At 42.1% G+C, this 69,762-nt stretch overlaps 1 protein-coding gene across 2 annotated transcripts; it reads right to left on the minus strand.

Moving 5' to 3' along the window:
• Positions 1–24,016: 24,016 nt before the first annotated feature.
• On the minus strand, positions 24,017–58,457 carry MC1 (metacaspase 1). 2 transcript variants are annotated; one of them, XM_086817023.1, is made up of 6 exons: positions 57,969–58,457; positions 57,170–57,500; positions 25,572–25,692; positions 24,817–25,023; positions 24,295–24,398; positions 24,017–24,114 (listed from the first exon to the last, which is right to left on the minus strand). In XM_086817023.1, the coding sequence occupies exons 1-5, from the start codon at positions 58,357–58,359 to the stop codon at positions 24,342–24,344; spliced, it is 1,107 nt and encodes a 368-aa protein (XP_086673149.1). In that variant the 5' UTR covers positions 58,360–58,457; the 3' UTR covers positions 24,017–24,114; positions 24,295–24,341. The 2 variants fall into 2 exon arrangements, with proteins under 2 accessions (XP_086673149.1, XP_086673148.1); XM_086817022.1 differs by having other exon boundaries at positions 24,017–24,398.
• Positions 58,458–69,762: the final 11,305 nt, after the last annotated feature.

Below are 69,762 nucleotides of genomic sequence, written 5' to 3' on the forward strand. Positions count from 1 at the left end.
AGAGGTTGGTTACTAATATCACTTGTCTACCCAAGAGACGTTGATGTTGCTCCTATGAAATAAAGATCTTCTAGCCATAATAGTTGCACCAAACCTGCTCCTAGTGGGGTTAATAATTAAACTCACTCGTAGGTCTTTCCAAACCCTGTCTCAGGACTAATGTGTTGAAATATGCTAGTGAATGGGTGTGTGCAGGAACAAGCCCTTAGCTAGAGATTGTAAATAGCCTAGGTTAGCATTTAGCTTGGTATCAGAGCCTAGGTTAGCATTCAGCTTGGTATCAGAGCCTAGCTTAGCATTTAGCTACTGTTCCAAACCCTGTCTCAGGACTAATGTGTTGAAATATGCAAGTGAATGGATGTGTGCAGGAACAAGCCCTTAGCTAGAGATTATAAATAGCCTAGGTTAGCATTCACCTTGGTATCAGAGCCTAGCTTAGTATTTAGCTACTGTTTTAAGCCTAATCGCCTTCTTAATAGATGCTAATAGCTTTATAAGCCATTTTTTACACCTTCTTAATTACTAATTAGGTGCTAATAGCTTTATAACCCATTTTTTGCACCTTCTGTAGTAGTACCCACACTCAATGGAGCTTAGATCTCTCCCTCCACACAGCTCCATTGCCTACAAAACTCACACACCTTCTTGCTAACACACTAGCACCTAGGTGTGGCACTTCAAAAGGTCAAACCATCGTCTGATGTAGCCGAGAATCGCTGATTCGCTAGCGCCTTTTTTTCTGAGAAAAACTGCAAAATCATCATCACGCCTTGGAATTGGAAGTATTGGAGGTAGCCCAAGGGATTTTTGGTGTGCTGAAGACGCTGGTGGCCTCAGAATCTTGAAATCAATCAAGGAGAAGCTACATCAAGCTCTGGATCAAATCTGCAAAAGTGACTTTGGTAAAGTAGAGATTAAGCATTCATTATTTGGTCAAATCTTATGTTTTTGGGCTTGATCCTCTACTAGAACAACTGTTTTTGATGCCCTTAAAAGGATTTGAGCTCATTTGAACTCTAAGACACCAGATCTAGCCTCTCCGTACACTCTATTTTTTGCACACAAAACAAGGGATTAATCTCACTAATTAGTGATTAATTAATACTAATCATTGATTTTTGGTGCAATTGATGGTTCAAACTTACCGTTGGGTATCTGATATAGATCTCTATCACTTTAGATTGCAATTTGAAGTTGGTCTGATGTCCCAACCATCCAATAGTACAAAACCAACTATCCTTGGCTTTATGCAATTTTTGGTGTATTCATGCTTGTAAACTTGTTGTAATCATCATTAAACACCAAATTAGAGATGTAAAAGGGGTAGACACTGCCCTTGAATCTTAAATTGGATCAAGTGGTAAGACCCCCTTTACATCATCATCATGAGCATTGCATAAGAAGTAGCTAAATTCAACGGGGAGCAATTCCATACATGGCAAACAAAAACCATGTATTTGCTCATGAGGAAGAATCTATGGGGGCTAGTTGAAGGAAGAGATGAATGTCCATAGGAGAATGGGGAGAATGAGTGGAAGAGAAGAAATGAGAAAGCATTAGGACTCATTGCACTTAGCCTAAATGATGAAATCATTCACCACATTGCATGGGATACAACAAGCTAAAGATGCATGGGATGAACTTAACAAATTATTTGGCACTCAAGCAAAGAATTCAAAGATAAATCTGCTAATGCAATTCTATAAACTTGACATGAAGGAAAGTGAACCTCTAACCACACATTTGAACAAATACAAAAGTATCAAGCAACAACCTACAGCGCAGCCATTGGAAAGAAAGTAAAAGATGATGAGGAACTAGCAATGCTTCTAAAGAGTGTGGACAAGGGAGAGTATGAGAACATTGTGGCAACCTTAAAGAATGTACCAAATTTGAAGTTGCATGAGATAGAAGGAGATCTACTAGAGCAAGAGAACAAGGTCAAAGAGAATAAAGGATTGGACCCAACAATTGAGGAAAAAGCACTCTACACTCGAGGAGCCCTCGCACAAGGACGAGGATGAGGAAGAGGAAAGGGAGGAGGAAGGACCTTCACTTGCCACTTGTGGGAAGCTAGGACACATGGATAGAGATTGCTTGGCAAACCAAATGAAGAAGGATCAGCATTGACAAACTTCATGGAGACTCCTGAGGTAGAGGAGTCAGAATATCTTCGAGAGAGAGAAAGAGAGAAACCCCACAACCCAATGTAACCTGCCCCAATAGAGTAAAACCACCTCTGAGCCACTGATGATGTAGGCCATGTGGTAGATGTATGTGTGAGCACTTTAGTCAAAGTTACGGGCACTTGTTAGCCTTGGACAAATAGAGAGAGAGAGAGTGTCAAGGACTATGAGTTAGGGACTTGAGGCACTGGTCACGGGCTACCAAGTAAGAGGGAAACTTGGTATAGGGTCCAGGTGTGCTAGAATTATTCACTTTAGGGGAGGTGTTGAAATATGCAAGTGAATGGGTGTGTGCAAGAACAAGCCCTTAGCTAGAGATTGTAAAAGGGAGTTCATAATTGAGTGGGTAGCAGTGAAAAGGTGAGAAGAATCTACTGAAATGAGAGAATCAACGATAGCATGAGTGAATATAGGAGTGTGGAAAGATTCTAGGAAAAGGTATCCCAAGATATAGGGGAGGCAGCACAAATCAAGGAGAAATCAGTGGAGTGGGTGCTTTGAACCTTATGGATGTAAAAGCTATAAATTGAGGCATTGGCTTAACGAGAATTTGTTGGTTTTTGAGTATCCATGTGTACATTATATTATTAAATTAATTATACACTAATCTTGCTTTAATCACTCTAATTACTTACTAATCATGTTGATTCTTGCATTTGATCCACCATAGCCTATCACATTGTTGCAAATTCAACTCAATGAAGCTTGTCTCATTCATGGGTTTAGGTTGGTAATCATGGTTGTCGTGGCTCATTCCCTAATGCATGCTAACTTGAAGTGTTGATTAAAGAAACCTTTCAACATGAGGGTTACATGGAGGAGAAAGGGGTTTTTATAGTGTCCTTGTGTACATCACTTAGGGAGGAGAGCATGGTCACTAATGACATTGAGTAGAGTTGGGATGAGAACTGGAGGGCTATCAATATAGAGTTTGAAAATGACATCACATAGTGATGAGCTGAAAATCTTATCCGGACACATGTTTTATGTTTAGGAGGGAAATCATAGGACAGTGGCATGGTCATCAATCATAATAGAGAAGTTCTCTGACACAAAGAGTTGACATGTGAGAGTGCTTTGCACAGTCATTAATCTTAGGAAGGCCAGTGAGATTTCTTTATTGTGATGGGACTTCAAAGAATGAATATGTAAGTCTCTCGACGTTATATTTTTTTGTTATGTAATATTTTTAGAGTTTGGTATGTCATTGGGATGCTTGTCAAAAATTTAACCTTCCTTTTTTGTTTTTATATGTAGTCTCTAAGCGCATGCCCTTGTGGTGCCCTCACTCAAAGACGAGATTGTCAACACTGCAAATATTTGCTCAGCTAACTCTGAGGATTTTTTGAGAGAGCTTTCCAACTCGGATGTGAAGACAATAGATGCCATCTATCGGAGAAACACCAAGGGAGTTAAGCCATGGTTCCCCTTGACATGGGGATACCTTGGAAGGCTTGTTTATAATGTAGGTTTCCATGCACATGTTGGATAGCTAATGTAGTGTTGTGTTTTCTTAAAGTGTATATAATGTGGTATGTGTAGGTGCAATTTCAAAATGCATTGGATAAGAGGCTTAGTCCTCTCAAAGGTCAAGTGTCCAATGAGGAGTTTGCTAAGTTGGAGAAGAAAGAAGTTGAAAACCTTATTCGAAAGTGTTCACATAGAATAGGCAAGGTATCACATTGGTGTATTCATTGGCTTCTACCTCCTTACAATGTATGTCTTAAAAGTCATTACTACCCTGGAGTTGAAGATTGTTTTGACCTTGGCAAATCTTGAATATTTTGAATCCAAAGTTGGATGATGAATGGAAGAAGGTAGTACTCTCTTTTTGAAATGGAGTAAAGATAGTTTTGTTTCATTATTGGAGAGAAGCTTAATTTACTTGCATTGTGTGATGTGAGCACGGATGTGAGGTTGCAATGGCTTTCACTTTTTGAATCAAACAAGAATAGAAAAGCTATGTTTGCACTTCTCAAAAGTGACCATGGGTACAGAATATGATCTAGCTTCAATGGCTATATGGATGGTATCTTTCCATGAATTTTTGTTGTGTTTTGGTGTGGTGTCCTCAGGTGGCTCCCAAGGGAACTCGTTCTCGACAAAATCTAGAAACATGCTCTTGAGATTTTGGCAGACTATGTTTCCATCCTAGAGGGCATTGTGTTGCCATCCGATTGTACACTACAGGATTACTATGAGGAAGTGAAGATAGAAGCAAGGAGATACATGTTTCCATTGGTGAGAAAGCTTGAGGTCCGTTCAAGAGACACAGAGGTGCAAGCTCTGAAGAAAGTGGATATGGTGCAGATGGTTACACATCGTCTAGTGTTCAGGTACATACAACCTAGGCTCTTCACTTTGGAACCTACTTTCCATGGCTTTGAATATTGCTTGTGTTTTGGTTGAGTTCTGCAACAAGCAACATGTTTGTGCATTGTATTTTCAACAGATATTTACTCTATTTGAAGGCGAGCCAGCTTTTGGGTGTGGTATGCCTATCTAAGCAAGGTAGTGGATCTCTTTGGCTAATGTGGAATAACAGTACTCCACAATGTCATCCATAAAAGACCAAGTTCCTCAAAGAACTCTGGCAACTTAACAAGTGTGGATACCAAAAAAGTTACTGCAAACTCAAGGCTACTACCAAGGTAATATCAAAGCTTGGATTCCCAAGCACATCAAGAAGTGCCCCAAGCTTGCACAAAGAAAGAACCGTAAGGATCAAAGGCATCAGCCCCACCAATTCATAATGTTTATCAAAGATATCGTGCTTGTGAATGTGCTTCAACAACAAGGATACTATGATGGAAATCCATCATATAGCTGCCAAGATTTAACAAAGGGTGGAATGCCTCACTAACAAAACGACTTCAACCCCAACAACTTCACCTTAAGTTTGATAAGAATGGAGGCCCAAGCAACACCAAGAAAACCACTCCACCCCTCCTGTGCATTCAGCACTACACAAGAGTTTTCTTGTCTAGTCAACCCCAATGGCAACTAACCAGAAGCTGTCCCTACCGCCTCAACAACAATCTTGAGCCACAAATTTAAGAATCAATCCCCACGTCTACAAACAAAGACTTATGATCACATCAAGGACAAACTATCAAATCTCTTTTCACCCCTTTGGATGAGAAGCATAAGTGCAAAAGCTTCGAGGTAGACATAAGAACTTATTCTTTCAAAAAGGAGATTAGCCACAAGAGCCTATTGCTTGCAAGGTGGTGGTAACAAATTTTAATTTAGTGCAAAAAAAAAACATTTCATGCACTAACACTTCACGCTTTAAGCGTTATGGCTCAAGCCCTTCATGCCTTAACCCTTCATGAGCCTGCTAGTTCATGAATTGATACTTCACGCTTTAACTCTTCACGCTTTAAGCCTTCACGTCGTGACCTACAATTTGCTGCTTCATGGCACAAACTAATTACTCTACTAATTTCCCACATCACTCCAGTGTTGTATTTGCTCATCTTACTAACACTCTTCCCATCACGAAAATAAAAGAAAAAAGATAAAAACAAAAGAGATTCGCAGCATGGCCTACGTACAAAATGTTAGAATATCACAAGAAACTCTCTTTACTAACCAATACATTTTTGTTAAGCTTATAACTTACTATTCTTTTGGCTAAATTAATGTAGCAGTTGCTCCATGAGTAAATATCCATACTCATGCACTCAAGGACATTTGCACTAGAGCCTCATCATCGAGACAAATTTCCAAGTACATCTCTAGATGGGGGGGTATGGTGGGCGAAAGCTTGGTCAATGGTACAACCCATCGCCTGGAATTTTTCTTCAAATTGCAAGTCTCTCCACACATGAAGTTAAATCTTCACAACATAATGATATTTAATCCTTCGTGAGGATATGTATATTAGCCTCGCAAGTCAACATAATTCTTTCATGCCTCACCACCCAGTGGCTACTTCAACAAAAGAAACAACTCAATAAGAGTCTATTTGACTCATTTAATGTTCTTCATGATTATCTACTTCATAGAGTACTTAAATATATGTAAAAGCATAAAAAACACAAGGGAAGAAGCATGCACGAATAGGTCCTACTCAACAACATTTGACAAGAGTCCAGCCACAAAAAAGGGACATCATCGAAGGCCTATTTCTTCAAATGATGAATGCCGCTTCAATGAATCAGATGAGGAACTGAGAATCACAATCTTGTTCTGATGCTTTTGGCTATGTTCCTCCGAATTCTTTCTTCTCTTCTCACCCATGATTAACATCTCTTAGTTTCCCGACTAACACAAAACACATGTAACTCTACTTATGATGACTGCCAAAAACAAAGTGAGCAAAAAATATAACCCACATAAAAATATGCTCACAAAAAAATAAAATTATAATCCCTCGCAATCCCCACCACCCCCACTTGTTGTTAGGAATTCCCACTAATTACTAACCTTTTCATTTACTAATTAGCCTTAACCATTCCTTCTGGAGGAACAAGAACCATTGAACGTCACTCAACATCAAAAGCCAATAACAAAACTTCTCAATTCTCCCCACACAAAGGTCTTCTATGTGATATGAGGATTCAATCGGCAATAGGGAGGGGGGAATGTTAACCCATTCCTAGGGTTAACAAGAGCTACCACATCTTTGTTATACCAAGGAGTCAAGGTAGATACACCAAAAGGTCATACATTCAAGATATGAAGCAATGGTGTCCAAATCTATAACTTGGACGGGCGCTCGAATGGTTTGATGGAATACTTATGGCGATTTCTATTTCAAGAGCATGTGGTAGTACGTTAGGATGAAGTCCCGAGTGATTTACTTCATGGATATATTATGAGAGTAGTCATTTTAATAGCAAAAGGTCTCTTATGAGCCTAAAGAGCCCGGTCGGCCATAGTTTGAGTGTGAACACTTATGGCCATGTATATAAGTGAAAATCTCTCATAATATAAAAAACTCTCCCATTATGCAATAGAGTCTTGCTCTTGCTAATCTCTCTCTCTAATGCATGCTAGTGAGTGTGTGTGAGTGAATTGAGGTGAGAGGAGGGATGAGTATATGTAGTGCAATGTGGCGGTGTAACAACGCTTGGGAGGCACAGTGGAATTTCTTCTCAAGGAGTTGTAGAGGTTAGAGACCTCAAGGGTTATGAGCTCGGCCATTGGAAAGATCCTCATGATAGTTGCCATTCACCAGGTAATCTCTTGTTGGATATGTTTCAAGAGGAGTTTGGGTGAGTCATAAAAAGTGGCGTAAAAGCTAAAATAAATAAATTCTTAAAAGGGTGTTTAAAATCCATGTATGTAAATAGTTTCAAGGGAAACACATGCATAGTTATTGGAGAACAAAACTAAGAAGAATGAAAGGGAGAGAATAGAGCTCCTTGTTGCAAGTGCGCGCACACGCATGCACACACACACAAAAGAGTAGACAAGCACATAAGAGAGATGAATCATTGCCTCTATTCTTTTCTCTGCTCTACAACCATAACATAAAGAGATAAGAGTAATACTATAAGAAGGAAAAGTACTCTTCTCCTATAACATACAATGGTCGGTCCATAGTGTGAACTCGACTACATGAGCTAGTGCCATAACTATGCTATAACTCTAGTACACCAAAATGTTGTCACGCAGCCTATAAACCACTGGTGACATATTGCCCATAATCTCACCAACCTAACCAATGGGAATAAGTATGAAAGCTATCACCCAAGCGGGTCATCAATATCCGCAACACTAGTTGAGCTTAATATCTCCAAGTAAGCTCCTAAAAGTACAGAGCTTCTTTGTACCAATGCCTTCGTGAAGATATCTAATCCTTTGTGCTAACATATACCAAATCCACATCACTTGCTAGAACATCCAAGTAAGCTCCTAAAATTACAGAGCTTCTTTGTACCAATGCCTTCGTGAAGATATCTAATCCTTTGTGCTAACATATACCAAATCCACATCACTTGCTAGAACATTCTCTCTCATGAATTGATAATGCACCTCAATGTGATTTGTTCTAACATAATATATCGGCTTATGTTGTCATAATAAATGACCACAGCCCTATCCACGAGCTCACCTATATCATCAAGTAGCTTCTAAAACCAAGCTACCTCACAAGATACCTTAATAGAGCAGCACCCATGTACTTTGCCTCTATACTCGATAAGGCATTGTCAACTATTTCTTGTTGCTCTATCTCATAATGTCTCTCTTAAAGAAAACATAAAGCCGATGCTGGTAGATCTCCTATCTTGGACATTACCAAACTAATCTACATATGTACATCCATGTAGCTATATCTCTCTGTTGCTAGTCTCATAATTAGTATCTGTATATTCATGTAGTTGTATCTCTTTACTAGCTTCATACAAAAGTCTGTAATCAAATGTGGACTTTATATATATGTGAGAATTCATCTAGTCCCCTCCAAGTGTGGCTTCCTAGGGGCAAGGATAAACCAATTCACAAGACCAATAGCATAACTAAAATCTGGCCTAGTAATGGTCATGTGGATTAAGCTACCCATTATGCACTTGTACATAGTGGATCCTCCAAAAGCTCACCTATATCTATGGAAAGCTTAGTGTTCTACTCCAATGGCACTGAAATAATTTGTATCCAATGTTGCCATCTCCTCATCTTTTTCCATTTTTTGATTTCCAAGTGCGTGCTCAAAACAAGTGGCCTTTATCTCCTATATTACTTTAACCATTTAAGCATAGGTGATGGGATATATATCATATACAAGCCTTCAAAACTACAAGAAACTAGGGTTGGCCACTCAAAGCATGAAGTGACAACATGGGTGTGGGTCACCATCCTAACATCTCAAGAGGGAGAAGTTCACCATGGAAGCTTGGAGCTCCAAAAGAGAGTGTGTACTCATGAAATGTATAATGATCAAAAGGGTTACAATGCTCATGAGCCCTATATGTAATATAGCCCAAGACCCCCAAAAGTACACATGTAAATGACCCTAAGCACAAGTTCCTCCCATGTGCATCCAAACCTACTTCATTACAAACCATCCCCTCCTACAATGATTTCGCCCTCGAAATCAAAGGGTGGTCATGCACAAAACATATATAACAAGCTATATACAAAACCCCAAAAAAAAGCGCTCATGGCCTAGGTGTATCCACAATAAAAAACATGTCCACAACGCCCGCCTGGATTGAACAAAAAGGATAGGAGGGTATCGTCAATGGTGAGGCTAATGATAATGATGCCTGGATCGAATGGAAATACAAGCCATGTGTGACCCATGATCGTATCAATCTTGCCTCCTCCTAGATCAAATGGATGGTGTAATGCACCGCATTCATCGATGATGACATGCATCCAATGTCCCCCTGGGTCAAAAGGATAATGCCCATGCATAGGACCCTGTGGGTACATGATAGTCCATATAGAACCACCCACTCGGATCATACATGAATACATCATGTCCAAAAGTGAATGCCTGATAAACTATATTTGTGTCAATGCATAAGCATCCATGAGCATCAAAAGAGAATGCCTCATACTCCATATAGCATGCTCCATCAAATGTGAATCCATGTCCTCATTGCATCCATCACCATGCACAGGTCCATAGGCATAATCCACATCACAAGTGACTACCTGAGCATGATCCATATGTACCAAGGAATAATCCTCATCACTGTCCGAATAACCCTCGTAGAGGTTACAATCATAGACTCTCCACTCATCTCTCAAGAAAGGGCCATAGACTAGGTTCCCATAGATCCTCCTCCATAAGGTACCCATTAGCTGCTCACTACTAAATGCATGAGAAGCCTCATCATTGATGTCATCCACATGCTCACTAGCATTATAGGACTCATCCTCATCATAAGTAGCATGTGTATACACACTACCATCATCCACATCAGCATAGATGCTCTCCTTATCACTAGTAATGATGGTAGATAAGTCATCAACACCTGGATGAGCATCATTATCAAGATGTCTAATGTCACCAATATGACCAACAATGCATGTGTCTCCACCATGTGTGTAATCCTCATCCTCCTGTGGTGTAAGGCCTATGTCAAATGCATCCTCATAGGCATGTACATCATTACATGAGTCATCATCCCTTGTGTCAACACCAATTGCATGCACATCTAAAACGTCCTCAATGATCACGTCTTCATGATTTTGTGGCATCATATCATAAGCTAAAAATTTATCAATCAAAGCACTTATGAAGGTAATCCAAGCATTTCCATTTTCAACTTGTGTATTCCCATTGACCCCACAAACACATTGGTGATGTCGTGTCGAGAGAGAACCGGCGTTGAGATCTCATTTACTCGCTGTCCAAAAAATTACAACAAGTGTCTCATCCACTTCAACATCCACAATGTGTGCATAAAGACCCACATAGTCATACTCTATCCAATGACCAAATGTGCTAGTGAATGGAAGTCCTCGTTTGTCCTTAGTAAAGCCAACCTCTTTAAAAATAAAGTGTATAGTAGCTCTTTCATCCCCGCTAAAAGTAAGAGGTAAACCAAGAGATGGTACCAAGAATTCACATACATTGATCAAACTTTTCTTGCCTCCACTAGTCCATAGAACTTAACACATTAGTTTCCTCCATCCATGGCTTGTGAAGAAGAAAGTATTTGACCATTTTTATCCTCAAACTCATCATCAAGATCTTCCTTAACATGAGGTCTTGAAGCACCACCTCGATGAGTATTTCCCTTGAATGGAATATAAACATCACTCCTTGGGAATATTGAGTTTTCATTTGGAGATGCATGACCCTTGCCTTTGGCTTCATTAGGTGTGTATGGAAACATTGGGTTGCGCATAGCACCATAAGTAGAATAAAAACTTGGGTGATGATTCTCTTTGTCTTCAACATAAGCTTGTAAAATATTGTGAGATGATCCACCCTTATCTTCATCCATGCTCTTTATGTCATCACCAATGCCCCTAAACTCTTGCATCATGCTATCCACAAATGTTCGCATTATGGTTTCCATCATGCTTATCATCATCATCATTTGTGACATGTCATTTGTTATAGCGGGCATCACTTGTGCATTTGCTCCTCCCAGTTGATTTGATGTATTGGCCACATTCACAAAACTTGGCCCAATTTGCACATGATTTGTCATATGTGCCACATTTGCAATGTTTTTGTCACTTGTAAATTCATATCCTCTTCACCAATCTCCTCTACATGATCCTCATTCACCATTTCCCTTATCTCTTGAAGTTCTATCACTTGCTTAGATGGACGCCCCCTTGGCATAATGGCTGAAAGTGGAAAATGGCTAGTAGAAGGCTTAAATGGTGTCGTCGAAAATTGATGATCTAGAGCTCTATGGATAGATCTTGTTACATAGTATCCAAATATGCAAGAACAGAAAGGGTTTTGTGCAATTGAAAATAGGAATTAGGCTATAGAGTACTCAAATTCATCAGATTTAGATGAAACTTGGTGTGTGAGCTTGTGATAACAAGTACTAACTATGTCTATCAGGGTTTGACCAAAGTCAAATTACAGATATACTGTGTTTTGACTTTTTAGTCAAAGTCAACCATATAGGTTTGACCCTCCAAACGACATTAAATTTGGGTGTACTATCGATTGTTGAAAATCCCTAATGATGTGCATGCATCTTATGATGTCATTTGTCCCAAAAAGCTTGATGTTTCTAATTGGGCCAAGTTTGAACTCCAATGAAAAATGGCAAGTTGGGGATCCAAATGATGACGGAACGGAGAGGTTAAAGGCTTGTTGGGAAGGTGTAAGGGAGTAATAAGAGCCTATATAATCACCAAAACTCCAGCCCTAATGTGATTTTATTGAATTAGGGTTTTGTGAATCTGCATATTTTGCTCAAGTGCTCTTTTGGTACCCACTTGCCCTCCGCATGTTCCACCCTTGCTTCCAAGCAACTTTGGCATCCAAAAGCACCTTATATGTGTCCGAAAATGCCCTCAATACAATCCATGCATGTAATTTAAAAAAAATGGCATGGTCTCCTTTGTATTAGGAACCAAATCTCAATAAACTCAATCCAACAATCAATGCTCCCTTGGCATTTGGCATAGAATCAAAAGCATATCCCCATTGCATCATACATTGACCAATGGAATATTGCATGTAACCTTTCTGCCGATGAAGATTGAGTGCTGATGGAGAGCTTTGCTTTTGCTAATCTCCTAGCCAAGCCATCCCACCCCCTTAGCAAGTATTCTCAAGCCAAGGGTTAGGGCCAAGTCATCACTGCCAATACATAATCCTCTTCCTTACCGCTTTATCTTGGCACTCATGGCAAGGAAGATTCAAGAAAACTCTCCCCTTGGCCTCTCCGCCTATATGCCAAGGTACTCCTCTACCACAAACTAGATTCTACAACGGAAATAACTTGCAACAATAGAAGAGTAGAAGTAGGGGTTACTTTACAATTGAGTACATGAACTCATGCCAATATCATAATGTCAATCTCATAATGTCCTTCCATAACACTATATAGCTCCAAAAGTATCAATCAAAACACATGTATGCCCCTTACATAGGCATGTCAAAAGCATGGGCATTCAACACCTCCATGTACATGTGTATTAAGCATTCACATAAGCATATCATATGCCATTCCAAGTATTGATTCATGCCTCCAATACCAATTAATGCATTCCAATTTCACAAGAAGCACCAATGCATCAAAATCCATTCACATAGCACCAATGAGTCTCTTGACTGTGCATAAATGCACTCCAAGGTATATGTAGCTTTCAAAGGACATCCAAGCTATGTAATGTCAATGGATGAGGTTAAAAAAAAGTTGCATTCTTATGCAAGAATGGAAAAATCCTCAAGAATTTCAACACTAGGCATCAAGAATGCAAACTAACCACAAATCTTTGTCCAATTGCATGAAATTAGGGTTTCTAGAGAGAAAGCTCCAAATTGATAAAGATCTTCGAATGACAAACACCAATGTCAGCACACCTTCTCTCCAAGCGATGAAAAGAATATTTGGAAGTTCGGTAGAGAATTTGTGCCAAACCTGTCCAAGAGATATAGGCTCACAAAAAAGCAGAATAATGACAGAAAGTTGATGCAATTAGAATCTGTTTTTTTTAAATGCATCCAGATATTGACTAACCTCATCAATAAGTGTCAACTTGCCTCTGATGTACACACATACTGTGCATCCAGATATTGACTAACCTCATCAATAACCCCATGTGTATCTTGCAACTCTATAGTAGATCTATCATGTCCTTTGTATACATACTTATATGAATATTTTCATTACGATAATGGTAGAGCATACTTCTATGTTAATATAGACTTTGTACCTCACAAAGAGAAAAGGGTTATATGGAACAACACATTGACTATCCACCTTATGATCCTTTACTTGTATGAAACTACTTTCGTCTTGCCACATGTAAGTTGGATACCCATTGTCATCAATAGTAGTCTCAGAAAACTTTCGAGAATAACGATGTTTGCAACTTCCATTTACCATATAAGGAGAGAGCATATTTAGTTTCCCACATGGTCCATGTACATTACAATGACTAATTATGTTGTGCGACTTAGGAAACATCGCCTTATCTGGAAGTTCAGCACATACAAACTTATCATAGTGAGCAATCTCAGTAGGTTTACATCCACTTTCCATTATCAATAATATCTTGGCATGACAATGCTCATTTAAAGACTTATATAGCACCTTATCAAGGCTTATCCATCATTAAAGAGTTAATCAAAACTTGACAAGGCTTCATTATGCAATCCAATTCCCATGAAAACTTAATATGCATGAGAAGGAGAATTTGAAGCATTGATGGAATCAAGGATTATCTTACACATTATCCTTGCATCTTTGAAGCTTAGTAGCCATCCAATGTGAATGTTAGTCTCCCCTTCTTCACGAATAGCAAACGGTGCGAATTTAGTCCCTCACGGCCAAAATTTCCATAGATCAACCATGTGAAGCTCATAGTGGGGCTATAAGCAAGCTTAGGCTTAACCTAGCTTGCCTATTGACCATGCCACCCCAAAACAACAATGAAAAAAATGTAGCCAGTTCGCGCAAAAAAAGGGAGAGATTGGAGCCATTAATTGGCTAACTAAGCAATGGCTAACCCTATTAAGCTTAGATAAGACCTATCCATGCTCAAATGAGAGCCTATTACTCCGAAACATGCAAAAAGCACGCACAGCATTCAGGGTGCCCTCACCGCCAAATTTCGCAACATTCCATGCTAAAATTAAGTGGATAAAGAAGCTCAAGACATCTCCCAAGCTAATGTTTAGGTTGTGGCCAGTAATTTGACTCATGGGAGAAACTCCATATCCATCAAGGATCAAGTAAGAAGAGGGGAGAAAAGAAAACATTTTGACTAGTAAAACTAATCTTGATTAATGTAAAATTTTCTCAATTTTGGTCCTAGAATTCAAATTTTGGAGCAACTACCCCAAAAATTGATCCCAATCAAACCCATGGCCCCAAAAAGATTAGAAACAACAAAGATTAAAAGATTCAACCATCATTTTCCCATCTGTTCCATTTCTTGATCTATTTCCTAAGCTTTGGGCTATGGGTTATTGTGGACTAAATTTTTGGGGTATCTTCATCAAATTTGAATCTTGGGACCGAATTTGGGGGAAAAAAGTTATTAATCTCACTAATCAAGATTAGTATGGTTAATCAAAATGTTTTCCCCTTTCTAACCTTCATCTTGCAAAATTAGCTTGCCAAATCTTGGGGATAACTTAGAAGAGGACTTTATCTACTTGGTGGTGGTGATTTCATGTGTTTTCCTACCTTGCTAGGCTACTAATTTCAATGCGATTTCACCATTTTCTTGGTCTCTTGGAGCTCCTACAACCACACGTTAGTCATTCTACTCTTAGTTTGGCTTGAGTGATTATTTAAGGGCTACCGTGGGCTTTTGTTTGAGCACTATGAAAGCCATATTTCTCACAATTTTGTCTGTGAAGGGGAATTTCTGTTGCACGTGTTTTTTTTGCATATTCTATGGTGAAGAGCGAGCTTATGGCTAACATTGAGGTTGACTTAAGCTTGAATAAGGCTTAAGAAAGCTTGGGGAGCTTGCAATGATTATTCTCTTGGAGTTTTCTTGGCCATAAGGATGCTTTGGGGCTGCGCCCATTTTCTATCTAATTGGGAGCTCATTCACCACAATTTGAGTGCCAAAATGAATGGTAATGCCTTCGCAAGAGTCTAATTTCCTCAATGGTTCCAATTTTCAATTTCTTGCCTATTAGGGTTTCCATAAAAAAATGAGGGTTTCTTATCAATAATACAAATTTAGACAATGATGCTAGTGATCGCTTAATACCCCTTTAAGCTTGCATTTCAAAGTTTCGATCACAATTGCCAACAATTTTGGGGGTTTTCCTTTCAACAATGGTGAGTCTTCTTCTCTTGGATGGCTTCAATCTTGCAAAGCTATGGACAATGGTGAGTCTTCTTCTCTTGGGTGGGTTCAATCTTGCAAAGCTATGGACAATGGTGAGTCTTCTTAAGTCTTATGGGCTATTTCTTGATGTTTCTCCATGGATAAGTTTAGGGATTTATCATTAGGGTAAAGCATGTCTCATTTGAGACTCTCTTGCATGAATTCACACCATATCTAGCAAGATGGAGACAATTGATGCATAAAGGAATGGTTAATGCCTTGATTAGAGATTCTCTTACATGATTCACACATATCAAGCAACATTGAGTCAATTGGTATATCCAATCAAGGTTTTTTGAGAGAGGAATCATCATACACATGCTTTGATGAACCTATGCTTAAGTGATGCTTTGTTGGATTGCCTATACTTCTCTTATGCCATGGTAAGGGCATACTATGGACACTTGATGTGTTGAGATCATTTGGAAGCTATGGAACTATGCCTTGAAGATGAGAAGAGCATGAGTACATGCTAAGAAATGTAAATGACCCTAAGCCCAAGTGCTTAGGCCCCATCTCCCATATGCATGTGCAACCAAATCAATGTAAGAAAATAGGGTTGGCTACTCAAAGCATGGAGTGACAACATGGGTGTGGGTCACCATCCTAACATCTCAAGAGGGAGAAGTTCACCATGGAAGCTTGGAGCTCCAAAAGAGTAAGTGTACTCATGAAATGTATAATGATCAAAAGGGTTACAATGCCCATGAGCCCTATGTGTAATTTAGCCCACCAAGGCCCCTGAAAGTACACATGTAAATGACCCTAAGCCCGTGCCGAGGCCCCATCCCCCATGTGCATGTGCAACCACTTCATAAATAACAAAAATAGTCCTCGATAGCAGATATACTTCATGGACAGCTTAGAGATAGAGAGAAAGAGAGCATCCAACATTAGGGAAGTCTGTATAGCAGTGGTAGAGAGCATAACCTTGGAGTAGAGAACCACCAAGAATAGAGAAGAGTTGCCAACATGTTAGAGGCTATTTTGCAATAGTAGAGCCTACCTAAATGAATAGAGAGGGCTCCAATTTATAGATTTGGGGCTCTCATGTGCTAGAATGGCAGGTAAAAGCTATAATGACAAGTGTAGAACTAAGGTGACAAGTGTGAGGCTACTATCTTGCCGCATGTCCCAATTTAAGAGATGGTTCCTACATATAAACTTCATCTCTAAAAATATCTCAACTTATAGACATTCTATCAGAGGTGATTCAGCAAGTCCCCTCATTTGCCTAGTTTATGGATGTAATGATATGCACATAATTTCCATTGGGAATTGCTAAAAAATAGGAATCCTTATAGATTTTAGGAGTGTGATACTTTATATTCCACCTTATTAAAAATGCATGTGAGCACCATGTAGATCCATGTTTCAATACTAGATCCCTCCCAAATCCTTGAGAGCTTGCCACCATAGATGCTTTCCACTTGACACTTGAGTTCCAAATGCCCATTTCTGTGTCAAGAAACCATCTCGAGTGCCTAGACTAAGCTTCAAGTGCTAGATATTTTGTATTGAATAATCCCTCCACATTCCCAAAGCTTTGTAAGATTTAGATGTCTTGGAGTCTACCAGACTCCTTTCATATTAGAGATTGTTTGGGTTGGTAATAGGGGTTATTATTTTAGAAGTAAGAAAGAAGCCCTTTTTAGTCCACATTCCCAAAGCTTGTAAGATTTAGATGTCTTGGAGTCTACCAGACTCCTTTCATACTACATAATGTTTGGGTTGGTAATAGGGGGTATTATTTTGGGAGTAAGAAAGAAGCCTTTTCGTAGTCCTTGTTGAAGAAGAGAAACACAATTCTCAGAGTTGGGTTAGGACCAAGACTATGAAATGGCACTATTTAATATCTTTGTTTTTTCCACTCCTAATTCCATACCGATAAAATCTAGAGTTTGGGATATCACCTCTTCTGCAATATTATCATTGGGGTACGACAAGGGGACTTTAACAATATTATCATTGGGGTACGACAAGGGGACTTTAACAATGTGGAATCTCTAGAGACTAGATTTATGGGGAAACGCATCAAAATTCATGGAAATGAGTTGGTTCATTGGAGTAGATTGTTGAAAATACTAGAGCTCTTAGATCCTTTCACTCACAAGATTCTCTCTTGGCATAAATCTTAGAGCAATTTAGCCCACATGTAGGTTCATCTAGATTGTTTTTATGTTTTTTCTAAATGTTCCTCGTAATTCCCCAATACCTCTGTTCATACTCTTACCTAGTGCTTGATTTTCTGACCACTATCCCATCTTGTTGACCCTAAAGGCATTAATCAACCCAATACCTCTATTCATGCTCTTACCTAGTGCTTGATTTTTTCACCACTATCCCATCTTGTTAACCCTAAAGGCCATCGATCAACCCAAAAGCTCTTACCTTAAGTGTAATACCTATGGGTGGATGAACGGTAAGAGTGTTACCTTTGAGCTTCCTAGAAATAGGCACTGAAAACGTGCAAGCTAATCATTTGTTTGCAAAAGAAAACAAATGCACTTTCATGGCAAATGAGGTGTAATATCTTGGGGTGGGCACATTGCGAGTAAAGATGGCATAAGAGTTAACCTCAAGAAGGTGGAATGTTTGTGTAAAAAATTGCCCAAAGCCATAAAATACTACTCAACTTAGAGGTTTCTTGGGCTAATCGACCTTATATAGAAGATTCAAAGAGAGGTATGGACAAGTGGTGACACCCCTCACCAACAAGCTCAAGAAAAGAAGGAGGCCTTGTTTTAGGATGCCAGTGCTTTGAAGAGCTTAAGAGATTGCTTACTTCTACTCCTATTTTCGTAATGCCCAGATTTCTCAATGTCATTTCATTATTTGAGACGATACTTGTGAAAGAGGAATCACGACTATTTTGTATCGACCATGAGGAGATTTTGTCCTCTTGAAATTGCCTAAGTCAATACCTTCATCTCTCAAAGGTGGACTTAACAACAAAAAATCGGTACATAGGTTCTATGGGCCTTTGATGGTGATCAATAGAGTGGGAGAAGTGCCTTATGCACTCCAACTACTTAGTTCTACAAGGATGCATAATGTGTTCCATGTATTAAATCTCAAAAGGTATGTGGGAAAAGATCTTCAAGTGGTTAAGGAGTTGCCTCCTAGAACAACCTTACCAACTCCTTTTACTAGATATGAGGATTTGTTTGCGTATGTGAGGAAATTAAATAACGCTGAGAAGTAATGTGCTTGCTACCACCACTATCAAAGTACCAGACATGTTGATCTGTCTGATTGACATGCATACATCATGGATAGAAGGATCATAATTGCTGCTCTGCACAATAAATGCCCAATAATCATGTGCATAGTTCATTGACTCCTACTTTTTAGCACTCGGGTGCTGATACATCAGCACAGCCATGCCTGACCCGTTCTTCTTCTCCTTCTCTAACATTTTTCTATATTCATTGATGTAATGGATTGGCTTCCATAGAAGTGGCATGATTATTCCTTTGGCTTATAGCCACCTCCCTAAGAAAAGGCTTTGCCTTTAACCATTTTGACTCTGGCAAAGCAAATGCATGATCTCCCACACATGTAGTTTGGTTTTACCAAGATTTCTCTTCTTTACAGAAGCACTATAATAACCAACAACTCATCAAAAGTAAGGGCATTGGGATTACCCTCCATCATGAACCGAAGTGTAGATGCAAAACCTTGGTTTGAATCCTATAGAGCTATGAGAACAGTAGATACCAAAGAACTATCTGGATAAGCCTCATTAATACATACGCGCTGCTCCCTGGGATCTTTAATTCTTATTAGGAACTCATCCATTAAATCTCCCTCATTCATATGCTCGAACTCTAACTTCTTATGTAAGTAGGCCACTTCTACCTCGTTAACGCACCTCCTAAAATACAACAAGCATAACCCATGCATGTTTTGCAGTTTTACATCAGTGAATATGAGGAATAATGCTCCTTTTCACTCAAAGTGCCACTAATGCATATGCATGTGCATCCCTACCATCCCACCTGGCTTATTCTGCTATGGGAAATACAGAGGCGGATGCCACACTAACATCAGAAGTTGTATCATCATCCAAAGTACCTATACTATGTTGTTGTACTAGCAAGATAGGGTGTGCCTCAATGCCAATAACAACATTCTAAATCCCTTTGGTGACCAATACATGGTGTATCATTTAGGACCACAACAGGCTTATCCTTAGCAAAAAGTACCCCACATATATCACTCTACTTGCAAATAACTAATCTCTGACATAGAATACAAATATCCCAACTACCTGTAAGTACTATCAATGCCCATTGAATGCAACCAATATGGCCTGCCCAGTATATCACTGATGCCGATGGAAACCTACAAAGAGTGTGGAAATGATACTTAGCACGAATGCAAAAATCGATGATAATGTTGACAATAATGTTGAAGCTGTTGAAGAGGAGCTTGAAGATGTGATGTCCAAGATGATGACATCACTATCTCCACACCAATGCTATTGTTGTTGTGTAGAAAACCTATATTGAAAAAAAATAGTTCGAATTGGTACTCCCTCTGGATACCTGTGAAAACCTTATAACATGCGAACAAGCCCCGACATGTGCCCGAAACACTCTGAAACTTGCAAAACGTTGTTAATGTGGTTAACAATACACTATATAGTATACCTTCTCTACCTAAGAGGATAGCTCAATGTGAGAAAATCAAAAGAGTAACTCAAGGAGAAGATGTGAAGGGGGTGAGAGCCAAGAGAACCTACTCTAATACCAATTGTTGGAGTGGAGATCAATGTAGCAACACACATATAGATGTAGCAAGCAAGGAGAGATAAACGGAAGCACAACACTCAAAGTAGATTGATAAGAAATGAGTGAATTACAAGTGAAGTGATATGATAAGGTCACTTACACACTCATAAGAGTGCATACATATGCTCAGGTGGGACAAAAACCTCCTAAAGAGGAAAAAAGGGCATTGGCCCATTATTAACCTATGTCCACACATCACTACCATATAAATGCTACATTTACATGTTTTGTGAGTACTTAGTTTCTACTTTGTATAGATGTGTATCATAAGAAAGAAGCTTGGTTGCTTTAACACCATCTATGGGAGGTGTTTGAGTCTTTTTCAATCTTGACATTTCTTCCATGTAATCTAACATTTGATAACACTTTTTCTAGCTTCTCAATAGCTTTTTCCCCTTTTTATTCTTCTCCTTCTTCTCCTTCTCCTTCTCCTTCTCCTTCTCCTTCTCCTTCTTTTTCTAGTTTAAGCTTATAGTTAAATTATTATATGCAAAAAAGGCTTTCCAATAATTTTGCAATGTGCATGCATAGTTATGATTTCTTTCCACATGTATATCTATGATTGGATTCTGATTGGGATTTTTAAACCACTAATTGGAGCTCTTTTCCACCACATTTACACCATAGATGACTTCCTCTGCCTGAAAAATATATAAGGAGTCTTAGAGTTTGTCCCTTGTAGTTTATTTTACATGTATTTCTAGGTCTTCTAGTCTCCACCAATATGCCATCCCATGAAGAAGTCCCCCGTGTCTTTCACCACAAGTTTGTTCCTTTATGTTGACTGGAGATAGTAGATGGTATATCAATTGGTTAAAACCCATTATAATATTTCATGGCTTTCCTAGAATATTTTCTAATAAAAGAATAAGAATCGTACCTAAGACTCTTATTTGAACGTCTCCTAACCACCATCCATATGTTATCTTAGTGGATGTTGAAGTAGTTCTAACAATCTCACTCTCATTAAGCTTTATCTCACAAGTATTAATGGTTCACACTCTTGAGGTGTAAAATCGTAAAACTTTAACATGGTACAAGTAACTATGAGAAGGTAAACATGATCACACTTACCACAACCCAACCCACTTAGGCAGCCTCGGACAGCTTTGTTTTAAAAGCAAAATGCATCCTAGATGAAAATGCTAAGAGGGCCCAAATGAGATCTCAAATACTCTTGCTGTTGGATATATCATTGCAATTATAAACAAATGTCCTCAAATGGTCATTTCAAAAAAGAAGTGACTTGCATCTTGTTACTAGAGAAGATTTCTATTAAGGCACGACTACAACAAAAAGAAGAGCTTCAAGATGTAGCGATATAGAATTTGGCTTCAATTTCTCCAATAGGTCTATTAAAAGAGGATCCCCAAGGTGGGCCGCTAGCAACTCATGAGCAAAAAGCTTAGTATCAAGAAATACAAAACTCTAATACTAATTCAAGTACAAAGGATTAAGATGATTCAACATAAAGCAAGAGCTTGTGACATACTCTTTGTTTGTCCAAAGGAAATGTAAGGCTCAATATCTTGCTATGTTAGAAAATCAATGCACAATGGCATTGTAACTTCTGTATTGCCACAATGTAGACAATGCTATAAAGTATATCTTTGTATTTTATTGTTCTCTCTTTCTTTTGTTCTTACAATTGAACACCCTTGGCACATATAACTAATATCGACTCATTATCTAATCGAATTTTAATATCAATGATAAGGTTGTCATATGCATGATCAAGTGGAACTAAAGTGCCACCTACTTTATGTCAACAAATATAATAAAGTGACATTATAAAATTTTGGCTTCCCAACATGCATTTACAACCTTCTTACATTTTGCATTCTATGCCACTGACCACTTAATCCTAGACTTTATCCAAATACTCCAATATATTGGCTTGATCTATTCTTTTGCATATAAACATTGTCCGTAGTCATCTAGGAAAGAAATTCGTAAAAACTTCTATAAAGACATTGAATGTCATTGAGACCTTTGATTTTACTTGCTTGCTTACTAGCAATGTTGGACGACATATCTTTGAACTTCAATCTAAAGATTCATGGGTAGTGAGTTTGGAACAAGCTCATCTTAACTTTTAACATCTGGCGATGATTGAAAACTCTATATATAGCTCCAAAAAGACTATTGTGCTCAAAAGGATAATAGAAATGAACGTTTTAAAAAAAAAACAACTACCACAAGAACCTCTGGTTTTTTTTTTTTTTAAGTGAGAGCTTATGGTTTGGACAAGATTTGCTATTCCAAACTCCTATACACACCCTTCCGAGTAGTTCTTCTTGGTCTTTTTCTTGCTTGAAGAAGAATTTCACACTAGTAATCAGAGGAATCCAATGACTCGATTAGATAAACAAAGCAGGACGTCTAAATCGTCCTTGCAAAGCCATTATTAATGTTACCAAGTTAAAACAGACTCTTAAAAAAAGTGAACTTTCATTCTATTTAGAGAATGACGGAGAACCAAAATTGGTGTTTCAATTAATTTCTTGGTTTTTCGCGTGAACAATCAATCTCAAAATCATCAAAATTGTGTTCGGAACACAATGCACTAAAAAGCAAAAATAAAAATAAACATTGCATCCGTACTGTCAACATATTTTTATTACATTGTTTATATAGGTAGTTAATTTTGGTCTCCACCCATTGAGAGAAAGAGTTCTATTTGCCCTTGCGTTGTGGAAGCCAATAATATGCACCCAAAACGATTTCTTTCGATTTATTAATTTATCATGCATTTTGTATTGTAAGGTTTTGTTGCACATGTGTCTTTGCATGGTGTGCACAACAAATTAATCAAAATTCATCTTGATTTCACACTTGGAAGCCTGTCATTAAGTGAACATTATATCACACACAGAATTGAGAGGTGCCCACCACAAAGCACATTATCAAATTTTCACGTCGTTCGTTTGCTTCGCCTTCTTGGGCCGAGTCGCACTCGCAATGGTTTCAACTAGTGTTTTTTCTGTGCGCACGTATTGCTCCAAATAGGAATTGCAAAGACCAAGGGTTTAAAATTCATCTTTTTTCTTGTTTTTCTGTTTGTATTTTTTCCAGTGGCTTCGTTGACATGCAAAACTTCAAGGGAGGAAAAAAAAAAACCACCGTCAGTGATGACTCTCTATCTACCACTAATTTGTACCTCCAGTTTTCAAAGCTTTCACGATTGTTGCTCTCAAGATATGCTCCAAATCATACCCAACTACCAAGGGGAAGAGTCTTATTTGTATGGCAGGCTTCAAGCCACTAACTCCAGCGACATAATTCCATGCTGCACAAGTGGGGGATGAATCCCTCTTCAAGATCCCAACGTTATCCCTTTTGACACCCACAGCCTTGCAAAAGGTTCCCGAAACTCAAAAGTGTGAAATGCTGGGGCAATAGGTTGCTCTAGGTTTCCTCCTGTTTTACACAGGCATTTCGTGCCCAAATGGGCTTCGGCTTGGGAATCCATACATGATATTATGTTTGACTCGGTAGGGAAAGAAAGCTCAAAATAACCATGTCCATGTTCTCATTAGACTTATCAAGTGGCATTACTTCACGTATTTAATACTTCACAAAAAAAAATAAAAAAATGAAGAAATATATATACATCACCCAATTGTGGCTTGACAACTGGCAGACACCGATTGTACACCAGAAATTATTCAAAGACGCTACACAAGCACCAATCACCATAAAGCATCAACATACTGCTTTCTTACTACTACTACTAGCTGACCAACGAAATGGCTAACTGATCACAGCTTACCAAAAAGCATAAGCTCTTTTATTTTGTGTGCTATTATTGTGGCCTAAACAAAAAAAAAAAAAAAAACTCTATTTAGCACCCTTACAGAGTGGGGAAGAAGACTTCGAGAGTCGTATTCAACACACGGCAATCCTAAAGATGGAAAGGAATGCCAATGTCAAATGGATTTGAAGCCGTTAACTGCGGCTCCTGGAAAACACACAAGCAACCCAAAATGACATCAGATGAGGTCCTAGATAGGGATATGATGGTCTAGTGTTTATTGACATAATGATACATGTCCTGTATTTACAGGATTCCCCTAAAGGATGGCTACACCAATGTGATGAGAAATGCCTCAGGATTTGCCCTAGGCATTAACTTGTGTGATTAAAAGTGAGGCCCAAAAGGGGGTAATAAAAGGGGGTTTGAACTTGGGAAGTAATAAGCAATGTGGCCACTGGCTGAGGCTCTCTACACTCCCTATTTACGTACCCATTTTCAGGGGCATCCAGTAAAAGTAAGACATATGATACAGGATGCATGACATACAGCACATAAGAATGACAAAAATGCATGAAAATATATTGACCCCTTGAGACTAATTCATGTGTACAATGCTGCATACCTGAACATGGTTTCCACTATAACTCCCACCTGTCAAGAGCATCTCAATCAAAGAAGTAACCGGACCTCCATAATGGCCATTATCTGCATTACGAACCCCATATCGCATTGCATTCATAAGATCTCTGTATGTCCTTGCCTGACCTCTTTCAATAGCTTGAATGAAGCAAAAAGTCATAGCTCCAGTGTAAGTGACCTGTGAGAGAGCCTACACACGGACAATTATTCATATGAATATTTAACCTTAAAAGGCCTAGAGGCTCTATGAACAGGAATGTGTAAACTTAAATGATAAAAGTTAAACGGTTAGCCATATGAAAAACTGGTTTTTTGATGTGTCCACAGGAGACAAGTTTACATGCTCACACCCAGGACCATAAGTGCAAAAACATCCTTGTGCAAATGGATTATCATATCAACAACCAATTATCGAAGGCGCAGAGCATGTGAAGAGAATGTTGTCAAACAATACATTATTGATTTCTAGATGTCCAAAAAATCCCATTTTTTTTACAATCACAAGTTGCAACATTAGCTGCTGCCTCTTGTATCATTTCCATATTGATGGACTCAGCCTTTCTAGGTGGGAAAGAAAGATGCATTTTCCAGAGGATCACCCCTCTTCTCCAAAAATTATGATCCATGCAAAACTTTTTGGAATAGTGTTATACCCCTCCTCCCTCTACCTAACACTCTGAATGAAGTGAAATTAGTTAACATTCCACAAAGACCTTACAAAACCTAAAGATGCCTTACAGAGGTGTCTGCAGAAGTTTGATCATCATCGCAACCACTGAAGCAAAACGCTTCCCCCCCGCTGGTTCCTTTCCAAATGCCGTTACGGGGTCGATGATCCTCCCATACATACTGGCCTTGGCTGTCACACCAGAAATAGACAGGATTATGTTGATGAAAAAACTGAGGTAAACATCAATAATCACAACTATGCATGCAGCAAATATGAGAACCTGAAAAGACTCAAGCCAAACTTTTCAGCTAGGAGCTAGCTTCAAAATACCCACATCAACACCCTTTCTGTCATCCATGACTGTGCAATAGAATCTCAGTGCAATAACTTGCACTGAGCATACACACATAAACACCCTTTCTGTCATCCATGACTGTGCAATAGCATTTTCAACCCACAAAAAAAGGCACACAGTTTAAAGGCTTTAAATTCCACTAGACTTGGATGGGCTACAAAGCAACCCCATCTTTAAAAACAAAGATACTCTTCACCTCCACACTATCAAAACAGAGGGAAAAGAAACTGTGTTCTCTATCCTGACACAAAAAGATATAAATATATATGCATGGTATTTGAGAAATAGCAAGTATGCAGGTCTGCAAGCTCTATTTGGACATTGTATAGATGCATGCATGTTGTGTACAAAAAGTGTTAAACCTGTATAGAAACCAGAGACGCACACAAAAAAAAGGACCTGGATGCTGAGCATATAGAACAAAGGGAAGTCGCACATGAGCTGGTAGCTTGCCCTTTTGGCAGGCAGTTCCAGGACCATGTACAAAGTGCCCAAACAGATCGTACGGCTGGCGGATGTGGCACATGATGATGTCATGCTGACATAGCTTATGATGATGTTATGCTGACATGGCACATTATGATGTCATACTGACGTGGCATTGACTGATCAAGGGTGGGAACCTCTTCAGAAGGGAAGCCACCTCAGCCCTTAACCTCCCTATGTACATGTATATAAAGGCCCTGTGTAAATGTCGTGCATTCAGAGCTTACAGTGAAATTCAAAGAATGGACAGCCATGGTGGAGAGGGAAACTGATAAGCACCTAAAGAGGCAGGGAGGAAAAATCAGACCATTATGAATACCAAATGTGCCTGGCTCTCTATTCCTAGATAATCTCCCATTCCCAAATCCTGTACATCATAACCTGTCGGGCGTCCTGATGTCCTCTAAATCGCTGTTATGTTACGGTAGATGAAGTAAATCCCGGATAGTCCTTGTTCTATGGGAAAGAATCAACGGCTCTGCCTTTTACCAAATCATAAATTCGTTGTATCCCCAGATGACCTACTACTATAGGAGAGTCATGACATTCATAAAGTATCCTTTTCCTAATCTCAGCACAATCCGGTACACAGACTCTATCATAAAGAATCCTTTTCCTAATCTCAGCACAATCTCGTACACAGACTCTATCATAAAGGACCCTTTTCCTAATCTCAACACAATCCGGTACACAGACTCTATGATCCCGGAACAATAACCCACTCCTATTGAAGTACTTTCTACCAACCATCCTAAGAGGTGGTATGAGTATGACCCCTGAGTCCTAGTCTAAAACAACTACGTGAACTCTCCTCGGATATACCTAATTGTTGTGCTGACGTGAATACTTTACTAGAGTATGTCAGTACGGGTGTCCATAAAACTCATCCTCACGGTTGGTCATGTATTATGGAAGTAGAAACTGTTTTTTGAGATTGAACACAAAGGTGCCCCTATGATTGGGTCTACATGTAGACTCGACCAATGCTGCCACCAAGTGACTGCTTCGCCCGAAAGGTGAGGTGCCGCCAGGTGGACTCGATCTTAAGGATCTCAAAGCGTAGCCAATGGAAAATATGCTACAAATTCATGAATGAATTGCATGACTGCACCATGATCACACTTACCATCATACTTACTAAAGTTCGGTTGAGCGCGTATGACGGTGATAGTTGGGGTGGTGGAGGAACTCGCTCCGTGGTGCGGTAGGGTAGGGAGAAGAGAACACATTTGCTTGCATAGCAGCTATCAATTGTTGGTTCTAGAGTTGCATATTGTCACCTTCAAGCCTTCCCTGGGTAGCTTGGGCTGCCCATCTTTGGTCTTCTTCAGCCTTGCATTTTTAGCATCCTCAGCCCTTCGTTCATCCTCACATCGAGCTTCTTTCGCCCATCGTTCTTCCACCTTTTTGGCGTCTTCTTTTTGGCATTGTTCCTCCATGATGAGAAAAAGTCTTTCCAATTCTAAGAGCTCTTTTGGCTTTTTAGCTTTTTCAGCCTCCTCTTTAGCTTGATGTTTATCTTTTATTCTTGCAATTTGTTTATGCTATGCTTGTCTTGTTAATCTATGAAAAGTCTAAGATTTTGTTCAACGAATATACGTGAGCAAATTGATTTTATTCTCCTAAGTGTACAAAAGGTCCTGACAGCTTCTTTCATTCTCATGTTAAAAACTTTTTCTTGAGAAAAACTTTGGAATTATTGATCTTGTTACCGAACAGATTCTCAAGTTTTTCCCATACCTCTTTGGTCGTGCTACTTCTGATCATATCCATGTTGTTTGCAGGCAATGTGTTGGGCTTTTAGTTTGATGACATTTGGAAAAGCCCTAAATTTTCATCATTGTAGAAACTTCAAATGGGCCAATTTTTCCTCAATTTTAAAAAGCCCCCAATTCTTCGGGCTGCTACATTTATAGCCTTAAGAGGCTCTAGTGAATAACATCACTGTTTATGTCAAACCCAAATAATATCTACATATTTAACAACTCTAGATTGGGTTCACACACACTCATAGGAAGTGTTCACACACGTACATATGAGCTCCGAAGTACCCAACAGGTACTTTGCAGCAAAGCAAATTCGTGCCCGACTAGAATGTTTTGTACAAGTTTCATGAAAGGGAGATTTTGTCCATTACATGTGCACGTGCATCCACCTTTGCCTGTCTGAAACTGTTTTCGCGTGACTTGTATTTGTGTATTTGCCTGCTATGATGTGCCACTTACTGAGCGGGGACGCCTACTAGTGAGCCGTGAAGCTTGCCCTGTCTTCTGACATGTTTCGTTGCATGTGAACAGGTGTAAAGTATGGTGTATTCATTTGTTTTAAATGTTGTTATTCTAACCTTTTGTATTTATAAGGCTATGTGTTCACATTCATTACCATGGGCAAATACTAAATGTGGGTGCCCAAAATCCATTTGAAGAAAGTCGTGTACTTGCCATGAAGAACACACGAATTACGTTGGATGGAGGCAAGGTAAGGCTAAGGCATGGAGGTAAGAGCCTTCACCAACCCGACTCCCTCTCGGCCGGCATGCTAAAAACGGAACCCGACTCCCCCCCCCCCCCCCCCAGCGTACTGAAGTGATCCCGGCCAGCTTTCAGTTCTCTCTATCTCTCTTACGGGATCAGCACACGTAGAAGGGAAGGCGATTACCTGTTTCGAACAGTGTGCACATGTACCCCAATCTGAATTTCAATCTCTACCAGCCAAACAGCATAAATCAGCCACAAATCTGAGGAACCTGCCCTAAACGGGTTAACCGGCCTTGTATGGAACAGCCTATACCTCCAGCTAGTTGGCTGAATTGTTCAGCTCCACATGGAACGGGTCATTCATACAGTTTAAAAAATCAGGTTTTTCTCTTCTCACGTCTAGCAAGAACTCTGTTTTGTAGAGTTTCTTTTGCAAATGTCTCTTCTCTCTCTTTGGGATTCTGTGATATCCGATTCCCTGGGCTTGCCCTGACCGTACTCTCAAGTTTTAAGAGCCAATGAAGGTCAGTGGGCTTGGGAATTTGAGAGCAAAACTTTCATTGGGAGTAATAGGTTTTTCTCCCTCCGCGGTGAATCACCCTGCCAGGTGTTAGTGCGGGCGTGCCTGTTGGTGCGCAGTCCTAGAAGACCAGTGTAATGCAGGTGCCTAGCCCAATGAAGGTGGAAGACTGCCTATAACACGGTCTTCGTCAACAAATGGTTTCATCACCGACAACACCTATGGTAATTTGATTCATTTGTATTCACTCCATGTATGGAGAAATCTGGCTCATAAGCCCATGAAACTTGTAATCATCAAATACTCCAAGAAATACAATTTGTATTGAGGGGAGAGCCAGCTCTTTCAGGCCCCAATGGTGGTGTCAAGTTGTGTTTTATTATTTTCAGATTTGTGGATGATTGTGTTGTACATTAATTGTAAAGGTTAAGTGATCTGAGCTTGTGCACTTGTTTTCCGATTGTGGTTGGTCTCCCGTGGGGAGCAATTGTAGCCCACATCATTGGACACACAAGTGGGTGTGGAAAGCTAAGTATAAATCCGATGGTTCATTGGAAAATACAAAGCTAGGCTAGTTGCACAAGGTTTTTCACAGGTTAAAGGTTTTGATGACAGTGAAACCTTTGCCCCAATCAGCTCAAATGACCACTATTCACATAGTACTTGCCTTGGCTACTAATAAGAAGTGGCCAGTTTTTCAAATGGATGTAAAATCAGCTTTTATGAATGGACATCTCAAGGAGGAGGTGTATGTCGCTCCGCCGCTGCCCGAATCAGCAAATAAGGTTTGCAGGTTGAAGAAGGCTTTATATGAGCTGAAACAAGCCCCAAGGGCATGGTACCAACGACAAACCCTATTGTTCTTTGATAGTAATCCACCTTGAATGGAATACTTGGTCAATATCTTTCTCTTTGCAGGACTCATATGAGCATCCACTCAGACCTCATGAGCTGCTACCGGCCTCCAATTGCCAAATTCTACCAAAGCACGAATCATTTTGGCAACGCCCTGAGAGAGAGGTATGAAAGTCTGTTGATATCTTCATGAAAGAGAGAGTATTTGTCATCATTTGGCCATTTATATGGTTTCCTCCAGTTTCTCTTGCCCAAATGTGCCTAGTGTGTGGATCTGAGTGTTCTAGGTCTCAGTTCCGCTCTTTCCAATGTGCCAGATTTGTGCCCGGAAATGCCAATGATATACATGTTCCATGACCGGGAGATTTGTCCATGAATCAAGTGCACATGTACACATGTTCGCACGCTTGACATTGTTTTCGCGTGACTTGTATTCGTGTGTTTGCCTACTATGAATGTCTGGTTCATGGTCCTGGGACGTCTACCCATGAACCGTGCGAGTGTCTTGTATTGTGACATGTTTTATGGCCTACGAACATGTGGTAAGTTTGTCCCAAAAACCTTGGATATTTTTATTAAATCATTTTGTAATGTTATAACCTTTGCAGTTTCACATTTGCTGAACCTTTGCTAATAAGTGAGTGGACACTTATTAAATGTGCCCGGGGCCCAACCCAGTGGGCACCCATATGATTTAGGCATGTGAAGAGGACACTTTACATGTACAGTGTAACTCCCACATGTGATGGAGGTTGGTGGGAAGAACCAAACGAAGGCATGCCGTGCTGGATGGGATGAGAAAAGGGTTTTTGAAAAAGAGCAGGCCGCCTTGGAATTCAATCGTTGTTTTGCTTCTAGCTCTCCACACGGCTGATTGCTTTACTTCAAGCTGCCGGTCGGCTGGTCGCCTCTAGTACTGGGAGCTGCTGGTCAGCTGATCGCTTTTGGCTACAGGCTGCTGGTCAACTGAATCGCCTTTCCTACAGGGTTGCTGCTGGTCAGCAGATCACCTCTGCTACAGGTTGCTGTTGGTTGCTGGTCGCCTCTACTACTAGAAGCTGTTGGTCGCCTCTGTTCATAGTCGCCATACGCAGGCTGCTGGCTGATCAACACGCTGTTGGCCGGTTGTTTTGGCTTGGTCGAATAGGGCGGACAGCATCGTCACCTTTCAACGAGTCCTCTCCCACCGAGAGTGTCCAGTCCAAGTGCCAGTCAAGGCACATCAGCATCACATGTTGACCCGGAAAACCAGTACCATGACTGTTCACTCCAGTGAAGGGCGGGAAGGTTTCTCAAGGGATATCGACAACGAAGGAAACTCTTCTTCGACCACTTGTTTGGTAACTATATTCATGCATGGTGCATTTTATGGCAAATCTAGCTTAAAAGCCCGTGGAACATTGTACCAATAATATACTTGGTATTTTTTTTTTTTTGGGGGGGGGGGGGGTGTCGGCCGTAGTGTGATGTTACAGAGCTAAGCAAAACGCATAGCTAGAAAACACCTTGCCATGCCATTGGACTCCATAAGAGCACCACTCCTATGATCCATACGTTGCCCAAGCCAAAATGCTTCACATGTCCATATGGTTCACCAGGGCAACAACCCTTCCATAAAACCATTCATGCTCGCAAAGGTATCCCCTTCCACGAGGCTTCACTCACCAGGGCAGCTACCCTTCCATGAGTTCATGAAACACTCACCAGGGTTACCACCCTTGCATGAGTTCACAGAATCACTCACCAAGGTTACCACCCTTCCATGAATGAATCCATCCACAAATGGCGTAGACACAGTCCCCTGCCAACAAGATGTTACATTAGATGACCCTTGTAGGCATATGCTCACTTATGGTAGTGCTATGTGTGAACAAGGCTTAACCAAGGACACTTTTTCCCATGTGGTTTTCCCCCTTGGATATCAAGTGTGAAAGGACACTCTACATATAATATTTTGTACTTCTATATTATATGGATGTCACACACATGCAAGGGTGGACTTGCATTTTGTGGCTACCACACTTTTGGCTCTCTCTCTCTCTCTCTCTCTCTCTCTCTCTCTCTCAGACGTCCATGACTACGGAGGAGGGCATCCCAGCATAGACGGAGGTTGCAACGGCGGATTCGGATTATTCTTGCGAGATATGTGGGACACCCAGTCAGGGTGCTGACCACAAAGGATATTGAGGAGATACGCCAGCGTCCGATGCGGCACATATTATGACCTCCATAGTGTACCCCCCCGTCCCTATCCCCTCACTATACTCCACTCACCTCCATAGCGTAACCCCCCCCCCCCCCCCCTCTCACTATATTCACACCCTATAAGGGTTTCTGTTTACCTTCCAGTTCCAGTTTCATTTTCTAGGTGCCAGTAGTATCATCTTTATTTTTTCATTTTCTGGTTTTTTATCCAGACATTGTATCAGATCCACCATGATGTAACTTTTTGGTCTCATAGGTCATTATGGCCTTTTGAAGACGTTAATATAACATTTTATTTCATTTCATTTCTCTCATTTCTATGTGAGCTTCTTCTTCCTGCACCTAACCCTAATGTGCAGGTTTCTGTGTGTGTGAGTCCAACACCAACAATTGGTATCAGAGCCCAAGTTGTGTTGGAAGCTAAGACCTCAACCAAAGTGTGGCTTGAGGGGGAGGGGGGAGGGGGCGGGGAGGGTGGTTGGAGATGCAATCCACACTTCTAGAGAGAACCAGCTCACGTGGTGAGACTGGGTTTGAATCTTGGCAAGTTGAGGTTTCCACAAATTGGAAAACCGGAGGTCACCTAACACCTTAAGGTTTTGGGGTCTGGATGGCTAGACCAATTTGTGGAACACCTCAGTTAAGCGCGCTTGCGCAGGAACACAATTGGGATGGATAACCTCCCAGGAAGTGGGAGGATCCATGTTTCCAACAACCCTTGGCATAGACATAAGTCCCTTGCCAACAAGGCGTCATGTCCACTCTACCACATGCACTTCGTGCCGGTACTCAAAGCATACACTTTGGAGGAGAGGTGGGCTCAAGTTCACTCTACCACATACACTCCGTGTTGGTACTCCGACCACACACTTTGGAGGAGAGGTGGGCTCAAGTTCACTCTACCACGTGCACTCCATGGTGTCACAAACCTGGAAGGAGAGGTGGCTCAAGTGTAGAACATAAGATGAGAATGAATCATAGGCATAAATATCTTGGCGCTCCATAAACATTTCTGCTGCATATAGTTTTACAGGCATTTCGGCCAATGATAGAAATCCTTGATTCATGAGATATCCATAAATCCACTGCATCCCATGGAACACGGAGCCAAAAACATACTCCATCCAAGCAAAAGGAGCCAAAGAGCTGTGTATAAATCTCAAGAATCACTGAGGCAATCATAACCATATAGATGCGTTGAACCATCATATAGGTATAAATCCTCGAGCAAAGATATGCCAAAAACTAGCCCATAGTCCTTGGTCATGTCCGTATGTAAACCAAGTTTTCGAACCATTATGTTTACTTAGCTTTTTTTTTCTTTGCAAGGTTCGTCATGAAGCCAAAAGAAATATCTCGTCAGCATACACATAAGATATCTTGAGAGAGAGCTCCATATAGCTTACTTGTCAGCTTGATTTCAAGCATGTACTTGATTTTTTTCATTGCTAAAAGTGGTACCCTCTCCATAAATATCAAAAGCCCGTCATTTGGAAGTTAAAAACAATCACCATATATATATATATATATATATATATATATATATATATATATATATATATATATATATATATATATATATATATATATATATATATATATATATAAAAGTGGACGCTCACTTAAAGTGTTCGCTCATGTCATTAAAATTTCAAGTCCACCTCATGTGTATGCTCCTTGTCCAAATCCCCACTTGTAAATAAGTGTGAACAAGTACCCTTTATAAACCATATAAATGAGTAAAATCCTATAAACTCATGTCCTGTAATCCGCCTTCACATAGAGACATGCCAGATAGACCTTCACACAGGTTTTTGCAACAAGTCTTGGCTTTACACAAGCGTCTTCCATCCTATGACTTCCCTGCTTCTGTGAAAAAATCCCCGTTCACACCTTGGCTCTAATTCAGTGTGTGAAACACTAGTCAAGACTGGTGAAGGGACCAAATGGTGACATGCTCTACGGGGGAAATCAGCTTGGCTTGTGTGCCAACACAAGACAACTTGACAGATTTGTTCACGAAGACTTTCCCACGAGAGAAGTTTGAAGCTTTTCGCAAAGCTTTAAACTTCCTTCCCTTTGGAGACTAGTCTGGGCTCCCTATCACAGTCCAAAGAGCTTAACAAAAGCCATCACCTTGGAAGCATCATACTCCCCATGGTAAGCTTCAAACTTGACGGATTTGTCACTTGCTTTAAAGTCCTTGAGCCTTCTTGTATTAGGCTCTTGCTCTTCCCTCTTTCGCTTATCCCTATCCGATGGGGCAGCCCTCAATGCATAGAAATCCTGCACATCACAGCGAGGCACGGTGCCATGTGCCCTCTGAATCGATGGCCTTGGCAACGGTGGCTAACCTACATGTCACAAAACCTCTCATTGCTTCCTATTGTGCATGTGTGGCATATGGAGCCTGACATGACAACACATGTGTGGCCTATCATCTATGGAGCCTGACATGACAGTACAGGTATGGCATATGGAGCTTGACATGGTGTGTTTTCCCAGGACTAGCTATCTTGGTGTTCACTTTGTATTTATGTTTTGGGAAGGCTTCGAAAGGATTCTGGATCCCTGAACATTTTACCTAATTGATACAACTGTGCATATGGGTGTTTGTTCCAGTTTAGTTGCATTCATGTGTGTGAGTGTCCTTAATTCTACTCTTGGATGACTTGTTTTGTTTGCCTAGACAATGCCTGAGATTACTGCCTGTTTTGTCCATGGGGCCAGGGACGCCCAGGCACCCTGTGGACGCGTGTGTGCACACTTGTTTTAATCTAACAGGTGGTTTACATGTGTTTTAGAGGTGGTAAGTGCTTTCCAAAACTTAATCTGCAGCTTTATGTTTTCATATGCTAATAATTATGGGTGTAGGTTCACATTCATTAATAAGTGACCGGACAGCTTATAAGCTGTACACATTCAAGGGGACTATTTTAATGCCCATGGGGACCACAGGACGGGAGACTGGCCACTTTACGGACCCCTGGAGGAAGGTGCCTCCTCTTGGCTTGCCCTCCAAGTGGTTATTTTGGGCAAGAGTTATAAAAATTCTAGGAAAAGCTGTTTTTGGGAGTTGCATACTTTCCAGGTACATGGTGGGTGGGTGGGTGGGTGGGTGGGTGGGGGGGAGGGGGGGGGAGAAGGGGCTGCTGGTCGACCTGTTCTGAAGCCTCCTACCTACTGGCCAACTTCTCCCAGGCATGCATATCTGCTGGCTGACTTCATCTGGGTGTATCTGAGGGCTGGTACAGCCCCTTTTGAGCTGGTCAACTTCTTCCTACGGCTGTGTAGGGTTGGAAACAAGCATACAGGGCTGTCCTAGGCTGATGTGGGGCTGTCCATAGATATCCTACATGTGCTTGTAGCCAGTAGAGCTCCCCTATTCTGTTCACGAGCCTCAACTTCGACTACATATTGTTTAGTAATGTCTGGGTAGAGCCAGGCATATGTTTTATTTGTGTTATCATCTTGTAGTGAAAGATTCAGGTGCATGCCAGTGGAGAATCCCTGGGCACCCGCAATGTTGTATGTGAAGCAAACTCCTTTTTGGTAATCTAACCATAAAAAGGGGAAAGAAGGGGGGGGGGGGGGGGGGGGGGGTTGGGGGTAACTTGGTTGAACACAATGCTAATCAATACACTTAAATACACTAAGATTTGATGGACACTTCCTCAAATACAAGAAGTAATTTGCTGAATTGACAAGAGACATACAATGAGCCGGAATGGCCGACCCCTCTCTCAAATAAAGTATATTGATCTTGGGAACCCTCATCATCACTTGCCTCCTCCTCCTCCTCCTCCTCCTCCTCCTCCTCCTCATCATCATCATCATCATCTAGCGTAGCAGAAACACTTGTGCAAGCACCTGCGACAACTCTTACATTTACTTCCTCATCTGGCTCTTGTAGTTCTTGCAAAGAAATGAGTCTATCATCATCTTTCTATTTGTTGATCATTTCTAAGGTCACCTCCATCTTCTCAAACCCTCTCTGCTTGAGCTTTGTAAGGAGACAGAGGTTGGTGTATATATATACCAACTTCTCTCTGTGAGAGGGCTTCAACCTGTTCCTCCTTTTTGTATGAATGAGAGAAAAAGTACTCCAATTTCTCTCACATGGTGATGAGCAACTTCCTTGAGATAACACACGGATAGCAAGCTCCTGCAATTTACGAGTGCTTGCCTCAAATGTCTCCCACCATTTATATAGCGTGTTGCATTCTTTTCTCGTCCTTGGCAAGGTCATGAGCAAAGGACTTTCCCTCCGATCGATATACATCCAACTCATCAACTAAGACTCCTTGCTCTTCTATATTGTTCTCAGTGTAGCATTCTATGGTTTTCATCCATCCATTGTTCACCTCTGCATCACTATCTTGGTCCTTCCCTCTCCAGATGGGATGCAAGACAAAGCCCATAGCATGCAGTGGGCCTCCATCCCATACATGGGGACAAAACTTGCACTTGCAAGTGTGCATGCCTCTTGCGAATCTCTTCACAATAGTCACACAGTCCCATTCCAAGCCCTTCCTGCGTTCCATCTTCAATACCTGTTTGGGAGTAGAAGACACTTCATGTGAATCAAACATGAGCAGTCAAGACTTCAGTCTTCAATATTCTGGAATCTGAAATATTTCAGATTTCAGAATTTAAGACGTGTGTGTGTGTGGACTTTGAAGAGCACTCAGAGCCTAGACCAGAAAGTCTACACTGTAGTTACTAGTAATAAGTATGTATACTGTACACTACTACAGTGTACATTGTACACTGTAGTTACTAGTAAAATGTTAACTAAAGAGTCATGAAAGGCCAAGAGGGCCACTTCCGCCAGTGTGTGTGTGTGTGAGAGAGAGAGAGAGAGAGAGACAGAGATGTATAGTGAGTCATGACCAAAGATTCTGCAAGAAAGGCCAAGAGGGCCACTTCCGCCACTGTGTGTTTGTGTGTGTGTGTGTGTGTGTGTGTGTGAGAGAGAGAGAGAGAGAGATGTATAGTGACTAGTGTACGACAATACAGAGAAAGAGCGAAAAAAAATCGAAAGAGGGAAAAAACTAAAAAGACCAAACACGGAAACCTGTATGTCGTGACTCGTGAGCCTGGTGCCCCTTCTCAAATTTCAAAACGCTGGCAGCTGGCCGCTGCTGAAAGCTGAAGTGAACTTCGAAACGATTGCACGTCGGCCTGCTCATGACTCCCCACAACGAATACTTTTTTGTTGCCATGTAACTTTATTTCCCAAAAAAAGGGTTGAGTATGTTTCATGCATACCATACGTGTATTTATCAAACGTTTGCTTGGGAAAACATACGAGTATGTTGCAAACTATGCACCCTTATATAGTCTATTCAGTATCATTTTTGGAAAGTTGGTAGGGAGCAGTTTTGGGGCACGGAAATGCTTTTTCTATCTGATAAACCTTGGTAAATACATCATGGCCAGCAAGTCAGATCATTCTGTGGAGGATTCTATCACTCGTGCTCGCCGCATGGGGGAAGAGGATAGAGACAGAGACCGTGCTGGGGCTTTGGCAACAAACAATTCACGGTTAGCCGCTAGGGCTGATGATCGGCAAGATGCAGATGCTTTGATGAAGGAGCTTGAAGAGCTCCGTGCTTTACAAAGGGACCCTAATGTACAAAGGGTTATTGAGTCGAAGTCTCAGGCTAAGGCAGATATAGTTACTTTTGATGCTATTGTCCAACAGATGGAGGTTGAGAAACCTCGGGAGTTGGCTGTTGCATATTTGAAAAGTGGTGGTGATGTTGTCTCCGATGAGGAGGGCAAGAGGGTTTTCACACGGCAACCCCGTGAAGGGACTTTTGATGATGATGCAAGAGGGCATGCAGCCCGAGCAAATGTCATGAGAGGGCATGCAGCCCGAGCGGTTGATATGAGAGGGCATGTAGCTCGAGGGGATGATGTACGTCGGCATGCAGCCCCAAGCAGAAGCAGGGTATTCAACCCACATGGAAGATGAGGAAGACCTAAATGAATTGTCAGTGACATCCACACCCTCTAGATATGTGCCAGCTCCAAGAGTTCTATCTCGAGTTGAGGGCTATGCTTAGGGAAATAGCCCTAGACCCTAGGCATTGCCGTCATCATAGACATATCAAAGGAGATGATGAACAGGTGCAACAGGATGCTTGGCATAGCAAGAAGGCCAAAGATACCATCATCATAGACATATCGAAGGAGATGACGAACATGTGCGACGGGATGCTCGACATAGCAAGAAGGCCAAAGAATTCAAGTCGGGGGACAAGGACATAAAGTTTGATAGCTATAATGGAAATTTGGACACCACCAAGGCACTTGCATTTATAAGGCAATTTGAAATAGCCTTCTGCATAGAGGATTTCATAGAGAAGTCCACACTCAGGCATGTGGGAATGCATCTAAAAGAAACTGCGAGTGATTGGTGGATGACAAAGCTTATGGACGGAACAGCTGTATGTTCTTGGAGAACCGTAAAGAGCAATTTTATTATCAGTTTCTTCCACCCAACTTTGAAAAAGGTGTACGAAAAGAATGGGAATGGTTGACACAGGATTAAGGGGAATCCATCGATGAGGGGAATCCTTTTCTTTGTATGTTTCAAAATTCTGGCGGATTCTTCTCAAGGTCACACCCTTCATGACTACTAGTGAGGATGAGAAGAAAAGGAAGTGAGAGTCGGGATTGCATCGAACCATCCAGAATAGCTTGGCAGCCTATCCTCACAACACTTTACAGAGCTGATATATTCAGCCACACTGTTTCGGAGGAACTGCATGCCAAGAGTACGTCAAAGCCAAGAATTCAGCTCTTACAAAGGAAAATTCAGAGCAGAAAAAGGGTGGGCAGCCACCTAAATTTGTGCCTAATGAGTCCAAGGATGTAAAAGGGGGCTCTGAAAAGAAGGCGGGGGGCAAGAAGGATGATACCAAGCTGTCCAGACAGCATATTTATGAATGTATGAAAGAGGGAAAATGTTTCTTATGGGGCCGTAAGGATCATACGAACTCTCAATGCCCTCAGAATGCCAAGAAGTCGAATGTGCAAGATGCAAAACCAAGTGCAAATGTCATACCTGATGTACAAGGGAATACTGCACATGAACCTGAGAGTAGACTTTTATGCAAGGCTTGGGGAAAATTGAAGGATCAAACTGTCTTATTTCTTTTTGATAATGCCTCTATGGATAAATTCAGATGGCTACTTTACTGCTCTTGGGTTAAAGCTGGAGGAGATGGGTATGGATTTTCGTGCAGATGCGGCCTTTAAGGGCAAAGAGGTTAAAGTCACTCCCATCATAGAAAGGCTTCGTATACAAATTTAGGGCTATTTGGACCATGAAGACTTTTTGGTAGCACCGCTTACTGGATGCGATGTAGTACTTGGGATGCCTTGGCATTATCGTTTGGATCCCAAGATTTTGCATAAGGAGAAGAAAGTGAATTTTACTCATAGGGGTAGGGAAATTTGCATAGATGCAAGTATCACTAGGAGTACCATACCAGTTATAAGCCATATTTCCATTTCTAAAGCAATAAAGAAATCAACTTATCCTTACTTGGTTTTCACTCTCTAGTACTATTGTTCAGAAAAAGGATGGTTCATACAGGATGTGTGTAGATTACAGAGCTCTAAACAAGATAACTATCAAGAAAAGGTTTCCGATTCCTAGAATCAATGGCATTCTTGACAAGGTTGAGGGAGTTGCGTGTTCCAGTCGTATTGATCTTAAGAGATGTTATCATCAAATTAGAGTGATGCCTCAAGATGTTCATAAAACTGCTTTTAGGACATCTTTCGGGCTCTATGAATACTTGGTGGTACCATTCAGTCTTACAAATGCACCTGCCACTTTCAATAGAATGATGGATAGGATTTTTGACCTTATCGCAAGTTCACGGGAACTTTCTTTGATGACATTATTGTCTTTTCAAAGAATGAGGCAGAGCATAAGGAACACCTCGCCATTGTGTTTGAAGAGCTTAGGAAACAGAAGCTTTTCATCAATGGAAAGAAGAGTGAGTTCTTCTTGTTAGAGATTCACTATTTGGGGCATATTGTTTCGAAAGAGGGTGTACGCATGGATCCTGCCAAGATCCAGGCCATTAAGGACTGGCCAGAGCTTCAAAATGTACATCAACTAAGGAGTTTCATTGGTCTATGTTCTTACTATCGTCGATTTATTCAGCACTTTGATTTCTTGGCTTCTCCGTTACATGATTTAATGAAGACGAAAGCTTTATTCTGTTGGTCCGATTCAGAGAGAATAACTTTCTAAAAGTTGAAGGATGCCATTATGTCAGGGCCTGTACTTATCATTCCAAATTTGCATAGACCTTTTGTAGTCAAATGTGATGCATGTGGAGATTGTTTGGGAACTGTTTTGAATCAAGAAGGTCATGCAATGGCTTTTAAAAGCCATTGCCTACAACATGCAGAATTGTATTTGTAGGTTTATGAGAAGGTACTATTAGCTACTTTTCATGCCCTACAGATATGGAAATATTATCTTTTGGGAGCTGAATTTATAGTCAAAACAGAACATCAGAGTCTAAGGCACTTTCTAACACAGCCTAAACTCTTAGAGAAGCATTCAAGGTGGGCAAATTTCTTGTCCATGTTTCATTTTCAGATTTTGCATACTCCAGGCAAGAAGAATTTGGTAGTGGATGCTTTGTCACGGAGGCCTCAAGTGCATGCAATGACTATTGCCTATCATCAAGACTTGTCAAGGATGCGAGATATGTATGATTTGGACTTGTTGAGGCCTTATGTGGGACCACCTCCTATGGAACCAGTTTTGGAAGATCCACCAAAAGAGGATGAACTTGAGGAGGTATTACAACTTGAGCGAATAGTTTTTTTGTAAGCCCAGCGGGGCGTGCAGTGACAGACTCAACCACGTGTCCCAAGAGATAAATATATAGAGAGAGAGGGGAGAGAGAGAAGGGAATAGGGATCTTGCACAATAAACCACATTGAGTGAGGAACAGGCCCCGCTCCCTTTCAAGAATTTATTCAGGAACAATCCATGGGCACGCTGGCCAGGATTAATACAATCAATGAATACAAAACAAATAGATATGCCGATGTAGGATATCCAAGTCGATGTCAATGTCGAGTCGTTACAAGATCTTTGATGCCGAGCACACCACAGGGATGACCCACAAGTATCTCTCACCGAGCTAGTGCCAGATCCAACATCCAAATCCAAATCCAATGAATCCAAGTCCAAATCAAATCCAAAACCAAGTCCAGATTAAGTCTAAGTCTGAAATCCAAGTCCAAATCCAGATCCATGTCTAAGTCCAAAACCAAGTCCAGATTAAGTCAAGTCTAAAATCCAAGTCCAAATCCAGATCCATGTCTAAGTCCAAAATCCAAGTCCAGATCCATATCCAAGTCCAAATCCAAGTTTAGATCCAAATACACGTCTGGATCCAAATCCAAGTCCAAGTTCCATAACCAAGTTCCATGTTCATGTCCAAGCTTCATGCCCAAGCTATATGTCCAAGTTCCATGTTTATGTCCAATCTTCATGCCCAAGCTATATGTCCAGGTTCCATGTTTATGTCCACGCTTCATGCCCAAGCTATATGTCCAAGTTCCATGTTTATGTCCAATCTTCATACCCAAGCTATATGTCCATGTTTATGTCCAAGCTTCATGCCCAAGCTATTTGTCCAAGTTCCATGTTTATGTCCAAACTTCATGCCCAAGCTATATGTCCATGTTTATGTCCAAGCTTCATGCCCAAGCTATATGTCTAAGTTCCATGTTTATGTCCAATCTTCATGCCCAAGCTATATGTCCAAGTTCCATGTTTATGTCCAATCTTCACAACTCCTATAGTCTTGTCGATGATGAAAACCTTAGAAAATCTCTTTCTGGCAAGAAAACTGATATAAAAACTGGTTTAATGGTTTTCGGACGATTACAACCTCCAAAAAGTAGTTTTCGGGTTTTTTTGAGCAATTTTAGGGTTTTTGAAATTTTTAGGGTTTTTGGAATTTCAGTCCATACATGTCCGTATGACTGTATGGATCCGTATAGTCATACAAACAGATGATGATGTGGCGCTGCGGTTAATGGAGGCACTCCGAATCAACGGACAGCGAAGAAAAACTCCATGATTTGGTTCATGATCAAGTAGATGATGATGGAGAAGAGGATCTCCTCGCTTCAACGAAGAAGGCAACGCAATGAAGAGGTTCTTCAACTTGATACTCAAAAAAGAGGCTCATGCTTCTTTTATATTTGGGGAAGCCTTGCTTTTTGCCAAAAAGTGATGCTTTTGCTTTGCTTTTGTCTTTTACTTTGCTTTTGGTCTTTTTAGTTCTTGTTTTGCTTTTCTAGCTTTAGGACCTTGCTTTTTGGCCTTGAAGCTGCTTTTTGAAAAAGCAACTTTTAGCTTTTTGGTCTAGCTTAGTCTCCTCTTTCCAATGGTGCCCTTGGCTCGCGGTCAACCCTATTTTACTTTTTGCTTTTTCTTGCTTTTTGACCAAGAATGGTGCTTTTTTGTTAATCAAACCTTATTAACCATGTCACCATGTCTTCTTCCACCTGTGTGGTGTCCGTGTCACTAGCTTGGACATTTCCCAGTATGAAAGGAGTCTTGTGGACTCCAGGATGTCTAAATATTTGGAAAGTATAAGCTTTGGGAACGGGGGATTATCCTAGAATACAAAGGACCACACTCCTAAAATTTAGGAGAGTTGCTATTTTTGGCCCAACTCCGATGGAAATTCTGTTCACGTCATTACATCTGGAATTGAGCAAATTCCAAGAGTTGGCAAAGTGCCTATGACAGAATGTCTACCAGTTGGGATATTTTTAGAGATAAAGTTTAAGGAAGGATCCATCTCTTAGATTGGGACATGTGGCAAGAAAGTGGACCATAAGTGAGACAAGTGGCCTGACACTTGTTATAAAGTGGATCAAAGTGAGACAAGTGGCCTCACACTTGTCACTTCAGCTATTGTGTGGCTCTCCACTTGTCATTGTAGCCTTCTCTTGCCATTTTAGCTCATGGGAGGCCCAAATCTATAAATTGGAGTCCTCTCTCTTCATTAATAGAGGCTCTCTTGCTGCACACTAGCCTCTACCATGTTACAAGCTGTCCTAATGATGGCTACTCTCTTTCTCTCTCTCTCTTGAAGGCTGCCCATGAAGAATACCGGCTGTTGGGGACTGTTTTGGAGGCTTCCATCGCGAAGAAATACTGAAGGCAAGGGTATTTAATCATTTATTATGATTTCTAGTCATTGTACTTGTTGTACCAGCCTTTGTACCTACTGTACCAACCCTTGTACTTGTTGTACCACCCATTGTACCGACTATACCAATGTCTGTACTTACTGTACCAACCACTGTACCTGCTGTACTAGTCACTGTACATGCTGTACCAGCTTTTGTACTTGTACCTGCTATACCAACCACCGTACGGCGTACCGGCTGTACCAACCATTGTATCTGCTGTACCGGCTGAATGGAGAGTTGTACTTACTGTACCAGCTCTATTGCATGAAGACCCGTGGTTTTTGGGAAAGAATCAGTACCCACACGGAGGTATATGGATTATGTTGTTGGCTCGGCATTTCTACAACCTATGTTCCGGCTTGGTTGCTCGTGTTGGGCTGTGTTATGGCATTTGTATATGGATAATCCAGCATCTCCCGTGGGGAGAGTAAGGCCCTCAAAGCTTGTACATGATATTATTCTCCTTGGGTAATAAAATACTCCAAGGGGGGGGGGGGATCGGCCCATTCCGGCCTCTATGCGGTGTCACACGTGCAAGCTCCATTTTCAGCATTTGTGGATGTTTTATCGCTTTTATGTTTTATGCAAAGTGATGATGGATATGTGTTAAGGCTGTGGCTATGTTTAAATGTTTGAATATGCATTGATGGTATCAACAACGGTGTCAAAGGCCCTAGTCCCTCGGGCGGCGCCGCGAGTTACAGTCCGGGCATGGGTTTCATCTTGTGAAATAGAGCTAGGAGGGCCAAATAGTTACATTTCCTCCCTCTTATATCGTAGTTGTCCTCAACTGCAAACTGCAAGTGTTCCAAGTGTTAAAATATTGCATCCTTCTATTTATGCTGTTGTGGAGCTGTCGGCCTGTTTTCCTACAGCCGACTGCTTCATGCTCAAGTATATAAGAGGTGCTCAAGTATATAAGAGGTGCTCCCTTCATGCTCAAGTATATAAGAGGTGCTCCCTTTATTCATTCTATCATATCATTCCTTGCCCTATTTGCTGGCTCTTGTACTCTGTAACCTCAAGCTAATAAAGCCCAATTCTTGCTTGCAATCTTTCTCTCTCTCATGTTCATTGCTTCCGCTTGTGCACATTCTTTCATGGTATCATTCGCCTAGGCTCTAGCTGCTGCACAATCTGTTTGTCTCCGTTTTCTGTTTCCCTAGATTCTCCAGGCTGTAGATCCTTCAAACAGTGGCTGCGTTTCTCCTTTCTTAGCTGCGTTTTTTGCTCTACAACCTCTCCAACTGCTGTCGGCCAGCCCCCAGGCTGCGTTTTCTTCTACAGAGGCAAGTGGAGGAGGTCTAGCTACAAATTCAGCAAGTGCATTAGACAAGTGGCACATCAGCTCTTCTCCCTCCAAGATCCCCTCCCTCTTCCGGTAGGAGGTTCCCGGTGGTGTGTTTTTTGGGTTTCTTTTGCTACTGTCCAGCCTGCATCTTCAGAGGGGGCTATTCGTCCCTAGTTGGATCCTGTGGAAAGGTGCTTGAGAGAGCACGTGGATTGCTTAGCTACAGAGGTTGTTTGAGACATAGCTTCTTTGAGGCAGACATGGGTCCCCCCTACACGAACAAGGAGGACAAGCTCAGTGGTACAAACTATGATCACTGGAAGCTATAGATGAAGGTCTGGTTCACACACAAGGGTCTCTGGGAGATTGTTCAAGGCCACGAACGAAAGACCAAACACCCTACCAGCTCTAGGAAGTGGACTCAAGACCAGGAGGATGCCTTTCTCACCGAACTTTCAGCTTGGGAGAATCAAGACTCAAAAGCTCACTCTGCACTTGTTCGAGCCATCTCACCAGAGGTCTCTCCCGCCGTGCAAACATTGGATTGTGTTGCTTCCGTTTGGAGAAAGCTCACAGACCTATATGCACGGGAAAATAATGCGGCCTGTCAACCTATTGGGTCAGCTCTTTTCTCTAGAGTTTTCAACAGGGACTTCCATGCAGTCATTTGTGATGAAGGTTAACGTAATTCATGACCAATTAGTGGCAATGGGTACTGCCTTGACCTCCTCTCAGTTAGCTGCTCTCCTCCTCATCAGGCTTCCTGCAGATTATGACATGGTTTCCCGAGCTTTGCGGGTTCAGATCACAACACGTTCCCTCGAGTATGATGATCTGTGTACTCTCCTCTTGGAAGAGGAATCCATCCTAGTTTCTCAGGGGAAATTGAAAGTTTCATCGTCTATTGGACCTGATCAGGCACTCTCGACAGCGCAGAAGAAAGTTCAGAGTCGGTGTTACAAGTGTGGGAAGAAAGGCCACCTGTCAAAGGATTGTCAGTCAAAGGACAAAGGCAAAGCCAAGGACAACGCCAAGTCTTCAAAGAAGGGCAAAGACAAGTCACATGACACTGACACTGACTCGTCTAGTGATAACCCCAGCTCTCCCAAGGCCTTACAGTCTGGAGAGAACATGACTGGTATCCTGCTCTGATTCTAAGGGCATCCCCCGCGTGCTGTCTTCCACAAACGGCTTGGGGGCGGGCGAGGGAGCTTTCAAAAGCTCTCTTATATTAAATCTGGAGCATGGGACCCATGTGTCGGAGTTCCAAGTATAAAGACAGGCAAGTTCACTTGATGGTCCGGATGAGTTCCAAGATCAACCAAGTTTCCTTCATGGTTCGGATGAGTTCCAAAACTATTGGTTAGCAGAGACTATGGACAGGATGTGTTCCATGTTCATTTGTTCAAGATTATTGGATGTGATGTGTTCACAGTTCTACTTTGAGTTTGGAGCCAAGCAGATTTTCTTTTGCTCTTTATAGTGGCATTATGTTCTCTGAAGACAGCAAGCTGACGTGCATTTTCCGATGTGTACTCAGTATTGGCCATGCTGAGGTGTCCATGGTCGCACCTTCGTCATCAGTTTTCTTCTAACTTTTTGCACACTTCAAGATGCAGAGGGGGTGTTAAAATATTGCATCCTTCTATTTAAAATATTGCATCCTTCTATTTATGCTATCGTGGAGCTATCGGCCTGTTTTCCTACAGCCGACTGCTTCATGCACAAGTATATAAGAGGTGCTCCCTTTATTCATTCTATCATATCATTCCTTGCCCTATTTGCTGGCTCTTGTACTCTGTAACCTCAAGCTAATAAAGCTCAGTTCTTGCTTGCAATCTTTCTCTCTCATGTTCATTGCGTCCGCTTGTGCACATTCTTTCACCAAGCACATCCATGTGTTCCATGTGTTCTATGTATATCCGTGTGTTCTAAGTACATCATGTACATCCATATGTTTCAAAGTACATTAAGTACGTCCATATGTTTCAAGGTACATCAAGTACATCCATATGTATCAAGGTACATCAAGCACATCCACATGTTTCAAGGTACTAGCCCCATCTGGTGAGCTTGTGCATCTGGTCTTTCCCATATCTGTGGTGTCATCTGCTCATTTGGCAACATCTCAATGCCTTTTCTTTGACCAATAGCTTTGTTCTTGATGATACTTCATCATGGCCTGTCACATGTGTTAGATAAAATAAATGCATACTCACCTTCTGAAAAAACTAGACACAAGCTAGTCAACAAACAATTATGCATCATTACTTCTTGGTATCGTGAAAAAGATCCGTATACCATCATTCCCTGACTTTAGCAATCCAATGCATAACAATACTCTCCCATAGAACATTCAATGGATGCAATAGTCCTGCTGGTGTTTGTCGATCAAACGTGACCTGACAAACCAAACTATCTCGAATCATAAAGCTCAATGTCTTTCTCATACTACGCCAATAAAAGGTAGCTCTCCAAAGCTTGAAGTGTAGTCAAGGCCCCATGTATGGGACTCTTCCATTACTTTGGCCTCAATTCCTTGTGTCGAACATATCCTGGGTTTGCATCATAAGAAAACCCTTCTTGATGACATAAGAAGTCACCAAATCTCTATTCTACAATCTGTTCCAACACATGTTTAAAATCCTCTTTGGTAGCATAAAGATCCTTCATCAAAGTGAAGTCCATATGGTAACCCAAAGAAACCGCATGGCTCAAGGGTCTCCGAGATAATGCATCTGCTTCCTTGTTATCTTTGACATTCATAGGCCATAGCATGGCCTTCTTGGTTCAAGACTGCTCCAATGCAATCTCATCATGTTCAACCACAAAAAGATCTAGAATAACCAACACTGATCCTTCTTGGTTCAAGACTGCTTCAATGCAATCTCATCATGTTCAACCACAAAAAGATCTAGAATAACCAACACTGTTCCTTTGCTAGCATAAAGTCTCAATGCTTCAAAAGAGCTCTGTTTCAGCTTTGGTTCACAAAGATTCCACGGCTTTATATGTCGAAACATGCAATGGGCTAAGCACCACTGCAAACCACTCGTCGAACTACCTGGCATGATGTCAATCTCGTGATCTTCTGATCTCTCTGGCTTCTTGCTTTGGCTTGACAAGACAATTTGCAACCATATGTCCCTTGTTTCCACATTGAAAACACTTCCCTTCTTTGGCATATTCTTCATGTTGCTTGACGGACAATCTTCTTCGAAAGAGTGGGGGTTTGTCTCCACCTCCATCCTTCTTCTCGAGGGAATCAGCTTCTTGATGGGGATCGGTCTTTAAACTTTTTCTTTTGAGATGGATTTCAATTGTCGTTCTTTGTCTTGCCATCCATCCACATGTACGAGGCCTCGGCTTTGCAAATCCTTGTCTTGAGCTTCTTCTAATGTCTTTGGTCCCGCCATGTAAATTGCTTGCATAAGCTTAGGTTGCAATCCATTGACAAACTTACGCATTTCTATTAGTGATGGAATGGTGTATAAGAAGTAAACTTCAAAAAAGTCTGCTGAAAAGTTATTAAGGTATGATGCCACATTCTCACCAACTTTCTGCTTTACCTCATCCCATTCTTTTTGCACATTAGCTTCAAAGTTTGCGGTTAAAAACTTCTTGTTGAATGAAGTCTTGAAGTCACTCCACGTCTTCGGCTTGGTCCCTTCTTGTATTACTTTTAGCCACCAATTCAAGGTGGCATCCTTCAAACGCATACAAACCATGCGAAGCTTTAACTTTTCGGAGTAGTCGTCACCTCCAAAAGCAGCATCAAATTGCTTGACAAAGGATAGAGCTTTCTGGGTATCTTGCTTTCCATGAAAAGCATCAAACTTAACGCTCCTCTCTCCCGGCTTGAAGTCCATCTTACCGGTTGATGTAATTTCCTTTGCCTTCCTTTCCCTCACCAGTCCCAAAGAAGCTGCATCTGAAAAGAAAAAAAAAAGTTGGCTTGGGAATAGCCTCCCTCTTTTCTCCACGAGAAATAGACCGGGTAGCTCTAGATTCTTTTGCAATGGTAACTCCTTTGGCTCGTAGATAAGCTTTGGCGGATTCCACTCCTTCAGGCTCAGTGGCTTGTTCTTTGATAAAGCCTTCAAATATCTAAGCCCTTCTTTGGCAGATTCCACTCCTTCAGGCTCAGTGGCTTGTTCTTTGATAAAGTCTTCAAATATCTGAGCCCTTCTTTGGCAGATTCCACTCCTTCTGACTCAGTGGCTTGTTCTTTGATAAAGTCTTAAAAAAGAAGAGCCCTCTTCAAGTATAAAAAGGCTTGAACCTCTCTTATAGCATCATGAAGGAGATCGTGGAGTGTATGTGTGGGCATCATTATGATCATGGAGAGCTTCTTCTTCGCCACCAACACCTTCTCCAACTTGCTTTTCACATGTATGGTTAGCCCTAGACTTGTACGGGCATATGCATGGATGATACGGACGCGTGCACGGGCATGTACGGAAACTGTACGGATAAAAATTTCAGGAACCCTAAAAACTGCTTGTTGGAGGTTTTTATCGCTTGAAAACCATTGAAACAGGTTTTAGATCAGTTTTCTTGCGAGAAAGAGCTTTTCCATGGTTTTCTTCATGGACAAGGCTATAGGAGTTGTGGAGATTATTCATGGGATGAGCGAGTGGATTTAGAGCTTGAACATGGCGCTTGGACATGGAACTTGAAGCTTGGACATAAACATGGAACCTGGACATATAGCTTGGGCATGAAGCTTGGACATGAAACATAGAGCTTAGACATGAACATAACATAGAGCTTGGACATGGAACATAGAGCTTAGACATGGAGCTTGGATTTTGGACTTGGATCTAGAACTAGAATTTCGATACGAACTTGGACTTGGATATGAACTTGGATTTGGATATTGGATTTGGTACAAGTCCGGTGAGAGATACTTGTGGGTCATCCACGTGGTGTGCTCGGCATCAAAGATCTTGTGCCTCCGCATCGACATCGACTTGGATATCCTACATCGACATATCTGTTTGTTTTGTGTTCATTGATTGTATTGATCTTGGCCAGTGTGCCCGTAGGGCCTATTCCCCGCTCAATGTGGTGTATTGTGCAAGATCCCTATTCCCGTCTCTCTCCCCCCTCTCTCTCTTGGACACGTGGTTGAGTCTGTCATGGCACGCCCCGCTGGGCTTACACAAGCTCCTAATCTATCTTCTAGTCTGGTTCTTTATCTGTTGCCCTTTAGGGATTAGCCCTAGGATTAGCCAGCACACGTCTTGCACATGACAAGAACCACAAGAGCCTATCACAGAAGAGCCGCCAGAAGTTGATGAATTAGAAGAAATACTTCAACCATTTCCACAAGGAGAGAAAGCTAGCTGTAGGCAAACTTTCCAAGCAATACCTTGTGAAGTTTAAAACTATCTTCCCATCGATGCAAAGTGGGTTGACGAGGACTTCTTCGCCGACTATCCACAGCTTCTACAGGCATACCTCGACGCTTTTCAGTTGAGGACAACTGTTTAGAAACCCGGGGGAAAGTCATCATTTGGCCATTTATATGGTTTCCCCCCATTTCTCGTGCCCAAATGTGGCCAGTGTGTGGAACCGAGTGTTTTGGGTCCCAATTCCGTGCTTTCCAATCTGTACCAGAGTCGTGCCCAGAAATGCCAGTGATGTACATGTTCCATGACCGGGAGATTAATCCATAAATCAAGTGCACATGCACACATGTTCGCATGCTTGACAATGTTTTCGCGTGACTTGTATTTGTGTGTTTGCTTGCTATGAATGTCCAGTTCACGGGCTTGGGATGCCTACCCGTGAACTGTGCGAAGGCCTATGTCTTGGATATTTTTATTAAAATCGTTTTGTAATGTTATAACCTTTGCAAGTTCACCACCAACAGCCCATGTAACTATTTGGCCCTCCTAGCTCTATTTCACATGATGAAATCCATGCCTGGACACCAGAAAGGAATGTCAAAAAAAGACAAAAGCAAAGTCAAAAAGATAAAAGCAATGTGAAAAAGAGAAAAACAAAGGCTTAGCCAAGCTTTTTGGCAAAAAGCAGGATTCCTCTCCAAGTATAAAAGAACCATGAATCTCTCTTGAGCATCATCAACAAGATTATTAGAGATTGGAGCTCATCATCTCCATCATCTTCAAAAGCAAGATGGTCATCAACATCTTCACCATCATGGATGCCTTAAACTCCATCGCCACCCAGCTCTGCCCCAGCACCGGGCTGCTGGACTGAGGAACCACCAGAATTGCAGGTCTGCTGTCCGCCTACCATCTCGTTGTACGCCGCCACCTGCAGCCACCTGTTGTACTGATTGTTGCCTCCAGAAGCGCCACCAACAGAGTCCCGTGCGCTTGCCTCCAGCACATGTACGCCGCCTCCCAGCCTACTGTTTTGGCCAGCGCTGCCTACTGTTTTGACCAGCACTGCCCACTGTTTTGGCCAGCACCATCTGCGCCGCCAATTGCAGCCCTGTTTGCTGCCTTCTGAAGTGTTGCCCCTTAACTGGCTGCGCCAACCACTTGCGCCGCCTCCGCCTGTGTACCAGCGCCTCCAGCAACAGTTGACCTGCTGCTGTACACCAACTGTTCTGCCGACCATACTATATGGTACTGTTACCAGCATCAGTTGTGAACTCTGATCAACTGATTTGATCCATGCGCCATACAGCTGACGGCTGTTTTATCACCACAAGTACTTGATCTTATTTGTACACCCCAGTACAAGCTTTTTGACGATTGATTCTGCTCCGGATTGGGCACTAATTATCATACACCTCGTCATCTACACGAATCTCCAGAGTGCCTTGCTTACAAGCTTGGGGATTCTTTGGACTTGGATTTGGATTTTGTATCTCGATTTGAACATGGAATTTGGGCATGGAACTTGGGCATGAAACTTGGACATAAACATGGACCTTGGACATATAGCTTGGGCATGAAGCTTGGACATGAACATGGAACTTGGTCTTGGATTTGGATCTGAGCTTGGACTAGGATCTGGACTTGTACTTGTGGGTCATTCCCGTGGTGTGCTCGGCAACAGAGATCTTGTGCCGCGACATCAACTTGGATATCCTACATTGGCATATCTATTTGTTTTGTATTCATTGATTGTATTGATCCTCACCAGCGTGCCCGTGGATAGTTCTTGAATAAATTCCTAAAAGGGGCAGGGCTTATTCCCCGCTTAGTGTGGTGTATTGTGGTAGATTCCCATTCCCTTTTTCTCACATCAGGACGACAGCCCTCTCTGCTCATTACTTCGGGATAGCAGCCTACCATCTGCTTGGGATCACGGCCCTCTCCGCTCTCAACACCAGCACAGGACAGCAGCCCTCTCGAATTCATCATCATCACATTGTTGGGACAGCAGCTGAACCTCGCACGCGGTGGGCGGTGCCCGGGGGACTAGGGCCTTTGACACACTTGTTGATACCATCAATGCATATTCAAACATTTAAACATAGCCACAGCCTTAACACATATCCATCATCACTTTGCATAAAACATAAAAGCGATAAAACATCCACAAATGCTGAAAATGGAGCTTCCACACGTGACACCACATAGAGGCCGGAATGGGCCGAACCCCCCCCCCCCCCCCCCCCCGCGCCCCCCTTGGAGTATTTTATTACCCAAGGAGAATAATATCATGTACAAGCTTTGAGGGCTTACTCTCCCCACGGGAGATGCCGAATTATCCATATATAAATGCCATAACACAGCCCAACACGAGGCAACCAAGCCGGAACATAGGATGTAGAAATGCCGAGCCAACAACATAATCCATATACCTCCGTGTGGGTACTGATTCTTCCCCAAAAAACCACGGGTCTTTATGCAATAGAGCTGGTACAGCAAGTACAACTCATCATTCAGCCGGTACAGTAGGTACAATGGCTGGTACAATCGGTACGATGGCTAGTACAACCGGTACGATGGCTAGTACAGCAGGTACAGTAAGTACAAAGCTAGTATAGCATGTAAGGTGACTAGTACAACAAGTACAGTGGCTGGTACAGCAAGTATAGAAGCTAGTACAGCCGGTACAATGGGTGGTACAACAAGTACAAGTACAAGGACTGGTACAGCCAGTACAATGGCTGGTACAGCATGTACAAAGGCTGGTACAACAAGTACAATGGCTAGAAATCATAATAAATGATTAAATACCCTTGCCTTCAGTATTTCTTCGCGATGGAAGCCTCCAAAACAGTCCCCAACAGCCGATATTCTTCATGGGCAGCCTTCAAGAGAGAGAAAGAGAGTAGCCATCATTAGGGCAGCCTTCAACGGTGGTAGAGGCTAGTGTGCAGCAAGAGAGCCTCCATTAATGAAGAGAGAGGGCTCCAATTTATAGATTTGGGGCTCCCATGAGTGAAAATGAAAAGAGAAGGCTATGATGACAAGTGGAGAGCCACACAATAGCTGGAGTGACTAGTGTGAGGCCACTTGTCTCACTTTGATCCACTTTCTAACAAGTGTCAGGCCACTTGTCTCACTTTGGTTCACTTTCTTGCCACATGTCCCAATCTAAGACATGGGTTCTCCCATAATCTTTACCTCTAAAAATATCCCAACTGGTAGACATTCTGTCATAAGCACTTTGCCAACTCTTGGTATCTCCTCAATTCCAGATGTAATGACGCGAACAGAATTTCCATCAGAGTCGGGCCAAAAATAGAAACTCTCCTAAATTTTAGGAGTGTGGTCCTTTGTATTCTAGGATAATCCCCCATTCCCAAAGCTTGTACTTTCCAAATATTTAGACATCCTAAAGTCCACCAGACTCCTTTCATATACTGGGAAATGTCCAGGCTGGTGACAGCAGCCCTCTCTACTCACCGTCTCACATCGTTGGGATAGCAACCCTCTCACCTTATCTCCATTCGACATCGACTCGGGACAGCAGCCCTCTCTACTCTTCACCACCCCTCAGATATTGCAACACCCTCGTCACCAAAGCCTGCACCACTCGGGATAGCAGCCTTCTCTGCTCCTCACCACCACTCAGGTATTGCAGCACCCTTATCACCAGAGCCTACACCACTCCGGATAGTAGCCCTCTCTACTCTTCATCACCCCTCACGTACCGCAGCACCCTTGTCACCAGAGCCTACACCACTTCACTTCCACTACCCACTACCATCTCGGAGTGCCTCTGCATCCACTGACGAGAGCCTTCGACACCAATCACCTCACGGAGTGCCTTTGCCTCACATCGACGTGAGCCTTCGTCACATCGACTATGCTTCAGCTCCAACATCATCTTTGCTTCTGCACCGGTCTTCTACTCAAAGTCTCCTCACATCAAAGGGCCTCTTGTACATGTTTTCATTTACCATCATACATACACTCATTCACCCTTTTCATGCTGTGTTGATTTGCTCTAATCTCTTGTACATCTGGTCCTTTAGTCCTTTTGCCCTCACATGGTATCAGAGCTATCGTGAGCAAAGGGATTGAGAGCATACAGCATGGATTGTCTACCCGCATTCCCGGAGGACCAATTTTTCTCACCAGAAGTTGATTCTCCTTAATCTGATCTGGACCACATAGGGAATGGGACTTCTTACTCAATTGAGACCCCCACATTCAAGATCTTACATTGGGAGACGATCAACCCATCTACATCTCCTCACCCACTACACCTTTGCCATCACGATCTCCCTCTCTCAACTTATCAGACTTTGCTTCCAGAGGGGGATACATTCCTTCTACCAGTGTGTCAGTATGGGACCCTGGTATCCTTCATCTTCTCTCATGGTCCCCTTTTTGGCCTGAGAGAAGATGAAGGGATTTTTCCCAGCCCTAAAAAGGAAATTTTATGGGATTTATTTGGTTATTATTGGTTTTTTAGGTCTTGTGCTGTTGGCCGACAACCCCTTTACTGGGCTGACCAACAGCCCACCTCATATATATACACATGGCTTCATTAGTCATCATTCACCACATCATACACATCTGCTCCTGCTGCTGCCGACGCCTGCTCTACATTAGATTATCAAGCGTTTCTCTTGCAACACATCGCCTCATTGGGACAGCAACCCTCTCTACCACAGCACACCAGCATTTTCTCCTACTCTGCCCCTACAGCCTGGTATCACTCCTGCCTGCAACGCCCTGGAGTTCTGTACCTACAGCGCCCAACCACTTCTTATCTTCATTTTCTTCTACAGTGTACCCATCTTCAGATTTGCGTTTTCTTGCAGTTCTCACACCTTCATCATCAGGACAGCAGCCCTTCTCTGCTCTCACACTACCTCGGGATCGCAGCCCTCTCCGCCCTCATCCACCATCATCAAGATAGTAGCCTTCTCTGCTCCTTTATCTCACATCAAGACGGCAGCCCTCTCTACTCATTACTTCAGGATAGCAGCCTACCATCTGCTTGGGATCGCAGCCCTCTCCGCCCTCAACACCTGCACGGGACAGCAACCCTCTATGCTTCATCATCATCACATTGTTGGGCCAGCAGCCCTCTCTGCTCACCATCTCACATCGTCGGGACAGCAACCCTCTCTGCTTACCTTCGCTCGACATCGAGTCGAGACGGCAGCCCTCTCTACTCTTCACCACCCCTCAGGTATTGCAACACCCTCGTCACCAAAGCCTGCACCACTCGGGAACAGCAGCCCTCTCTGCTCCTCACCACCACTCAGGTGTTGCAGAACCCTCGTCACTAGAGCTTGCACCACTCCGGACGGTAGCCCTCTCTGCTCTTCATCACCCTTCAGGTACCGCAGCACCCTTGTCACCAGAGCCTGCACCACCTCACCTTCTGCTACCCACTACCACCTCGGAGTGCCTCTACATCCACTGACGAGAGCCTTCGACACCGAACCTCACGGAGTGCCTTTGCCTCACATCGACGGGAGCCTTAGTCATCACCGTGCTTCAGCTCCGACATCGTCTTTGCTTCTACACCGGTCTTCTACTCAAAGTCTCCTCACATCAGAGGGCCTCTTGTACGTATTTTCATTCACCATCATACATACACTCATTCACCTTTTTCATGCTATGTTGATTTACTATGATCTCTCATACATCTCGTCCTTTCGTCCTTTTTCCCTCACATCCAACCCAGGCCCCAGTACGGGCACACCAACATTGCATGTGGACCCAGAAAACCAATACTGTGACTATTCACTCCAGTGAAGGGCGGGAAAAATTTCTCGAGGGATATTGACAACGCAAGGAACTCTTCTCCGACCACTTGTTTGGTAATTGTATTCATGCTGGTGCATTTTATGGCAAATCTGGCTTGAAAGCCCTTGGAACATTGTACCAATAAAATACTCCAATAATATATTTGGTATTGAGGAGGGGGTCGACCCGGGATTCTGGCCCCAGTGTGGTGTTAAAGAGCATCTTTCTATTTTCAGTTTCGTTTATTGTATTGAGCTGTCATAAGGCTCTTGAGAGTTCAAGTGTTGCTAAATCACGGTACGGTGTCCAATACGAGCTTACACATTGGGGGGTGTATTATAGTATTGATCTTTCACTAACTGATCTTAAAATCAGACTCTTCCATGAGTTCTACCCATCTGGCCTTCCGACCTCTCAAGTTGGGCTGACCACAAACATACTTCAACAAATGGTGATTTGTCCATACTACAAATCGGGCACCATATAAATAGCGTCTCAATATCAATTGTGCAATGAATTTAGAAATGATGTCACTAATAATCTCATTTGACAAAACTACTCTACAGTGAGCTCAACCAACTCGTGATTCTTAACAATTGACTTAATAGGTATAAAACCTAGCCATCTTAGTTAACTAATCCATACCTCACCTCGTTCCCCACTAAAGTGAGCTCGACTTGTTATTGGTTCTATCTAATATAAAAACCAAGAATCTTTTTGCTAACGTCCTCTCATGGCTTTCACTTTTTACCTCTATGTTGTCACCAGTGCTCCCCTAAGCTTCAATCCTCAAAACCTTCTCTCTTTTAAATTTAAGTTTACTTTCACTCCTGTGAAGCACAAGGCCTCACCAGCTTGGAACTTAACGTGACATGGAGGGCCTTCGCAAAATTGAACATGAAAAATATTACTACTGTCCTGCTTCAAAAAAGCGAGTTTAAGAGGTCATTCAGAGAAATCTCTACTTTGTTGCAGCAAAAACCAAGGCACCGTCTAGAATTTGAATCACCAAAACAAAAACAAAAAACCTCAGCAAAAGGCCTTGGTAAAGGAAGGATAGGTATGAATCGTTACCTGTACATTTTACAAAGAAAAGGCAGATCGAGCACAGTTCCACTATGACATGCATCAACAATCGCATGTAGCCGTACTCCAAGAGGCAATGGTCTGACAATTGACATATTAATGTCATCATCCACAATCATCCCTTGGGTTTCAAAATCCATGGGCAGAATTGTCTCATCGTAACCATCGACCTCTCCACCATCACGATTCCTCTGTTGAGACCCATGACCCGAGTAGTGGAAAACTAGTGAATCGCCAGGCTGGCATCCTTGTACAAGCCAATACATCGCCATTTTTATATTATGCTTCGTGGGCAGCCTGAGACGATCTGTTTGATCCTCTATTTAACACATTAATGTTAACAGAAAACAGATTAGAAATTTGCCACAGTACCTCTATCCAACAAGATAAATGCATTTATAAACTTGACAGGCTTTGATGACAAGTCTACTGCATATCTAGGTGATTGATAAATAGGAGTTTGAAATCAACTGATCGGCCTAGGATAGTGAGAGATTTGTTGATGTGAATGTGACCCAAGCATGGGGCCACTGCATAGAACCAAGTCTTCAAGACTTAATCAGCTTTAACTCGTCATCTAGATGATCGGTAATGGCATGTCACATGTGTTACAGGATAGTGGTCTATGTGAATGTGGCCCATGCATGTAGCCACAAAAAAACCTGTTTCGTGCCATCAAAATTGAGGATCAAAACCAAGCCAATTAGGTGACTCCGCGTAGATTTCTACCTACTAGCTAAATCTTAAAACAAGGCAAGGCATTGTTGTTGTTTCTTTCTTTTTGTACCGGTGAGTAGGAGGATGCAGGATTCAGGGAAATGGAATTTGTTCATGAGGAGGTACTTCATGCACTTGGCGTCGTTGAGGCATCCCTTGAGCTCGTAGCGGCTGTAGCGGTAGGAGACGCCACAGATGAGGGCCTTCTTGGAGCCGTGGGCGTTGGGCGGAGCCGGAGCGTACTGCTGCGGGTTAGGGGGGGGCTGTTGCGGTTGACTGTTGTTATACAAGGGGGAAGGGGAGGCGGCTGCCCGGGCATGCGGGGCCACCTGCGTCACGCGGTGGCAAACAGCGCAGCGGATCGATCTCGCCCCCGGCGGCAGCGCCAGCGGCGTCCGGCAATGGGAGCAATCGATCAGCATATTTTGGCTTTGATATGGGTTCTGGTTTCCCCCGAACATCCTCCTCTTGTTCTCTTCAGCTGCTTGCTTGAGTACTCCCACTTCCGATTGAGACAAGCGCGTTTTCTTATACCAACTCCTCCGACGCGGAATGCCCTCTTCCTTACGACTCTTCCTTCAAATTTTAAATTACAACTAAATAATAAATTTCGTTGGTAAGGCACTAAAGCTTTTTTTTGTGAAGGAAAGGTATAACCTTATTTCATAAGAAAGCAAAAACAACAAATGCTTACGTGGATGTGACCTAGTCGCCATAGCCCTTTCTTCGTCTGCTCAACTCACTGCATGCCCCAGTGCTCTGCACCAAACCTATTCTCGCCACTCTCTGCGCGCTTCAGTCGTGAGGGTCTCGCCACGTCGCCCCTCTAGGGCTTCCGCCAGTATGGCAGGAAGCTCCAGCTCTACTGTGAGTCCTCTCCTCAAAGACCCAACCCCTGCTGCTTCTGTACAAGGGAATGGACCATCAGCTACAACCATTGCCACCTCCTATGCTGCAGTCCTCGACTCCGGCTCTGGCAAAGAAGCTGAACATCTGCAGCCCGGGAGGAGTACCTTGATGGGAGCCACTCTCAACCTTCAACCGCCTCTCTTCCACCCCCATAGAGGATTTGTTCCACCCCAATTGGACCAGTACTTCAGTTCAGGTATGGTTCCTCCCTCCTTTTCTGCTGATTTCATGAGGAATCCCCTGCATGTAGGGCCTGACCACCCAAGACCCTATTACCCTCAGGAGTATAATATGTTTTTAGGTTCTGAGTCTGAGATTAGACCTTTCTTGCATGGATTCTCCTGCCCTTTGCCTAGCTCTGTTACAGGATTCTCTACAAGTCTGCCCTACCTTGGAGTATCGTCTGGTAATAATCTAGTTGGCTCTAGTGGGGGGGCTAAACAGCCTCAACAAAATACTATTAGGTTTAACTCTAACACTATTTTCTCTGAGAGTTTTCAGCCGACCCCTACTAATACTGAGCAACCTAAAAATCCTGGTCCTGTCTCTGACCACATTGTGTGTAACACTCAGGAGCTTCATTCGTGGTGTGCTAATCTTGAGAGCAAGACTTTGGTTGGTACTTGTCATGGGCCCAGACCTCCCATGGACACCCTTAAAGCCTGGATGAGACAAAATTGGGGGCCTAGAAATATTAAGATTCCCTATGTCCAGTATCTCCCCAACAGTCATTATCTGTTCTTTTTTGAAAGCCCTGAGCATGCCCTAGACATCTTAGCCCAGGGTACTTGGCTGATTAGGAACACTCCTCTAGTCTTTATTAAATGGAACAGACGATTTGATCCCAAGCAAAAGACACATATTACCCCTGTCTGGGTTGACCTTCCTGACCTTCCGCTCTGCTTTTACCCGTGGATTAAAGTGATGGGTAATAAACTAGGGAAGGTTATTGGGCAAAGGCCCCAACCAGAGATTAACCCTAAATGGGACCCTCAGATCCTGATTGAAGTGGACATCTCCCAAGAGCTCAAGTATAGCATAGATATTCATGACCAGGAAGGTTGTGTCATACACACACAAGCTATTATATACAAGAATCTCCCTAATGCTTGTTTTAAATGCCACAAACAAGGGCACTTAATAAAGGATTGCACAGACAATATCAAGGTGAAGGGAGCTGAAACTGACATAGAGGGCTTCACTGATGTGGGAAAAAAGAATAATTTTAAACCTAAGATTGCTAAAACTAGTAACATTAATAAGTTTGCTTCTTTGCTTGTTGATGTTGAGGGTCCCCTTCTTGGTGGGTCTGATGAAGTTCTGCCCAACTTTGTCCCTGATAAAGAGCAGGTTACCCCTCCTAGTCTTGATGAAGATAAGGCTAGGGTGGATAATCCAGGCAACTCTTCCCATAATGTCCCCACCTCTGAGGAGTTTATAGATTCCTCCCTTCCCATAGATAAGGAATTTGAGATGGAAATTAATGAGGTTGACTCTCAAGACACCCTTATTGGTTCTCTTGAAACTTCCCCTCAGAAAACCAAAGCTGGCCCTATCTCTAGTTCCTCCCCTAAGGTCCCTAAATACAAAAGGAAAAAAGAAAAAACCAATGATGTTAACAGAGCTTCTGTTGTCCTCAGTAAACCACCCAAAAACTCTAGAAAATGATGAGTGCTCATAATCTGAAAGGATGTACCTATAATTGCAAGGGGTTAACTGATCCAGTTAAAGCTAAGGCTATCCAGACTTGGATTAATGACTGTAAGCTCAGCTTTGATTTTATGTGTGTTAATGAAGTTAAGTGTACTGATTTTCTTCTCCAAACTAATTTGGCCAGAGTTAGTAAAAACTTTACTTGGCTTACCTCTACTCATCCTAATGGTAAAGGGGGACTGGCTCTTGGTATCAATGATTCCCTTTCTAAAGAGATGACACAGTATACTAGTAACCAGAGCTGGGTGAGTGCCCAAATTGGGGGCCCTTTCAAGCTAACCCTCATTGCTGTGTATGCCCCCTGTGATGTTAATCTAAGAATGCAGGTGTGGTCTGAGCTGCTCCAAATCACAGGTAATGTCATTCTATTTGGGGATTTCAATATGGTGACTTCTCTTAGAGACATATGGAAGAAGAAAGGGAAAATTCTTTGTGACAGGGAAAAAAATCTTTGGGAAAAGCTGGTCAGTCACTTCAACCTTCAGGATGTGTCAGGTGAGTCTGGTTTCACTTGGGATAATGCTTAGAAAAAGGAGCATTTCAGGTCAGCCAGACTGGACAGGTACTATGTTTCTACTCCTATTCTTAATGACTTCTGTAATATCCAGTGTAGAGCTATTGGCTCCATTTGTGTCTCTGATCATAAACCAGTCCTTCTAGAGGCCAACAACCAGGTGAATCAAAAGAAAAGTGGTTGGTTTCATGCAGATGCTACTCTCTTTTCCTCAAAGGTTGTCTCTAAACTTATTAAAGATCACTTTGACTCTGCTTTTGATCTCTATGTTTCTCCTGCTAAAGCCTGGATGCATGCTGTTAAGCTTACTCAGAAAACTTTGAGCATCTATAAGAGTAAGGCTACTCAGATACGTAAGAATAGGAGACAGACCATTTCTGACAGAATCCAGCAACTAGAAATGCATTGCAATCCTACCTCCTCCCATATTGATGAGCTTAATGGTCTCAGGGATGTAATGAGGCAAGAAGAGATGAAAGAGGCTGAAAGAGCGCTTGTTTTTACAAGACAGGTCTGGGCAGGGAAATTTGATAAACCCAATAAACATATGTTTAATCTGCTTAAAAAAAAAGAAAATTCAAGATCTTGTACCTCCCTTGCAGGATTCAAGTGGGCAAATTCTCCACTCCCAGGAGGATAACCTTAACTTTGTTGCTAATTTTTATGCTAAAATTTTTTCTGAGATGCCCATCAGGTCAGAGGAGACCACTAATGCTAGAGCTAATATAGCTATGTGCAGGAAAAAGACTGTCACCCCTTTCATGAAGTCTCAGCTTGAGGCCCCTCTGACCGAAGGATGAGGTGAAAGAAAGTATAGAGCACATGGCTAAAGGTAAAACTCCTACGATGGATGGTTTGCCCAATGAATTCTTTCAGGCGTATAAGGAATGGATTGCTCCCTATCTTTTGAAAGTTTGGTTTGAGACTCTCAGCTATGGTGCCCTCCCTATCTCTGTTAACACTGGGGTCATTAAGCTCATTCATAAAAGGGGGAGAAAGGACTTGCTTGACAACTGGAGACCCATTACCTGTCTTACCTCTACCTATAAGGTTTTTGCCCTTACCCTTGCTAGGAGGCTCAGCCCTTTAATGGATGATATCATTCTACAGGAGCAAAAAGGCTTTATTAAGGGCAGATATATCCTTGATGCCATTATCAACATTTGGGAAGGGTGTGAGTTTGCCCAAGACATTGGGTTTGATTTTCTTTTCTTCAAAATTGATTTTGATAAAGCATATGATAGAGTTGAATGGGACTTTGTTCTACAATCCTTGTCTGACATTGGCTTTGGGAAAAATTTTATTAAATATGTTCATGTGCTACTTGGTAATGCTAAAGCTATTGTCTCTCTTAATGGATCTCTTACAGAGCCTATCACTCTTAGGAGATCTATCAGGTAGGGCTGCCCCATTGCTCCTCTTTTGTTTGTTATTGTGGCTGATGCTTTAGGTTGGCTGGTCAAGGATTCTCTTGATAAAGGTGAGATCAAAGGTATTCCTCTCCCTGGTTTTGATCATGATCTATGTCTACAAATAGTTTGCTGATGACTCTAATTCCTTTATTGCCAATGATGACTTAAGTGTTAAAAATTTTTGGAATTGCCTTGACATCTTCTGTGAAGCCAGTGGTTCTATTATTAATCACTTCAAGACTGGAGTATGGGCCTCTAAAGGTAACATTCCTGACTCTATCTCTAATGCTGGTTGTACCCAAGTCCTCTCTGGGACCATTTTCAGGTTACTAGGGATTCCTATGGGTTTTGGCTGCTCCATCAAGAGTAGATGGTCCTGGGTTATGGAAAAAGTCAAAGCCAAGTTCAAGCATTGGAATGATTATAACTCTACCCTAGCCTCTAGACTCTTTGTTTTGAACCACTATATCCTTCCTGCTGTCATATACATCCTTGCTTGTTGGAGGCCTCCTGAGACACACCTTAGAGAGCTTGACAGGCTCACTGCTGACTTTCTTTGGGGTAACAGTGCCACCAATAATAAAATCCATAAGGTGGCATTAGAGAAGTGTACCCTGCCTAAAGATCAAGGAGGTCTTGGGCTTCTGGACATCAGAACCATGGCTGATAAACTGGCTTGCAAATGGATAGTTAGAAGTGTCTCCACCAGAGACTTCTGGACTTTTTTCATTCACAGAAACTGTGGGCGGTTTCATCATAGGAATCTTAAGGCCTGGGACAAATTTTCCCCCAATGAGATATTTATGTCCAATGCTCCATTTAAGGCTAAGGGTACTACTCTTACTAACTGCCCTATGATTCTATATGGTTCAGTAAATTTGTGTAGCCTATCTCTGATTCTCAGCTACGCAGAGGTCACAAGTTGTATAAACTTGGCTTTTGTAGTTGGAAGGACCTCTGGGTATCTAATCACTGGGCTGACCAGTATGATATCCTTAGCATTGCTACTACTGTCTCTCCTGCTTATCTTAATCTTTTAATGGAAAGGTTAACACTTATATCTTCCATATTCCCTTTGTTGATCCCTACCCCTCCTCAGCCTATTACCCAATTGGTCTCCTGGAACAACAGTAGCCCTCTCCTGCCTGTCCCGAACCTGTGCAGAGATAACTCTAAACTTATCCTCTTGCTCAATGATAAGTGGAACCTTAAGTGGAGTACTAGCCAATGGAGTTACAGGTTTAAGTCTATTTGGGCCTTCTCCCCTTCTGTTAAGCATTCTTGCTTTCTTTGGCTCATCCTCCATAAGGGGATCTGGACAGGTGCTCGTGCTGCCAAGATTGGTAAAGGTAATGGTTTGTGCCCCCGGTGTAATGCTGACATTGAAGACATTCCTCACATGTTTTTTCATTGCAGGTACAATGCTAAGTTTCTAAACCTTCTGTATACCTGTTTTAAGAGTATTCACCCCAACCCATTTTCTCCTAAAGAGGTTCTTTTGGGTGAATGTATACACCTTGATCCCCCATTGTGCCATATGATCAGATGTCTGTTCCTCCATGAAATCTGGAAAGAAAGAAATGATTATGTCTTCTCTAATGGAGGGAGGAACCATATCTGGGCTTTAAAAGCTCACATTTCTAAAGTTGCTGTACAGGTTATGGGGGAGATGAAGGATGCAGTGGAAGATTTTCATTTTCAACAAAAGACTTTCCAAGAAGTCAAGCTTGGAAGATGGCAGACTTGGAAGTCTAGGCTCATGAAGATCTACTCAAGAGATCGACTGTCAATGATTGATGGAATCCTTTCCTCATAGTACAAGAATCTTGTTATTTTGTTAGAAAGCCCTCAGATGTTCCTATGCAGGACTATGTAAGCAGTTGTGCCCTTCGCAGAGCCTTTATCTCTGCTGTAGCAGTAACTTTTCTTTTCTTCTAATTTAAATCAAAGTTTCTACCAAAAAAAAGAAGAAAGAAAGCAAAAACACAGACGAAAGAAACTCTAATGTGTCCCATCCACACAGAGAGAAGATTTGCATGTGCACCATGTATCCATTAACAAAAATAAAAAGATTTCGATTGATTTGTTTTATCTATATATATAATGTAGAGCAACAAATAAGGACTTGCGGATTTCATGGGCAAGTTTGAACGATGAAACTTCTTTGCAAGTGTCATTGTTTACCTAATTAGGCATCTCTTTCTCGATGATAGGAAGACCCTTCATCTATGTTTCGATCTCTTTTTCTCATGTAGCTTTGCATTGCAAGAATCACAAATCGCTTAATAGAGGGCAACACGAATGAATCGTCAAAGTAAGGGGGATGGCAAGGCAAGGATGCTCTATCGCTCTCTATCTTTCCAATCTCTCATTGTTGAACGATGATGCAAGGTTTAGATTGTTTTTATGCACGTAGGTCAGAGGGTGATCGGCTCTCTCTCTCTCTCTCTCTCTCTCTCTCTCTCTCTCTCTCTCCACACACACACACACACAAATGAGATGTCCCTAGGAGTGTAGGACAAGGAGACATGAGCAGCAAGCAAGGAAACAAGCGTAGGAGGAGGTGAGGTAGAGGAAGGAAGGGTATAGAGAAAGGAAGGTGGTGAAGGTTGAAGCAAGGGGGCTTTGAAGGGGGGCGAGGTGGCATTGTAGGAGAAGGCTAAGGTAGGGATAGACAGGGGAGGCATATGAGCATGGGGATGGTGCAGCTCGTAGTGGATGATGCTAGTGGAGCTAGCATTGGATGTGCTTGAAACCTTAGAAAATACCTATTAATAAGTGCCAGTGTTAATTAATGGATATGTGATATTTGGGTGAATAACACACACTAATAAAACACCATTCTAATATACATAAAAGTCTTCATTTTTACAAAGGTTGTTTACAACCTTGTTCAATCTTAACAAGGCTTTTGTGTCATGTAGCCAATTAATTAAGTAATGATTGTGAAATATTTGGTATTTCTTCAAAGGACAAGGTCTATACATGATTAAAGAAAAAGTATATTCGCATCTTCCATAAATGTAAGTGTCACTACATGCATGTTGACTATGCTCACTCAAGCAATGTAGGAATCTTGCTTTATGTACGTCATCACCATGATTACACTAGGTCTCTCATCCTTAGGACTAAGTGTCTAGGGGTCTTAAAGACCCTTGTCAGGTGATATCAATGGATAGCATTGATCAAAATCGCAATGCCTTTTTTGGACCGTCGCATAAAGTAAACTAGGGTCAATAAACTAGGGGTGAAAAGCATAGAATATAATGGCTTGAAACCACATGGTTTTGTTGGAATTAGGGTTGCAGGAATGCACACACAACTTCAAGAAGATGAGGAAGCTTGAGCACAACACTGTAGTGTATTATGAGTGGCAAAAATGAAAGATTACCAGCCCTAGAAGATAACGGGCGTATATACAATGCACGGGGGAAAAAACCTCCTAGTGAGGGAAAAAGTGCCCCGGCGGTCCTAAGTGTGTTCACACACATCACTACTATAATATGGTAACAAATCCCCCCTGGAGTGATGCGGTGAACAAGAGCTAGCACTCATGTATAGGGAAGTGTCTAGCTATGTGGACGAATCCACAAAAGGGAGTAAGCCCAAAGCTTTGCGAAAAGCTTCGAACTTCTCACGAGGCAGAGCCTTTGTGAAAAGGTCTGCAAGGTTATCCTGTGTTGGCACATAAGCCAAACTGATCTCTCCTGCAGAGAGTCTCTCCCTGACATAATGGTAGTGCACCTCAATGTGCTTCGTACGAGCATGGAACACTGGGTTCCGCGCAACTGCCAATGCGCTCTGACTGTCAGTGAAGATGGTGGTGGCAGATGGCTGCCCAACACCCAAATCAGCCATAAGGCGTCTGAGCCACACACACTCAACCGTAGCTGTGAAAGCTGCCCTGTACTCAGCTTCACAACTAGAAGTGGCCACAGTAGGCTGCTTCTTGCTCAACCATGATATGCATGAGCTTCCAAGCATGAAGCAAAAACCACTCGTGGACACGCGTGTGTCATAACAACCAGCCCAGTCAGAATCTGAAAAAGCATGTAAATCTGGCGGCAATGATCCCCCCTTGGGATAAAACAACCCAAGATGCCGAGTACCACTCAAATAGCGAAAGATACGCTTCACTGCCTGCCAATGCTTAATGCCTGGGCTATGCATAAATCTGCTCACCTGTGAGACTGCAAACTGAATGTCTGGCCTCGTAATGCATACATAAATGAGGCAACCAACAGCTGTCTGATAGAGTGTGACATCAAAGTGATCTCCAGCATCATGAAGACTCAACTTCAAACCTGTCTCCATTGGAGTAGCAATAGGCTTGCAGTCTTCAAGGCCAAATCTCCGCAACAATGTTTCAATATACTTTGTCTGACACAAAGCAATACCTCCATCACACTGCTTAAATTGTATCCCCAAATAATGATGCAAATGCCCCAAATCTGACATCTCAAAAGAGGCATTCAAATCAGCCTTAAAATCAGCAATATGACTCTCATTTGGTCCTGTGAGCAGCATGTCATCGACATAGAGAGCAATGATTAGATGTATACCATCCACACGTTTAACATACAAAGTGCTTTCTGTTGGACTATTCTGAAACCCATGTGCAGTCAAATATGCATGTATTTTTTCATACCAAGCTCGTGGAGCTTGCTTTAAACCATATAAAGCCTTTTTTAACCTGCACACTTTGTTTTCCTGCCCTCTTTGAACAAAACCACGAGGCTGCGATACATACACCTCCTCATGCAAATCTCCATTTAAGAACGCAGTCTTTATGTCCAGCTGATGTACATTCCAACCATTATGAGCTGCTAATGCACAGATGCTACGAACAGTGGTCATACGACATGTGGGAGCAAAAGTCTCATCAAAATCAATGCCCTTCTCTTGAGCATAACCTTTTGCAACAAGCCTAGCCTTATGGCGATCCACTGTGCCATCAGGCTTACGCTTCAATTTGTATACCCACTTAGTGCCAATGGCCTTCTTGCCAGGGGGCAAGTCACATAAAGACCATGTACCATTCTTCATAATAGCATCGTATTCTGCTTGCATAGCAGCCATCCAATTTTCTGAACTTTGTGCCTCATCAAATGAAACAGGCTCACTTTCATCGCACATACTAGAAACAGCCAATGCATAACAATCTGAGGCATAAGAGGCACCATGAGAGCCAGAACGAGTGCGACTAGACAAAGGGGCATCCAACTTGCTGTCACGCAAAGTCTGCACCAGCCATCTAGGCATATTCCTAGAGCCCTCAATCTCTTGTCTCTCATCCTCAAGTGCATCATGCACATCTGCATCAGATATAGGCTGATCTGTGCCATCATTTAAAACCTGCATAGGCTGAAAAACTGCCTCATGAGGTATTGCACTTGACTGTGCACCACTGAAAAGAGGCAACAATGTATCATAGACATCACGTGAGCTGATATCTGTCTCCTTAGTACATGAAACCAAGGGCTGAACTGCATCTTCCACAAATACAACATCACGGCTAACCAAAATGCGCTTTGTCTGTGGATGATACAAACGATAGCCTTTGCTCTCAGCACTATATCCAACAAAAATACATTTGACAGCTTTGTCATCCAATTTTCTGCGATGTTGCACAGGCACCAATGCATATGCCAGGCAACCAAAAACACGTAAATGGCCAACAGATGGCTTGCGGCTATGCCAAGCCTCATATGGAGTGACAACCTGTAATGCTTTGGTGGGACACCTGTTTAGTACATAAGTGGCACACATGACAGCCTCAAGCCAAAAACCATGTGGTAGACTTTGACTCTTAACCATACATCTTGCCATTTCCATGAGAGACCTGTTTTTTCTCTCAGCCACACCATTTTGCTGTGGTGTATACGGCACTGTACATTGGTGTTTTATCCCACGCTCAGCCAGAAATGCATTAAATTCTGAAGACATATACTCCCCCCCTCGATCTGAACGGAGGGTGCCCATCTTACTTTCTGACACATTTTCAGCCATAACCAAAAACTGTTTGAAGCACAAAAACACTTCGGACTTTGCCTTCAAAGGATATACCCATGCATGCCTGGTAAAATCATCAATGAAAGTCACGAAGTAAAGGTAGTTTCCAAATGATGGAGTTTGCATGGGACCACAAACATCACTGTGAACAAGCTGCAATCTGCGTTCAGCTCTCACTGATCCATCTTTGGGAAAGGAAGCACGCTGCATTTTACCCAATATGCAGCCCTCACAAACATGCTTGACAGGTGCCTCAAGCTTAGGCAAAGAAGACACCATTTCAGATTTCTGCAGGCGCAGCAAACTTGCAAAATTCAGATGACCAAAACGTGCATGCCACAGTTTTGCATCTGAAATAGCCTGCGTATCCATAATAGCACATGCTGAATCCTCTACACATTTGCCATCCATATTGAGCTTATACAGCCCTCGACATAGTGAACCAGATGCTACAATGATGTCACCACAAGAGAGATCATGAACAGTACATCTGTCATCCACAAATTTTACAACCAAACCTGTTTTGGCAAATGCGGAGACTGACAGCAGATTCTTTTTGATCCCTGGCACATACAATGCATCAAAAAGTGTAAAGGTGTTGCCATTTGCAACATTCAGCACAATCTGTCCAACTCCTTCAACGGGATAAGAGGAGTTATTGGCACAAGTGACAGTATTCCCTGTGGGAGCAGACTCAAGGAAAGTGAATAAACTGCGCTGCGAGGTGATATGCTTAGTGGCACCACTGTCAAAGTACCATACATCTGAATCTACTGCAGACATACATGTGTCATGCAAAGATGGGTCATAACTGCACTGCGCATTGAATGCCCATTCTGTATCTAGCACAACATTAGCAGATTCATTGTTAGAAGGAGAGGCATCTGCAACAGCCATACCAGCCTCTTTCTTCTTAGCCTCTTTCGCAGCCAGCTTAGGACACGCTTTGATGACATGATCATTTCCCTTACAGTACTTGCAAAATGTCTTCTGTTTGTCACCCTTCTTCTCATCTTTGTCTTCCTTCTTTGGTTGCGCAGCATTTGCAGATTTCTGCTTACTAGAAGAAAAGCCAGCTTTACCTTTCCCGCTTCTCTGACTAGCAACGAAAGCTTGATCTGCGACACGCATAATATTCCTGTTTTGCCTTGACTGGTCTTCTTGCAGCAAAACAGAAACTAACTCCTCAAATGATAAGGCATTGGGATTGCCTTTCATCATCAAGCGAAGAGTGGAAGCAAAACCCTGATAAGAATCTGGTAGACCATTCAAAACAGTCTGCACAAGTGAACTGTCTGACAGGA

This window comes from Cibotium barometz, chromosome 23, assembly GCF_041138505.1.
Source record: "Cibotium barometz isolate CiBa-2024 chromosome 23, ASM4113850v1, whole genome shotgun sequence".
NCBI lineage: Eukaryota > Viridiplantae > Streptophyta > Polypodiopsida > Cyatheales > Cibotiaceae > Cibotium > Cibotium barometz.

What these genes read in the sequence shown, in the direction of transcription:
- MC1 (XM_086817023.1), bottom strand. Translation starts at nt 58,359, where the DNA reads ATGTTCGGGGGAAACCAGAACCCATATCAAAGCCAAAATATGCTGATC. An exon ending in TTTCTTTGTAAAATGTACAG is followed by an intron (nt 25,693 to 57,169) that starts GTAACGATTCAT and finishes CTGGTGTGACAG; the next exon opens with CCAAGGCCAGTATGTATGGG. An exon ending in AAACTTCTGCAGACACCTCT is followed by an intron (nt 25,024 to 25,571) that starts GTAAGGCATCTT and finishes GTCCGTGTGTAG; the next exon opens with GCTCTCTCACAGGTCACTTA.